The sequence below is a fragment of the Achroia grisella genome, unplaced genomic scaffold (assembly GCF_030625045.1).
Source record: "Achroia grisella isolate CSIRO2021 unplaced genomic scaffold, CSIRO_AGI_Agris_v1 utg109, whole genome shotgun sequence".
In the NCBI taxonomy this organism is placed as follows: domain Eukaryota; kingdom Metazoa; phylum Arthropoda; class Insecta; order Lepidoptera; family Pyralidae; genus Achroia; species Achroia grisella.
Window position 1 is genome coordinate 3618068 of NW_026712573.1, and position 72089 is coordinate 3690156.

General features: G+C 34.4%; 1 long non-coding RNA gene across 2 annotated transcripts; it reads right to left on the reverse strand.

The window, feature by feature from the left end:
* Window positions 1–34133: 34133 nt before the first annotated feature.
* On the reverse strand, window positions 34134–40404 carry LOC131847616 (uncharacterized). Of its 2 annotated transcripts, none has more exons than XR_009357722.1 (3): window positions 40335–40404; window positions 35796–35895; window positions 34134–34516 (listed from the first exon to the last, which is right to left on the reverse strand). It is a non-coding gene; the product is annotated as an uncharacterized LOC131847616 (long non-coding RNA). The 2 variants fall into 2 exon arrangements; XR_009357721.1 differs by lacking the exon at window positions 40335–40404 and adding an exon at window positions 37643–37657.
* Window positions 40405–72089: the final 31685 nt, after the last annotated feature.

The window sequence follows — 72089 nt, forward strand, 5'->3', positions numbered from 1 at the left end:
TGTCTGTACCACACTGACTTGATGTCATTATATTTCGCCCAATTTCCAGCCTATATGTTATTCTGATGCTAGCTATGTTACTGTAAAGTTTTATCAAAATAAAATAGTTTATGCGTGAAAGAGTGAGACATCCATACTCACAAACTTTCGCGTTTATAATTTTAATAAGATTTTACTACTACACGCTCCGGCTTCGCACGGGTCTACAAGTATTATGCAAATCAACCTTCCTCTTCAATCACGTTATATATTCCTAAAATACCGAACAGATAATCCAGTCAAAATAGACTAAAAAAAATGTCAACTTAGCCAAAATTCGCATAGGGCTGAAAATTGGTTGAAATTTCAAAAATCCCCTTCGATCTGCTAAAAATCTTACTTCTGCTAAAAATTTTATCCAAGGTCAAAGGTCAAAACTTCAAGTTTTTCCCATTTTTCTCTGAAACCGTAAATATTATCGTCAAAATAGGTTAAACAAAAATTGTAGATCATACAATTCTCTACAAAAATTGTTCTACTACTTTTTTCGTACGAATCTAAAATAACTTAAATGTCCATTTTGACTGGACTAAGACATCTGAAGCGACTTCCTTTTATACTAATGATTATTTTCTCTACTTGTAGATATTGTAATCTAATTATTATTTAGTTACATAAATAAATAAATTAAATATGCGTACTAAACGTGTGTAGAAATGACTCACTTCTAAAATAAACAACCTCGATTTCTAACAATGGCATTGAAAAGTAAAATTCATACGCATTTATATGCCATACAGTGTCATTACAAACATTTACAAGTTTGTATCTTCGATACTATATAAAAAGCCGCTTCCACTGCCTGTTCGCTTAGATCTTTCACGCAACGGATTTTAATTAAACTGTTTTTAGCAATAGATAGAGTGATTCAAGAGGAAGGTTTATATGTATAATACATGTACACACGTGCAAAACCGGGGCTGGCTAGTTAGAAATTAATATTGAGACGTGGGCACACAGTAGGCCACGTAGTAAATACGAAATAATCGAATTGCACGACAAGAATCTGCAGATTCTGCCAAACTGAAGAGTAAACGCCCGCTACACATCCTATGTGATTGTAGCCCACTCATGCATAAACGAAATATCTCCTTTGGAAAGTTTACACTCTTTCCCGAGGAGATAAAAACCATCGCTCTTAAGAATATCCTTCAATTCTTGTCCCTGACGGGTCTGGGTAGCGAACTTTGAAAAAGGGCGAGCACAATATAGTATGCTATGTAGGTCGCAGTGCTACAGGTGCTACAAACATCTGACATTAGCCTAAACAACCCTGTTTTGGAAACTAAAAAATGTTAAAAAAAAAACTCTCTGTATATATATATAGTAAAAAATGAGTGGAAGCGTCAGTCACGTACCTGTATGGTTCTGCGGAATATTCGAAGATATCTTCGCTAGCTTTCCAGTTTCACAAGGTTTCACAGTTCTAATTTATTTTAATTCACAACACAATGCGCGCGCGTCATGGCCGCCGTACAGTCGGTTCAGTACTAGGTAAAGGGGATGAAAGCGCGGGAACAGAAAACTAACGGACTCTAATATAATAATCTGTGCACTTACGATGGTATAGGGTAGATTTTGAACAAACCCAATAAAAAAAAATATTAAAAAAAATACGAAATAAGTTTTAGTTGCCTCTTTTTAGAATATTCAATGCCTCGAATCTATGTTCTATATGTATTAATACATGGAGCAATAACTTTGTACCCCTTTTCACGAAACTTGGACGGAGAAGTATGCAATTTCGCACACATATACTACTAACTCGCCGCTTCATTCGCATTGAATTAGTTAAATATATTTTTTTAATAATAAGTATCCTATGTTCATTCTAATACCTCCAAGAATAAGTGTACAAAATTTCATCTCTACTTTCACATTTATAATACTAGTAAGGATATACAGAACGAGTGCAGTGTGCTAGATTTTTTTTAATCATTACACACACTACTGGATTTTTATATACACACGCATATATACTCTTTTGTACATTGTTAAAGCCTGTAGTAAAATTGAGAATAGATAGAATATTGTTTATCTTCTATATTTGTTTATGGTGTTACTGAATGTTAAATTAATTATGTTTAAATTTCGGCCACTGAGCAATTATATCATTATTATATATTATTTTTTATTTATTTTGAAATTTTATATATACATCAATACTGTGTAATTGGCCAGTATAGAACAACCCTCTCGAAATATTATTTGTAAGTATGGACAAGTTTGAAGTTTGTTATTGTGAAGGATGGAGACCAAGATGGCGAGCAAAGAAAACGGCACCGGTGTGGTCGTAAAATATTGGAATGACTTATGTCATATAAAACAATATAGTGTTTATAAAAAATACAGACAATAAAAAAGGTTGTTCAAAATCTACCCTGTAACATCGTAAGCACAGATTATTATATTAGAGTCCGTTAGTTGTGTTCCCGCGGTTTCTGTTCCCCTCCCTTACCTACAGTACTGAACTGACCGTACAGCGGCCTTGACGCGCGCGCGCATTGTGTTGTGAATTAAAATAAATTAGAACTGTGTTAAACCTACTGTGAAACCTACTGTGAAACTGGAAGGCTAGCGAAGATACCTTCGAGACCCTGAAGCCCAAGAAATCCGCAGAACCATACAGGTACGAGACAGACGCTCCCACATATTTTTCCCTATATATATACATAGTACTTTCCCTAACATTTTGGTAGCAGAGAGTAAATTCCCTAACAAAGGTTTATAAAACAGTTTCCAACAGTTATTCTTTAATGCAAAAACTACTGAACGGATATGGATAAAACTTTATAGTAATATAGCTTATATATGAGAAAACATAGTCTACAATTTACATGCGGATGAAACCGTGGGCGCAGCTAAAAATATAAAATAAATAAGTTTCGTATCCACAATATTCTTGTGTCGACTGCATTGTTCGTGCTAGATGCAATTCATATAGGTGTAATATATCTATTTATGTACCTATTTACTTTTCATCGGAGACAGCCATTTTGCTTATCAACGTGGCACAACAAGACAGGTTGTGTGTTTGCGTATGAACAGTAACAGAGATGTACATAACTCTGTTGCCATTCATATATGAAAGCACGACGCAGATAGGCAGTATTGTTGAATTTTATATATGCACTTGCAACAAAACTAGTGACAAATAAATAAATAAAATATGCGTACGAAACATGAGTAGAAATGACTCATTTCTAAACTAAACAACCTCGATTTCGTAGTTCTCGAGTTGCGTAGTTTTAAAGATCTAAGGGAATAGACAGTTGAAGTCATTTCCTTTTATAGATATATAGAATGTACTTTATTTGCATCATACAGTAAAGAAGACACAAACAATATAACAAAGAACACATGTATCGTTACAATAAGGCAGGCTTATTGCTGATAGCAATCTTTTCAAGGCAATCTTAGGGCAACGGATAGAAATATTGAACAGGTAGATAATATGTACAGGAGAAAACTATAAAGTAACAAATATATAATGATGATGAAGAAAAATAATAATGGCCGTGTAATGCGTAGGAATGAAGATCATATCCTAAGGACGGTGTTACATATGAATGTGGATGGTTATAAGGGTAGAAAATATTAATATTAGTAGAAAAAAAAAAGAGATGGCCGAAAAAGAGATGGATGGACTGTGTGAAAGATGATATGGTGAGAAAGGGAGTAAATACCGGGATGACTGCGAACAGGGATGAATGGAAGACAAAAACATATTACGACTACCACAAATAAATGGGATAAGGAAGAAGCAGATGATGATGAAGAAAAATTATAATAGGTATTATATAAATTAAAAAAAATACTTTTATACTATGTAAAGATTAACAAAATTATGGTCGAAATTCGACCACAATTATTAATATAATAATTTTACTCCAGTCCTTTCGTGTTATTGCAACCTAGTCGAAACATCGAGAGGTAAATACCTTTATATGTTATAAAAACCTATATTATAATAACTTTGTACAAAGAATACCTCGATACAAAAAGGTTATGTTGAGTTACGACGACCTCGGTGGTCTAGCGGTCTAGCACACCGCTTTACGTCCGATGGTCGCTGGTTCGATTCCTCGCACGGCACAAACATTTGTATTCATAAGTATGATTGTTTATATCGGACTGGGTATTTTCTATGTATAATATGTATTTACGAAAAAAAATTATCTTTGTATTAGTATCAGTTATCTAGTACCCGTAACAAGCTTTAGTTAGCTTAACTTGGGTATAGATGGCGCTGTGTGAATTGTCCTGAGATAAAAAAAAAGTTACATTTCTCATCATAAACCGTAAAACCGAAATTATAAGGGTATACTTGCGCTTTCTTCCACGGATCTTTAAAAAAATAAAAGAGCTGTACCTACTGCTGCAGAATTGATTCGTTTACTCAATCCAAACAACTAATATATTCATATTTATATCCGGAACGAGGTACGTTTGTCGTGCACTAATTCAATCCGGTCCATGAAATATAGGCCAGATTAGTAGCCAGTAAAAAAAAAGTTGGAGAAAATAAAAAAAAAATATTCGACGAAAACCGGAGTGCCGTGAAAAATCTTTATTAAATCCCGCTCGGGCTAAATAAGTTCATTTAGCGAGTGAGATATATTTTTGGCGCCTTTTTTGTAAATTAGAAAACATTTTTGGCTATTTATATGGCTTACGGCCCTGGGTAATTAGTGATTGTCTTCGGGGGGCGCTATCGAATTAAATTATATTTTTTTTTCTCTTAACTAATGAAGGGGAGTTAAATGGGGATTGGGGGATAAATATGTCTGTATAATTGTTTAGGGTGTCTGTATAATGTAATTTGTTTTTTTTACAATATGGAACGGTATGTAATTTGATTTGAGAAGTCGCAAGATTTTCTATTCAAACGAAATTTATGAAAGAGATCATTTTTTATTCGTAATAAAGAAAATAAAAAAAAAATACGAAAGAATATAGAAATAATACTAACAAATTTATTGACAGCGAATTATCTATATATACATAAATACAATTAAAATGTCTGTTTGTAATATTGATATAACCGTTTTTGACTACATGCATATGAATATAAGTACATACACCAAAATAACATTTTTTACAATTTTTCTCTGTCTGTCTGTCTGTTTGATCCGGTCTGAATCTATACTATAGTATATTTAAATTAAAATTAATAAAAATAATTAAAGATCAGACATGCTTCTCAAAACAATTGTTTTATAGGAACAGATAGTATTTTATATCAAGTGAAAAAAAAATCTATAGAAAAAAAATTAAAGATATGACTGTAATATAACTGCACCGTCTCCAAATATTGGGATAACGGTAGAGCCATTACGATTGTACTATTATTATTTCTATTTATATTATTTTATATTATTTATATTATATTTATATTATTTCTGTTTAGTATAAATTCGTGATTTAATATATAAATGTTAAATTATTCACACATACCGGTGTAGCTGGTTTTTCTAGAAAAAATAACATGTGCCTACACTTGTAATATAACCACCGCGCTACTAAACATATACTGACGACCTCGGTGGTCTAGCGGTCAAGCACACCGCTTTACGACCGATGGTCGCGGGTTCGATTCCTCGCACGGCACAAACATTTGTATCCATGAGTATGATTGTTTGTATCGGTCTGGGTGTTTTCTATGTATAATATGTATGTATTTACAAAAAAAAAATATCTATGTATCAGTTATCTAGTACCCTAGCTAGCTTAACTTGGGTCTAGATGGCGCTGTGTGAATTGTCTGAGATTATTATTATTATTATTGTGTGTATCATATACGTTAACATATTGAGCGGTTTTTAGGAATAACTTTATGTATATTAATGACTATGTAATAAGCTGGCATATTTTAAACTCAACCCTCCCTTCCACCCCCACCTGAGCACTACTCAAAAGTAATGTAATCAACATTAATCCAGATTAGAAATAAAAACGGCACATCAAAGAAAAGCGAAAGTAACAAGGGTTCCGTTCCGTAACGCCAAATATTAAATTACTCAATATTTCATACCGATACTAATTTCGCTATCTTAACCCTTTGGTAGCCGCGGAACGACAGAAAATATTACTAAAAAAAATATAGCCGGAGAAAAAAGTCCCAGCGCTTAATTGACATTCTTTATGAGCGTCAGTCTTGACTAGAGGATATTTTTTAATTAGATATATTTTATGGGCTTTTTTTCGAAAGGGGAAGGCGAGGAATAAAGGGTTAACATTTGTTTGAGCCGAATGAGGGGGTGGTGGGGTCAATATTAGCCTTCCTTAGTAATCAGGCGGGGAAAAAATGGTCGATTAGACCCCCTTCGCGTTAATTTAGGATCATTGGGGACGTGCCTTAGGTGGGCGACATTGGTCCCTCGTCTTTCTTAAGAATTCTTACACAATTGGACATATTTAGGGTTGGTAATTTTTTAAGACAAGTTTAGGGTTGTGCCAAATTGGTGCTATCAATTACTAGTTATAACCGGTTCATGTCGGATATAGTATGGACACGTGACTTTGTGTGTAAGTAAGAAAAAACGGGTTTTAATGAGAATATCCCCACGAAGGTATGCTGTATTGAAATCTGCTAAATAGTTTCTTGTTTTCTTTTAAAGAGCCATGGCAGAGATAATATATGGTATCGAGGCATGATACCTTAGTCCTCAAGAATGGATAAGCAGTACCACTTTTTAGAAGAAGGCATTATCTTTAATGCTGTTATTAAATATAGGCGATGGTTACCATTTACCGTTAGAAAGGTCGTCCGTTACCTTACCGTCCGTCCTAAGACGTATTGTCTATGATTCTGCTATGGATTATAATTATAGGCGATTGTTACCATAAATAGCAACGGTAAGCTGTCAAACACGTCGTCTGCTAGCTTGCCATTTAAATTTGATAAAAATATTACCTTAAGTAGCCATATATCGTGAAATTATATAAATCAACTAACGATCCGTCCCGGCTTCACACGGATGTATTACAAATCTTTGAATTTCTCGGCTTGTTCTCTACTATAACACACATGTATTATACATATAAACCTTCCTCTTGAATCACTCTATCTATTGCTGAAAACTGCATTAAAATCTGTTGCATAGTTTAAAAGATATAAGCGAACAAACAACGGAGGCGAGTTTTTTATACTATGTATAGATATACCAGTAAAAAATAAGGAAAATAAGACTTAAAATATATACCAAGACGTCTGGCCACCTGTGTTTGTATGTAAATATTCACTTATGTAAGCGCCTTAGAATACGAAATTAATGAGTTATCATAATAATAATAACAATATTATAAACCGGAAAGTTTGTGACTATGAACGTTTGTTACTCTATCACTCAAAAACTACTGAACGGATTTTGATGAAACTTTACAGTAATATAGTTGATGCATTAGACTATAGGCTGTATTTTTTATTGAAATTTAACGCAGGTGAAACCTTCGAAACTTCGGGTAAAACTAGTCAATAATAAGTTAAGAATTTAGGATAATTTTACACAAAAACTTTACTGCCAAACAGAACTTGTGTTATGCGTATTAGACAAGACGAATTTTACACAAAAACTTTAGTTCCAAGCTAAGTAGAGTTTGTCTTATGTGTACTAGATAACTGATAGATATACCTAAATACTTTTTTTAATAAACACCTAGCAGAACCCGCGACTTCGTTCGCGTGGAATTTAACATTATTTATCTAAAACAAAAGTAGCCTAAGTTACTCTTTATTACATCAGCTACGTGCCAAAAAAGGGATTAACCAGAACAAACAGACAGACGGACAGACAAAAATTGTAAAAAATGTTATTTTGGTGTATGTACCCTATTTATATTCATATGCATGTAGTAGTAAAAAACGGTTATTTCAATATTACAAACAGACACTCCAATTTTATTTATATGTATAGATTACATAAAATACATAGAAAACACCCAGATTTCTATTGGTCAAACATACCCATGAACATTAGAAATACTTACATACTTTTTATACAAACACACACATAATATACACAGAAAACACCAAGACAGATACAAACAATCATACTCAAGAATATTTACATGCGAGGAATCGAACCCGCGACCATCGGAAGTAATTAGTGTAACCATTGCACTACTGAGGTCGTGAATTATATTGTATATTTCACCTAAATATGTAATTTAGTTATATTTGTCATATTATTTGCAGAATTCATCAGCCCATCTCGTTGTCATCAAGGCGTTAAACTCAGTACCGTACTCTGACCGAGTGTCAATGACCCTGTTGATTTGACCTCGATTTTTGCGTAGGTGTTAAGTTAAAAGTAGGTAACTGCAAAAAAAATACTAATCTTAAGCATACATTGATAAATACTTGTGACTTAGATTTGTATGTACTAGTGATCGCCTAATGTAGAGGTCGAGATTCGACCAAAATTAATTTAAGGTTCAGTAAGAGGGGAAACTGACAATCTTATTGCTAGCAATCAGGTTAACCTCCACGCGGTTCCCGCTGGAAACTATCGTGATAAATTCTTAGTGAATTTGTCACGATGGGCTAACTGATCTGACCTCATGCTCATCTTATCATCCTCCACTGGTACCCCGCCAGCGTAAACCGTTAGCGCAGGCGGGTGCAACATTCCATTATCATTCATTTAAAAAAAATGTAAGACTATAGACAATTATTAACGACAAACAATATTAATCTATTCTCTATTTGACCACAGACTTTAGTAATAAACAACAGAGTATATATGAGTGTATGTGTCAAATATAACATATAATGTTTTTATTGATTCAATATATTGTTTTATGCATTATTTTTTAAAAATATTGCAGTCTACACTACATTATATTTTACTAATATTATAAAGCAAGAAGTTTGTACGTATGGATGAATGGATGGATGTTTGTTACTCTTTCAAGCAAGAACTACAGAACGGATTTTGATAAAACTTTATAGTATTACTAGCTGTACCGGCAAAAGTTGTTTTGCCTTAAAATAAAAAAAAATGTAGGGGTGGACTACCCCTAACATTTAGGGGGATGAAAAATAGATGTTGGCCGATTCTCAGACCTACTCAATACGCTCACAAAATTTCATGAGAATCGGTTAAGCCGTTTCGGAGGAGTATGGGAACGAAAACTGTGACACGAGAATTTTATATATAAGATAGCTTATATATCAGAATGACACATAGGTTATAATTTTAAAAGATATTATGTAAAATAGGCGAAATATAGTGATAAATAAGTGTGTGTTGCAGGCGAAGTTTTTTATATTATTTTTCTTATATATATTCTTATATACCCACGCAATTTAGATAAATAGATAGATAAAATCTTTATGCGTATCAAAATATTACAAACAAAATTCTATAAACAACTATATATTTTTACAAGTATATAGTTCTTTATAGAATTTTGTTTGTAATATTTTGATACGTATAAAGATTTTATCTATTTATCTAAATTTCACGGGTCAAATAGCTTGCTTCGGCAGTACTTATACTAAATTATAAATGTGCGAAATTTTATACTGACGAAAATCCGTACGAGGTTTTAGCTTCACGTATTAATAAATAGATACTTATATTATAAGAGATAAACTTGACTTAGCATTGTCGCGGAAAATCCCCGTTATTATCGATCCGGTTTTAAAAATTCTTTATCTCATTTATAGAGGAAGACTTCACTACATAGTATAAAACAAAATGGCTGTCGCTGCCTGTCTCTATGTAGTAGTGCTAGTTGGTATATATCTACCAACTAGCACTAATTTATTATGGTCAAATATACTCATCCGCATCATCATCATCATCATCATCATCATCATCATTACATTGTATAAAACAATGTCGCTGCCGCTATCTGTCGGTCCCTATGTATGCTTATATCTTTAAAAAAAAAACAAAAAAAGCGGTTTTTTTTTAATAGGTAGTGTGATTCAAGAGGAACATATATATATATGTATTATATATAATATATATACAATAAAAATATATGTATTATATGAAGCCAGGGCGAGTTCTGTATATAATCTCATAGACAAAGGCGAACAATTCGATAGCCCAGGCCGACGATAAGTGTCAACCATCATATATAGGTATGTGTACAGCACTATGGATATCACATTGTCATATGACGTGTACTACTCATGCGTTGCAATTGCGGAAATAGATATAGTCTTTATTCAAATAAACTTAATACAAGCATTTGAATAGTCACATTTTTTAATCTACCACTCATTCGGAACGCAGATTCATCACAAGAAGAATGAGCAAGAAACTTGTGAGCTCAGCTAAAACCAGAGAACTAAGATGTCGTTTCTGTTTATACCATGATAGTGGCAATAAAGCATACGGCCCATCTGATGGTAAACGGTCACCGTAGCCTATAGACGCCGGAAACACCAAGAGTATCTGATGCGCGTTGCCGACCCTTAAGAAATCCTAATATACCCTTTTTGAAAACCTCAGTGCTCTCTAGAGAAAGCCTCGGCAGGTAGTCCATTGCGCAATCCAAGTGTACGCGGGAGAAAGCTCATCTTAATCCGCTGTTCGACCACTTAGGTTCCAGCCTGTGGGGATGAAATCCATGTCGATGGCGAGCGGTGCGATGGTAAAATAGTAACCATCATGTCATGTCTGTTATTCTGTTAATTGCCTCAGAAGACGCATAATAAAGCAAGCTGCTTGCCGGCTGAAATAGGTGAGGTAGGCAGATAACATTTTACTGCCTACCTCTTGTTGTAATACTCAGATTGTAGAAGGAATATCTGCTAAGAGTTTCTCTAGAGTTAATGCATGGAAATTGAATGAGTGAGACTGAGGTACCCCAGACGAGTTTTTACAAAGTATTATTACCTCGGTGTTATATTTAGTCGTTATTAGAATAAAAAAACATTTATACAAATAAACTTTATTTAAGAACTTTTGAATAATCATCACAAAAATTTTAATCTACCACTCACTCGGAAAGTTGTCTCATCACAAGAAGAACGTGTAAAAAACTTGTGTGTTGCTCTTTTAAATTTATTTGCATATGACCTTAATAATTTAAAACCAAAGATAACAATTGTTGTTCAACAACAAAATTGGTTTTTCAAAAATTATATCCATCATTTAAATTTAATATTTTTTCTAGCATTTAAGTATTTTGTATGGCATTTAACTAAACATGTCGGACGAATTCGTTCTGTATGTATAACATATAGTTGTGAGATCATACATGTTTTACAAATAAAGAATCTTGAATACAGTTAGAAACGCAGTTTTCGGGCACAGGTAGTTTACTATTATGTAAGTAGATGGCTATATATGTATATGACACTTACGTGTAACGCAAAATCAATGTCAATGACCCACATCTAATGATTCAGATCATAAACAAAGAAGTTTCGCAGAAATCCGCAAATTAACTGCACTAATAACCAAGGTTGTGCAATTAAATCACGCTTTATTTGTATGACGTGTATATGCCTCTTGTATAAACAGACCAACAGAATATTCTATTCTGTTGGTCTGTCCGCGTGTGTCCGTGTGTGAATAGAATAGAAAATCATTTATTCAAATAAACTCACTTTGAAGGACTTTTGAATTGTCGTCACATTTTTTTTAATCTACCGCTCATTCGGAAAGCTGTCTCTTCAGAAGAAGAACGAGCAAGAAACTTGTCTGTAGCCCTTTTAAATAATGTTATTCTCTCTTTGAATTGATGTTTACCATTCATTCAATTCAATAATCAAGATCAGAATACATATATGGAACTTCACGTTTAAAAAAAATTAACACTTGGTTAGTTGAACAGGGTCAAACTAAACCACAAAGAAACAAAGTAGAAATTTAAAAATAAATTTCGATATTTTGATACCAAAGTCGCATGACCTTGGAATTTAAACGACGGCTTGACAAGACGTGATCTGTGGTACTGTGCATGTAGGTATATAGGTGAGGATTGCCTCTTTTTATTAAATGGGCTATAAGTTCATTCCCCATTTGTTACATAAGAAAAAAAAAACATTGCAATAAAAACAGAAGCCACGTCAGAAAAGATTATGGGGTCTGAGTAATAGTCAGTATTGGTCAGCATTGCATACTCTATAACTAAATCCTATAGATTTACATAGTTTTTAGTAAATGGTACCATAAGGAAACATATGATTTTTTTAATGTTGAACGGGTTAAATAGTCTCATTCAATTTAACGCTAAATAGTAATTACAATAGAGTTGTTTTTCCAGCATTGCATATCCGTTGCAAAAGATTGCAAATCTTAACTTTCACTGCCACTTCAAGAAAGAATGAGAAATTGAGCGAAATAGTCAGCATACGAAATATGCAGTTGTGTGTATATGTATATCACACATTAAAGTTTTTTGGTAGAGTAGGGATAGCAAACAAACTAACGCCCCACATGATGGAAAACTTAGAGTATCAAGATCACATATTACAAGGTCGGTTGTCAAGCATTTTTATATAGATAGATAGATAAATTCTTTATTCAGAATTACAGACAGATAACATACATGAGATACAGAAAAAACACGAATTAATAAAAGAAATGTAGGTGACTTTATGTGCCACAAAAGTGAAAAGGCAGCCAACTCAGCATAATGCTACAGATAACTTTACAGCTCTGATATTCTGTTGGCTCCTTACTTATACTATACTTATTACTAAAAAAAATTGAAGCTTTTATTACTACGATTATGCGTAAATGATTAATTGCAGTGTCTGTCTGTAATATTGAAATAACCGTTTTTTACTACATGCATATGAATATAAATACGGTACATACACCAAAATAACATTTTTTACAATTTTTGCCTGTCTGTTTGTTTGTTCCGGCTAATCTCTGAAATGGCTGGACCGATTTTGACGGGACTTTTTTAGGCAGGTAGCTGATGTAATAAGGAGTAACTTAGGCTACTTTTATTACAGAAAAATAAAGTTACATTCCACGCGTACGAAATCGCAGGAACAGTTTTATACAAATGTGATGTAATACAATTATATACTATATTATATATATTACTATTTCCTTAAACATAATATGTGTGGTGCTAATTAAGGAAATAACCACATCGAGAAAACAGACTATGTATCATATATGTTGGAAATAAAAACTTATTACATATACTATATTACTATATGTTTATTATATTACATATATACCTTTCATTAATCATTTATATTGACGTAAGCATGAATATTAATATCTCGGGCAGATTGGACAGTTTATACGTGACATTGCTGAACCGTATGTGATGGAGTTATGCAGCTATTACTATTTATTTTTTGTTTTACCAACATTAACTGTAGACAAATTTTTATTCTATAAAATGGCCTGAAATAAAATATCTACATATCTAGTTCATTTCATTATAAACTAGTTACCCAACCCGACTTCGCACGCATGTACATGTAACTATATATATAAACAAAATTGGAGTGTCTGTCTGTAATATTGTTTTTTCTTTGTCTTTACAAAGTCGCTGTCCCTGTCTGTCTGTCCCTATGTATGCTTAAATCTTTAAAACTACGCAACGGATTTTGAAGCGGTTTTTTTTAAATAGATAAAGTGATTCAAGTGGAAGGTCTATATATACACATAATACATGTACATCCGTGCGAATCCGGGGCGAGTAGCTAGTATACTATAAAACAGATAGGCCAAATGGTGTTTTAAGTATTTCAATATATAAACTAATTTATTTTTACAAAAAAAGTATTGATATAAATAGAAATTATATTATATACGTAATAATATTTTTTTTAATGTAGGTTCCTTTATCTATACATATAAATAAAATTGGAGTGTCTGTTTGTAATATTGAAATAATCGTTTTTTACTACATGCATATGAATATGAATACGGTATATACACCAAAATAGCATTTTTTATAATTTTTGTCTGTCTGTCTGTCGGTCTGTTTGTTCCGGCTAATCTCTGAAATGACTGGACCGATTTTGACGGGACTTTTTTTGGCAGGTAGCTAATGTAATAAGGAGTAACTTAGGCTACTTTTATTTTAGAAAAATAAAGTTAAAAACCACGCGGACGAAATCGCGGGAACAGCTAGTATTCAATAAAGAAATATACAAAGAAAGCAGCAATCCTTTATCAGGGCCGGACTGATAAATCCAATGATATTGATCTGGATGTCCTTAAAACAAAACATGTCCTTTCGGCCTTGATTCGTACAAGATTGCTCGGTTGAAAGTACGATGAATCATATATATTGCGAATTTAAAATAGTATTAGTAATGTCATTAGAACTAGCTATACGCCCCGGCTTCGCACGGGTGTACATGTATTATATATATAAACCTTCCTCTTGAATCACTCTATCTATTATAAAAAACCGCTTCAAAATCTGTTGCGTAGTTCAATAGATCTAAAGGATTAGACGGCGGAAGCGATTTCATTTTATAACATACTAACTACTTGCCCCGGCTTCGTTCGGGTACATATACTATATGTTATACATATATTATACATATAAACCTTCCTCTGGAATCACTCTATCTATTTTAAAAAAACTGCTTCAAGATTTTAGCACACATAGAGATGGACAGACAGGGACAGCGACTTTGTTTTATACTATGTAATGATAACAAAAAAAAATTTCAAGTAGAATAGAAAACATTTTTTATAAATAAACTTACATTTGAACACTTTCTTAACACTATTTTTTTTTAATCTACCGCTCATTCGGAAAGCTGTCTCATCACAAGAAGAACGAGCAAGAAACTTGCGTGTTGCTCTTTCAAATAATTGTCGTAACTTTACATTTTTAAGTTGAAATCTATGAATATTAACTACCAACTAGCAATATTCTGACTCTAAAGAATTAGTCATTATAATCAGAATACTAAATACACAATCAACTGGTTAAGTAACTAAATAAGAATAAATCAGTCGTAGTGATTAGAGCAGACCAGTCCGAACAAATAGCACTCGTTCACGAGTATGACGGATGAGCCAGCTATCACTGAGATTGACCATATTTTATTCATTTATTTATAATTGTACATGCATATGCAATAAATTTACATATAATAAATCAAGAATACACACATGGACTCTGTTTAAAGAGAGTTGCATATTCATAGATGACGCATTCCTAAAATTTAATTTAAAATTTATATCTGCTATAGTGTCTCCTTAGCTACACAGCCAAATGTTTGAGTCGTGCAAGGAATCGAACCCGCAACCATCAGATTAAACGGTGTCCGACAAGACTACTAAGGTCATCACGATGATGGTGAAGTTAAATCCATTCGAATAGATTGAAGAAAGTCATGCAGAAACGGTGCTATAACGAGAATGGAATCCGGAACTTTACTGTATGAGAATAAGGCACAATGACCTAGTTTCATACGCTGACATTATTTGTTTACGTTCTGTACTCACATGAATAATGACACGTTCTTATTTTTAATGATTTTATTAGTCATAAGTCAGGTATTTACCGGAAGAAATGATTGGCTGATTTGTATCGGAAGATCTAATAATCCATTGTCAAAATCATCAGATACCTACGTAATGCGTCTATTAAAAAAAACGCAATAACACAATTAAGAAAGAAAGAAAATCAACTTGCTTTTAGCAATAAGACCGCCTTATTGTAACGATACATGTCTCCTTTGTTATGTGCAGCAAAAGTAAAAACTTCTTCTTTACTGTAAGTTGCAAATAAAGTAGCTACTTCCATTTGACCGCATTTAGAACCGAGCAGCCAGAATCATTGGTAATCAACGTCTATGTGACAGATTCGACCCATTTGCGGCGAGATATTGTATCTGTGCATTTTCTACCGCATATATCACGGGGAGTGTTATGAAGAATTGTTCGGATTAATACCAGCTGCTGAGTTTCACCACCGTACCACCCGCCAGAAACTAAAATAACATCCTGATCATCTGGATGAATGGCGGTCTTCCACACACGCACAACCATATTGTGGAATCACCTTCCAGCAATGGTATTTCCTAACCGATACGATATTGAAACCTTCAAGAAAAGAGCTTATTCCTTTTTAAAAGGCCGACAACGTACTTGCAATTCCCCTGGTGTTGCGGGTGCTCATGGGCGGCGGTAATCACTTACCATCAGGTGTGCCGCACGCTCGTTTGTCCCTCGTGTTTGTGTTATAAAAAAAATATATATTCTATCTATCAACTTTAATAGAAATAGAAATAATCTTTATTCAAACAAACTCATTACCAGCACTTTTGAATAGTTATATTTTTATTCTGCCACTCATTCGGAACGCAGACTCATCACAAGAAGAATGGTCAAGAAATAATGCAATAATGATTTTAATTTAAAATTGATTTCCCAATAAAATGTTTGAGTTTTGAATCTAAACTAATATTACGACACGTGTGTCGCCTCTGAACGAGGCATCGTCAGGAATTGAACTAGTAGTTGACTGTTGTCTTTGAATATTTCTGTGTGTACATGCTAATTGTAGTGGAATTAAACAAAATCCATTAACTAGATTTAAATGTTGTACAAAACACTTTCTTTGTAAAAAAAAAAGCTTGATGATGATGATGATGATGAAAAGCTTATCACAAAATTGAAGAGATCGTAAATTATACTAATGATTTTGTACAAAAAAAATCATATTGCTGACAATACTATCTGATTGCACAAAGAATGAGTGCGTAGCGGTTTCTATATTGACTGTCCCATGTCTACTCCTTGTTAATGTGTATTTACTAAAAACAACATTCATTTAAAAGAGAAAGATAGAGAGAAGAGAGAAAGAGAGATTAAAACGCAAGTTTCTTGCTATGAAGAATGAGCAAATAATGAGTCTGCGTTCTGAATGAGTGTTACAATAAAAAAAGTATGACTATTCAAAAGTTAACATTAAGTTTATTTGTATAAGGATTATTTCTATTTATTTGTCCCCAAGTATTATTATTATATTATTTATTATTATTATAAATTATCCTTAAATAAATTCAAAACATCTGTTAAATCATATTATTTACTGAGCAAAGCCTATTAAACTTAACACTAAACGAATGACGAGCGCGCATGGCAATAGCTGTTCAAGCGCGGGATTTTCATTAATGTTAGACATAGACATGTATATATTGTAAATAAATAAATTTTAAAAAAAGTAATTTAATTGAGTTTTTTGCCAGTTCTTAATTGGATCTATATACTGAACTGGACGGTAGGGAAAAATTATAATATAAAAAATTTTACGTTCATAAGAGGCTAAAATGTCCTACATGAATAAATGATTTTTGAATTTGAATTTGAATTTGTTTAGATCTCAAATAAATTCGGTAATTGAGGTCGCAATTGTATCTTTAATATTATCGCATTTCTATGTCACCAAGTCATGGGCTAATCTACTTTTTTTTTTTATCAGTGTCCGTTAGAATTGATTGGTAGCATGCGTAGGCGCATCGGTGATCAGTGCGCATTGTTGACTGCCTCTGTGGTCTAGCGGTTTAGCACACCGCTTTACTTCCGATGGGCGCTGGTTCGATTCCTCGTACGTTGCAAACATTTGTATTCATGAGTATGGTTGTTTGTATTGGTCTGGATGTTTTCTAAGTACATTATACATGTATTTACAAAAAAAATCTGTATATTTATATCAGTCGTCTAGTACCAATAACACAAGCTCTGCTTAAGTTGGAACTAGATGGCGCTGGGTTAATTGTCAAGAGTTATTTATTTATTATATTAATAAAAACATAGTTTACTACTATCCGTTGCCCGCAGTTTTGTCTGCTTTTTTGACAAATAAGCGTATTTCGATCCTATAGTGTTTATAATATTAGTATGAACACTTATGGATGGTTATATATATATATGTATGTTCTGTCCTATAATACTGTAGAGTAGTATTACATCACTTTCGATTACTAGTTACTATTAATATTAAAAAGAACCGTCAAGTAACGTCAAAATCGGTCCAGCTAAGTTATAAGAAGAAATGATATTTTATATTGTTATAAATACATTTCAGGACAGACCATTTTCAGAGATTAACCGGAACAAATTGTAAATTAAAAAAATGTTATTTTGTATATTTACGGGGTATAATTGTCTTTTTTTTTTTGTGTATGTAACTTTTAAATGTTCAAGTGCAATGTGTATTTATGCATGTAGTAAAAAATGGTTATTTCAATATTACAAACAGATACTACAATTTTATTTATATATATATACACCTGTATATTTTTTTTCTGTATTCATCTATTTAATACTTGTTAAATTGCTTATAACTATACTAAAATTGCTATTAATTTTTAGTTTAAACTATCTACCATACGTATTTACAACAAATATATAAGCGTAGCATAAATCGCAACCTTATAGGTTAGATATCGAGGTTTTTGACTGCCTATTATTTAATAATTATTTATAAAAATAATGATTTTACACTATCGAGCTAAATATTGAAACAATAATTAATACCAAATCTCAGTTAATAGGTTTTTTTTTTTTTAGACATAATCTAAATTATAGCAACTAGTGTTTACCGCTCAATGCAATATTTGAACTTTGCTAGTTATCGACACTGATGTGACAACGTAAATTGGTAATGATCGACGTTTTCATACAATATTTACAAGATGAGTCGCCAGGGATCAACAATTGGTGGATCGACATTTTCATAGAATTTTAGTATTTGTCCAGTATAAGTTGAAATAGAATCAATTAAAGTGAAAAATTGTAGTAAAATGATAACAATTTACCAGTTTCAAATTTTTTCCTTTATATTCACCTAATTACCTATCTGCACAAATTTGAACTTCCTAGGTCATCTGGAAGTGGGTAATAATTTTGATCTATAACATTTTTGGACATTAATATCACATTGTTAGCATATATGAACCAAATTTGACAGGTTTGTGTGAAAGAGTTTTTCTACTCCCAATCATTAACACGCTTCCGCGTGTCTAGATATATGTATGTTCTGTCCTATAATACTAGTGAACACTTTGTCAAAAAAATCAGAGATTAACCGGAACAAATTGTAAAAAATGTTATTTTGGTGTATGTACGTGTAATATTATATATTACAAACAGATACTACAATTTTATTTATATATATATACACCTGTATATTTTTTTTCTGTATTCATCTATTTAATACTTGTTAAATTGCACCGCGATACTATCTCTGATCAACGCGACGGTTGACTGGTAGAGAATGCCATCAGGCATAAAGTCCGACATGTACACAATTTTGTGTGCAAAACAATAAATAAATAATCATGTGATAGTACTCCCAATCATTAACACTTGACTTGAACACTTTGACAAAATCGTAGCAATAAGTAAAAAATTAATACGTCAATATTATATATTTATCATTTAAATATAAAATATATAGGTATATATTATATTTATATATATACGCATATATAAAAATAATCTATGTAGATATCAATAAATGCCTATTGTTTTGATACTTCCGTCATTATACGTAGAGTTTAATATACAGATTGTGTTATAGATATGCAATTACGATGTGGGAATCCCAAATAAACATATATTGTAGTGTAGTATATATCTTATATATAAAATTCTCGTGTCACAGTTTTCGTTCCCATACTCCTCCGAAACGGCTTGACCGATTCTCATGAAATTTAGTGAGCGTAATAAAATAACCGTAATGAAATTTAGCGTAAAAATTTTGTGAGCGTATTGAGTAGGTCTGAGAATCGGCCAACATCTATTTTTCATCCCCCTAAATGTTAGGGGTAGTCCAGCCCTAAATTTTTTTTCTTATTTTAAGGCACAACAACGTTTGCCGGGACAGCTAGTAATATATAATTTCCGTTTATGAAATCGTTGAACGGTAATAGTGAACCATTTTTTTTCACTATCTTACCTTTTGACAGACGATTGGAGGTGAGTGTAGATAGCACTCCAAACTCCGTGGCCATCCACGGAGACCATTCTTAGGAAGAGGCTGTCATATAACCTATTGTTATTTCGAATACCACGCGTAAAAATTGCTATCGCAAGTATAGTAAAGTAATGTATATATAAATACAATATTATAAAGCTGAAGAGTTTGTTTGTTTCTTTGTTTGAACGTGCTAATCTCAGGAACAACTTGTTCAAATTGAATAATGTCTTTTTGTGTTGGATAGTCCATTTGTCGAGGAAGGCTTTAAGTTATACCATTACGCTACGACCAATAGAAGCGAAGCATCAGTGAAAAATGTTGCAGAAAATTATTTATATTTATACATCAAAAACAGTATTTTGTTACTTGAACAATGTTCCACGTTGAGCTTCGACCTTTTTGTATTGCTACAGATCACACATAATAACACAATTTTATAAATCTTATATCGTATTATGTATTGTCTATTGTTATGAACATGTTGTGTGTGATTAGTAACAAACAAATAAACTATATATCTAGATATATATTTGAAGGCTTTCGTTGCGTGTGCTGCGTAAACGATTGAAGTTACTCAAAACATATGTATGAAGGAATTATGCCTCTTTAAATCATCATCATCTGATTCTTCCTTATCCCATTTATTTGGGGTCGACGTAATATGTTTTTCGCTTCCATTCATCCCTGTTCGCAGTCATCGCGTTATTTACTTCCTTTCTCACCATATCATCTTTCACACAGTCCATCCATCTCTTTTTTGGCCTTCCTCTGCCCTTATAACCATTCACATTCATTTGTAACATCTTTCTTAAAATATTATCCTCGTTCCTACGCATTACATGTCCATACCATGATAGACGATTACTCTTCAACCTCTCTGACACCGGTGCCACTTTCATACTTCCTCTAATGTATTTATTCTTTATCTTATCCATTCTTGTCACACCACACATCCAAATCCAATTATTCCTCTTTAAATGACCTAAAAAAACGTCCACGACAGTATATACATGTACACCCGTGCGAAGTCGGGGCGAGTTGCGAAATGCGAAAGCAACTCTGTCTGTCTGTTTGTCTCATTTTCAAGTCAAAACTACTGAACCGATTTAAATGAAATTTGTTACACATATAATCCATAACCTGAGAAGGGATATAGGCTACTTTTTAATGAAAATAGAGAGTTGTAAAGGGTTGAAAATGGAGTATATTTAAAAATAACGATTATCAACCCCGATAATCGTTATTTTTAAAGTTAGAAGCTTGAAACTTATTTTTAAGGCTGTTGATTAAATATAAATATATATGACGTTCAGAGTTTGTAAAAATTGTACCCTTAGGGATAAACTGAAATTCGTCAATTGTCATCTATTCCACGCGGACGAAGTCGCGGGCACAGCTAGTAGTCTATATAAAACTAAACGCATTTTAAATAAAACAAAAATTCCAATGATGCGACCCTGAATACGGTAATTATCGAAAATAAAGGCAAGGCAAAGGGCCTTGTGCGTCATACCACTGGGAAGCTTTCTACCTGCTTCAAATCTAATTGTTTATGAATCATTATGTGGTTCAGAGGAGTTTACTTAGAAATGCATTCTTTGTTTATGGATTTTCCAATTTTAAGAACGTATACATGTTAAAACTTGTTATTATTAAATTATGATCGTTTAGTGCTTGAATATTTATTTATTTATTAACTGACTCCGCAAACGTTGTTTTGCCATATAAATTAATAACGCTATAAAAAAATAGGGGTTGGTGATAGAAGGGTGAAAATTTAGGGTTGTATGTAGTTTTTAATGACACATAATAAAAAAATATAAATAAAACATTTTGCCCAAAAAATAAAAAAATAATGTTAGGGGTGGACAACCTTTAACACTTAGGGGTATGAAAAATTGTTAGTAGCCGATTCTCAGACCTACTGAATATGTATATAAAATTTCATAAAAATCGGTCAAGCCGTTTCAGGAGTATTGTAACTAACATTGTGACACGAGAATTTTATATGCAAGAAGATTAGCTGACTAACTTAGGTTGCATCACACTTACTTGACATTGATCATTCTATTTCGCCCAATATATATCTTTCAAAATTATAGCCAATGATTGTAGATATTGTTGGTTTATAAATCCCTATATACTTTATAGGGATTTATAAATATATATAAAATAGAGAGTGGAATGTATTTATTGAAAAGAAAATAATTAATGGAAAAGGAAGTAGAAATACGATTTCGACCTGGAAGAATGTCTTCCACACTCCGAACACACCAAAGTAAGCAATGTAACACCAAACTTACTCACATTTACTCAGGAATGTCCTGATATGTAGTACTGTTTACTGGCCACGCACTCTAGAGTGTATATTTTTATCCAAAAACAATTAAGTATATTATGTTAAAAAATTATTAATTATCTTGTTTTATGTAGTTAAAAATACGGAGTGTCCTTTTTATTGCAGCTCTTATATTCAATTGTTTTTTTTTTTCGAAAATTTAAGTGGCCACATGTTTTTATATGTGGCCAGTATTACCAAGCTATGTGACAGACTCGACCCATTGGCTTTTTTCATCTCTGTGCATTTTCTCGGTAAAAGCATAAAAAATATATACTATATAACTTTTTTTTTATATAAGCTAATAAATACTATATAACTTTATACAAACAGGCTGATTTCGTTCGCGTGGTATTTAACTATTTTTAAAGAAAAATTTCAAATAACTTTATATTAAAATAAAAGTAGCCTCGCGACTTAGTTTCTAAGTTACTCCTTATCACATCAGTTACCTGCCAATAAAAGTCCCGTCAAAATCGGTCCATCGGTCTGAAATGGCAGACTTAGATTAGCCTTAACAAACAGACAGACATGCAGACAAAAATTGTAAAAATGTTATATTGGTGTATGTACCTACACTACCTACCTACTACCTACTATGTATTTATATTCATATGCATGTAGTATAAAGTGATTATTTCAATATTACAAACAGACACTACAATTTTTTTTATATGTATAGATAATTAATAACTTTTTTTATGTCGGCAAAGAATATCACAGATATTATTTGTGTTATTTATGTATATGTACATATATAATAATGTAGGTATACCTAAAACTGTTATCAATTCATATTATCAATACCAGGAAACGGCGATCGATTCCCTACTTTCACTATTCGATATTCCTTTCACTTGTTGCATACATTTCTGATAAGAGCCTGACGGCCCGTACCGATGTGGCCGTACTACTTGTTGCTTTCCCCTCCGATCGATCTCCGCTCCAATTCAAATTAGGATCGAAATTGCAACGGCCTAAGCCGAGGTTCATAAGCGGCTAAAATGTCCTATTTTTTTTTAATAAATAAAAAAAAAAGTCCTACATGAATAAATGATTTTTGAATTTGAATTTGAATTTTGAATAATCTCCCCTCCGATTGATCCCCCGTCAAACGGGGTCGATATTACAACGGCCTGAGCCGAGGTTCGAACCCCTAGTGGCGCCCTCAGACTAAAGTCGTATCCGTCAGGCAGGAGTTGGCCTTCAGCCGCTCCATAGGTCTTTCCACGGATTTGGAGTGCCATCTGCACTCGCTCCCTACCGTCCGGTAAAGCTGTAAAGGCCAGCTGCGGCCGACAGCATTAGAGTAGTCCGGAAAAAAAGAAGAAAACATGTTCCTACGCAAAACATTTATCTCTATAGACGACAGTTCCCACTTTCGGTCAAATCAGGCTGTCGGTATGTTTGCCTTTGCATTTATGTAAATAAAAAACAATAATATTTATTCAATACAAATATTACACTGTTTTGATATACATTTCATGAATGACATTCAGACATATCGATTGATACAAAGCTTAATTATGATACGTGGTCGATGAGTAACGTATTTGGGAAAACAATTAACCGACTTCAAATGAAAATGATTTAATACTAGCTATGCACGCGGTTTTACCCGCATGAAATTTATAGCCTATACATGTTATTCTGATGTATAAGCTATATTAAAGTTTCATCAAAATCCGTTCAGTAGTTTTTGAGTGAAAGAGTAACAAACATCTGTCCATACTCACAAAGTTTGGCGTTTATAATATTAATAATAAGATATACGAGTATTTTTTTGGTGTCGACCAGAATTTGAACTCACGACCTTTGGTGTAAATCGGGTAGCGAGCCACTAGAGCACTTTCTCACTAGGTTATTCGATCTATCAAATAAAAACATCTTTATTCGTGTAGGTCTATTACAGACACTTACGACATGTTAAATCAACTGTCAGTTTGGAGTACTGTCGAGCTTAGAAGAACTGACAAAAGACTCGGCTCTTATTCTATTCTTTTCAAATGAACTGTTGTTCTATTCTTTTCAAATGAAATGTACATATTTCAATAATACAGAATCATTTTTAAATTCTTATTAGAGAGAATAAAGTGACCACCAGCATATATGACGACCTCGGTAGTTTAGCAGTTTGGCACACTGCTTTACTTCTGACGGTCACGGGTTCGATTCCTCGCACGGCACAAACATTTTGTATTCATGAGTATGATTATTTGTATCGGTCTTGGAGTTTTCTATATATACCTAATATGTATGTATTTATGAAAACAAATATCTATGTATTTGTATCAGTTATATAGTACCCATAACACAAGCTTTAGCTAGCTTAACTTGGGTCTAGATGGCGCTGTGTGAATTGTCCTGAGATGATTATAATTATTATTTTCACTGTTGTCACATTTTCTCAGCTTTTGCTAGTTTTTTTACGTTTTATGGCGTATACTACACTTACGGGCCGAAACCAAGTAAGTGCAATTTTTTGTACTTTTATGTGTGTGTGTGTGTGTGTGTGTATGCATGTATATGTGTGTGTGTGTGTGTGTAGGCATGTATATGTGTGTGTATTTATTGCATGCCTTTTCATTTATGTGACTGCCGTTATGTCAATTTTACTTGCACGCATTTCCGGATAGTTCTACAGGCATTCAAAACTGCCTTTTGATGGGTGATGTATGATCTACATCACCCGTTTTTTGTAAATTTGATTGTTTCGAACAAGGTTATCCGATACAGCGATATTCTTTGTTTGAATAATCTTAGATACTACATCAACCGGATCTTCTAGACATTCAGTCTACAAAACACTAGCATGTGGCATCATAACACTTTGATAACATTGAAATAATAAAATTGAGTCTTATTATAATACATTTAGAATTCTAAATATATTATAATAAGACTGATTGTGAAAATGAGTCTTATTATAATATATTTAGAATTCTAATTTCTGAATATAAAAATTACACGTGCAATCTATATTCTATTGTTAAAGTCTTATCAATTATCGTCTACCGCAAATTTAATTACGCACTACTACAAATATATGGAACGAAAGCAAATGTGATCGTACGTAAATAAATTGTTTGAAAACAAATCAAAATATTCTTATATAGGTATAGGTATCACTTCGGTATGTTCCAGGAATTTGTGATAAGATAAATCTGCTATCAGTTGGGAATGTTGCATGAGCTGAGAAGAATTGATAAGAAATTCCACTCTTAATTTTAAGAGATAAATATAATTGATATTTGTTTATAATAAGAAAGAAAATTATTTCTTCAAATAATCTTACATTAAACACTTTCAATTGATATTTGCTTATAATAAATAATATTGATAAATATTGATTGATATTTATTTTTTAATCTACCGCTCATTTGGAAAGCTCATCACAAGAAGAACGAGCAAGAAACTTGTGTGTTTGTGTGTATTAAACAATTTAGTTGTAACTTTACATTTTTAAGTTGAAATGTGTGAATAGCACTAATTCAAAAGAGTCGAAATATTAAATACACAACCAACTGATTGAATAACTAAATTAGAGTTAGTCCTAGCGATTAGAACAAGTAGTCTCTAACAGAACTCGTTCACGAGTATGACGGATGAGCCAGCCATGACTGCGCTTGATCATACTTTAGGGTGCTCAATGACCCGGTCCACCACGGCGCCATATATCTCGATATTTTGGTGAATATGAAGAATCGAACCCGCAGTCATCGGAACTAAAACGCGTGTTAAACTGCTAGACAATCGCGGCCGGCCGAATTGATAGAGTTTAGGTGATTTAATTCAATTTAAGATGAATCTCTGCGATTAATTATTTAGCTATCGGTTTTACCATCACCGGAGAGTCAGTTAGAAATATAAATTGACACACAAAGGTTTTACTAATGTCGGCTATTCTCGAACTACCTACGAGTGAAAGTCCCGTCAAAATTTGTCCGACCGTTTCTGAGATTAGGAAGACAGTCGACCAAAAGTTTAAAAAAATATTTTATTGGTCTATGTACCGTATATACTTCCATATGCATTTAGTTAAAAATTGTTAATTTGTAATTACAAACAGATAGTTAAATTTATTTATATGAAAGTGTTATCGTATAACAGTTGATAACGTTTCAGAAATATAGTACAAGAGTGGCTTTCAATGAAATCGATATTGAATTTAGATTATAGATTAGAAATACTGTAATACAATAAAATGTGTTGCAATAAACTGAACTGGACTGATTTTAAATGGAAGAATCCAGTACACACTGAACATAGACGATTATTTGAATGATGAGCGCGCATGGCAATAGTTGTTCATGCACGGGATTTCCATTTAATGTTAGACATTTTTTTTTATTGAGGGTTTTGGGCTATTGCCAAGTACTATACACATATAGCACTGCGATCTACATAGATCTATTGTGCTCGCCATTTTTTAGAGTTCGCTACCTAGACTAGTGAGGGACAAGTTTTGGGTTATTGTCAGGTGTTAAGACCTGTAGCACTGCGACCTATATAGATCTATTGTGCTCGCCCTTTGTTAGAGTTCACTACCTAGACTAGTGAGGGACAAGTTTTGGGTTATTGTCAGGTGTTAAGACCTGTAGCACTGCGACCTATATAGATCTATTGTGCTCGTCCTTTTTTAGAGTTCGCTACCTAGACTCGTGAGGGACAAGTTTTGGGTTATTGTCAGGTGTTAAGACATGTTGCACTGCGACCTATATAGATAGATCTATTGTGCTCGCCCTTTTTTTACAACCAAAGGATGTGTAGTGGCGTTTCCTCTTCTGCTTGGTAAAATATGCAGATTGTTGTTAAGCTGAGGAACTGATGCATACTGAACATACTATTCCTATATGCACCTGACTTTCACTGTTGTTTTGTATAAATATTTATTTGTATGTATATGTATGTAGTTATATTTATTAAATATTATGTACTAGCTGTGCCGACGAATAGACGACGCATGACGAATTTTCATACAAACTTTTATCCCCTATTTTATTTTATAGCCTATAAAATAAATTTCAAGCGTCTAGCTATAAAAATGACGATACTTCCATACAACCATTCATATCCTCTTTCAACCCATTACAATTATTACAAAATCTGTTTAGTAGGTTTGGCGCGATAGAGTTACTTTCTCAAGTATATTATTAGTAAGGATTATATGTAAATACATATAATCGTTACTAATATGTATGGTATAATCCTTACTAAATAAGTATGGTCGCATATGTATATATATTTAATTAGAAAGAAATATTCAAAGTATTTTTTTTAACATAGTTAATTTTTATAATGCACCGCCCACATAAATTTTTGTTTGCTCTATGGTTGACTGGGAGAAAATGTCCAATGTATTAAGTCGAATTTTTCGAACAAATTGTAATGCTGTTAACCACAGACCTTCACAGCTTCAGTGAACGATAGGCGAGTGCAGATGCACTCCAAACCCGCGGAAGAACTTATGCAGCGGCTGAAGGCCAATTCCTCCCTGATGGATGAGTTTAGGCTAAAAGCACCGCTGGGGTTCGAACCTCGACTTTAATTTAGATACCCGTTAGTTTATTTGTGTATTGAAGTTTTAATAAATAAATAAATATTTTTTTGTGTGTGTTTATTTATTAAGAGGAAGGGCTTAACGTAATAAATCGATATGATATCATCACATTAAAGATAGTGAATTGAGTTGTCTTAGATAAAACATTATATACTAATACTAGCTGTCCCGGCAAACGTTGTTTTGCCTTAAAATAAAAAAAAAATTAGGGGTGGACTACCCCTAACATTTAGGGGGATGAAAAATAGATGTTAGCCGATTCTCAGACCTACTCAATACGCTCACAAAATTTCATGAGAATCGGTCAAGCCGTTTCGGAGGTGTATGGAAATAAACGAAAACTGTGACACGAGAATTTTATATATAAGACTAGTTGTCCCGTTGTTTTGCCATATAAATTTAGGTACTGATATATAACTTTAAATAAATAGAGGTAGGTGGTAGAAGTAGTATTTTAATAGTTTCTTTTTTATAATAAAAAGTAAAAAAATTATTCTAAAAATAAAAAAAAAATGTTAGAGATGAGCAACCCTTATCACTTAGGGATATGAAAAATAGATAGTAGCTGATTCACAGACCTACTATATGCATATAAAATTACATAAAAATCGATCAAGTGGTTTCGGAGGAGTATGGTAACTAACATTGTGACATGCGAATTGTATATGTAAATTTGTTAAAATATTATAAAAAAAAAACGTAACGTTTACATTCAGCCGCTTCCCCTGCCACTCGCGCTGCCGGAAATATTGCCGGGCGACAACTGAGCGAGAGGGCTGAATGTAAAAACACGCTGCCACTCGCGCTGCCAGTCCTTTGACTCGCGCACGAAAAACCGACAATCGAGGGAGCGCCGGGCAGCGTGAGTGGCAGCGCCAATGGCATGGGAAGTGTTTCCACTCTCGTGCTGCTCACTTCTCTGCCCACTCGGGCTGAGTGTAAATTGGCCATAAGAAGATAGCTACTCGCGCCGGCTTAGCACATATGTACATGTATTATACATATAAACCTGGAATTTTGTATCGGATTTTTTTTAATCTAAGCACAAAGTGTTTTTCGAAGCTTGCTAGAATACATCAGCGAAAACCGCATTCCAATCGGTTCAGCCATTCTGAGAATAGCAAGTAAAAACATGTGTACACATACAAACAGAAATTCTTATATTTTATATGCTTTGTCGTATGATAAGTATAAAGTGTACATTTTTATTAATATTTTATGTTTAGCATTCGTTTCCGATATTATTATTATAGGTAGGTATTTATGATTTGACGACCTCGGTGGTGTAGCGGTTTGACGTCTTGCCTCACCTTCGATAGTTGCGGGTTCCCGAACAATACAAACTGTTGTAGTCATATGTATGACGCATAGCGGTTTGTTGGCAGTTGTCTATTTATATTATGTATGTATGTATGTGTACTACACATTAAACAAACGGGATGACGGCCACTTTACTTCTGATAGTCGCGGATTCGATTCCTCACTAGGTGCAAACATTTACAATCTTGAGTAAGATTGCTTGTACCAGTCTGGAGCAACACACAAGTTTCTTGCTTAATGCTTATTCTTCTTCTGATGAATCTGCATTTCGAATAAGCGGTAGAATCAAAAAACTTGACTATTCAAAAGTGCTTATATTAAATTTATTTGAAAAAAGATTATTTCTATTTCTGGGTGTTTTTTATATACCTATATTTATATCAGTTATTTAGAATCAATAACACAAGTTCTGTTTAGTTTGGGACTAGATAGCGCTGTGTGAACAGTCCAAGGTTTTTTACACCTCATTTATAAACTAAACTTTAAAATACCTCTTTACATAATCGGCATATCAGTATATATGCAGTAAATTCAACAGTATCAGTATATAGTTAATAGTGAACTCGAATGTGCTGACGGTATACACTGGTGAGGCACCAGTGGAGGATGATAAGATGAGCATGAGGTCAGATCAGTTAGCCCATCGTGACAAATTCAGTAGGAATTTATCATGATGGTTTCCAGATGGAACCGCGTTGATGTCCACCTGAAATGGTACATTGGTATCAATGGATTAATAACCATTAATCCACATTTTGATGATGATCATATTGCTAGCAATGTACCATGTCAGGTTGACCTCAACGCGGTTCTCCCTGGAAACCATCGTGAAGAATTCTTGGTGAATTTGTCACGATGTGCTAACTGACCTGACCTCATACTCATCTCATCCTCCACTGGTGCCCCGCCAGCGTAGACCGTTAGCACAGGCGGGTGCACCATTCCATTGTCATACACAAAAAAAAAACTCTTCCCCCTTCACCGCACTGTAATTATAATTTGCAAATTACAACTCGATTACAGAGTCATTATAACGAATATAATTACATTAATGAAATAAATATGTAAATACACATTAGTGTAACAATGAAACAATAATTTGTAAACTAATCAGTTATATTTTCATTGTTTTGGTTTAGGTATTTAGCAATATTACAAAAAGGATGTTTTACAAAATAGGATTTTATTTTTAATTTAAATTCAAATCTTTTTATTTTTTTATTTAATAAACATGTGTGCCATTTTTGAAGCTAGAACGTTGAAACTTTTGTTTTCGGGTCAGATTATTAAATATTTTTCTATAGGTAGGTATTTGGTCAAAGTCACTATCCCACGCCGACGAAGTCGCCGGCACAGCTAGTTACTAAATAGGTAAATATTATTGATAAGTGATCTTATTAATAAATATTATAAACGCGAAAGGTTTTTACTCTTTCATGCAAAAACTACTGTACGGATTTTGATGTAACTTTGCAGTAATATAGCTTACACATCAGAATAACATATAGGCTATAAATTTCACGCGGGTAAAACCGCGGGCACAGGTAGTATATAACATATTAACTGAGACATGGCCCAGTCGTTTATCACGATAATGACAGTTGACAATATCTGTCTGTCTGCCCCAACTAGGAAACGAGTTGTGATGGCATACTTTTTTATTATTACCAATCCTTTGTTTAAAACATTTTCCTTTATAATAACTGGTGGTCGAAATTCGACCACAAATAAATTATATTAATACTCAGTTTAACATATACGTGTATGTCCAATACATGTTAGTATGTGAATTGTTTTTTTTTACTGATTTATTGTATTTTATGCATTTATAAAAAAAAAAAATTTGCATTCTGCACTCTCTCTCTCTCTCTCTCTCTATATAAACTATAAGTGCGAGTTTTATACTCCTGCGACCACGCAATTTTCGTAAAAAGGGGTACAAAGTTTATTTTCAGATATTAATATGAACATTTTACATCATTATAATACATAGGTGAAATGTAAATTCAATTCCTTACATTGTTTTTGCGTGATGAGTGTACAAAAAAACTGGTGGACCAAAATTTTAACTACATACTATTTATTTTGTTGCTCTGATAGAAACCACTAATTTGTTTTATTTTTAGTTTTCGGCAGCCATTTTGAAACCAGTTGGATATCACTTTATCCTTGTCTACTCTCAAGGATTTTTAATTTGATAGCCACTTATATTAACAGGTTCAACAAAATATTCGCCATCCGCCATTTTGTCGCTACGTCCATTTCGTAAACATTACAATTTCATTATTGCTATTATGCATATTGTGTGAATAAATTTAAGAACTATTTCTAATTTATATCCGAATATTTGACCTAAAAAGACTGATAAATAAATAAAATAAATGGTTGTAAAATAACATAAATAAATCAAGGATTCTTAACTTAAATGTAACAATAAATAAAATACTGTTTACTGTTAGTTCGTGTGCAAAAATAACTGTGTGTTAGTCACGACGTCGCACGTGTTGTCAAGGACGTAACTTCACTTATAAACTAGCAACTTTAAATGCATAGCAACGCAAAATTTGCAGACAGCCATGCGAAATTAAAAAATAAAACAAAACTGAAAACTTACAAACAAAATCGGTGACTGGCAACCAAACACAAAATAAATAAAAACTTTCTCAACACTGGCAGTATTTATTATTCAATAAAAACAATAACACTGTGAAATTTCAAAAATAGAATCACAACGAAGTGTAAGCTAATGCAAGGACAGTCGAACACTGAATGAAGTGTGTCCATTTTGGTAGAGGCAATAACATCGCTTCTGGCTATGACACACTCATACCTAACCTGTGACCCATCCATTATCAACTTTATTGCCATTGAAATAAGAATGAATATTAAGTTTAATGCAAAATTTACAACTTCATTCTAGTAAAACGAACATTATTGAGGTCATTGACATCTTTTTTCTTAACATATGATAACTAACTCTATAGTTGGAGGGGAGCGGGTTTTAGCAAAGGGGACTAGTGACCCCATTTCTTGTACCACGGACTCCGTCAGGTCTACTATACGGTGTCCCCTGGAATTCCTTGATGTTTCCGGGAAAAGGTGAAAGCAACCAAAAAGGACTTGCATTTTCTTCCTCGTATTATAACATTCATTGTGGATGACATCGTTAAGGTCCACCCGCCTGCGCTAATGGTATACGGGGCACCACTCGAAGATAATATGATGAGTATGAGATCAGGTCTATTAGCCCATAATAGTAAATTCTCCAAGAATTAACAATAATGATTTTCCAGGGGAATTCAGGTCAACATGACATAGTACTTGACGACCAATAGGATTATTAAATCACATTATTACCAATCCCCCCCCCCCCTCCCTCTCTCCCCCTTATATATATATATATATATATATATATATATATATTATTGGTGATGGAATGGTACACCCGCCTGCGCTAACAATTTAGGCTGGCGGGGCACCAGTGAAGGATGATAAGATGAGTATGAGGTCAGGTGAGTTAGCCCATCGTGATAAATTCATCTGGAACTTATCACGATGGTTTCCAGGGGGAACCGCATGGAGGTCAACCTGACATCACTAACAATCCCCGTCCCCCCGCACGCCCCCGTATATATAGCACTTCATATATACATTACAGTATTAAAGCAAATTGAAGATCTCAATATTTTTTCATACATTTTAACAGTCGCTATGGTCTAGTGGTTTACCACACTGTACTTTTTACTCTACTTCTGATGGTCGCGGATGGTACGACGGTTCGATTCCTCGCACAGTACAAACCTTATAAGCATGATTGTGTGGTAATATTTATCTCCACAATAAAAAAACTATGCAAGTATATAAGTTTTACACCATTATGTATGACGACCATATGACGACCTCGGTGGTCTAGCGGTCTAGCACACCGCTTTACGACCGATGGTCGCGGGTTCGATTCCTCGCACGGCACAAACATTTGTATTTATGAGTATGATTGTTTGTATCGGTCTGGGTGTTTTATATGTATAATATGTATGTATTTACAAAAAAAAATCTATGTATATGTATCAGTTATCTAGTACCCATAACACAAGCTTTAGCTAGCTTAACTTGGGTCTAGATGGCGCTGTGTGAATTGTCCTGAGATTATTATTATTATTATTATTATGTTGCACTTAGTTACTCACTAAATATCACCTAGTTTAGTGTTGACTGGAAGATCTCCAGTAACGCAAAACAGGCATAAGTCTCCACTCTTCTAGGCACAAGTCTTTTGCCCACATTGTCATTAAATTATTTGATTTCTACCACTCTACATTCGATTAGCTCAAACACAAGCATCATTTAAAAATACACTAAGATCTCATTATCTCTCTTCATACTACACGTTTTTACTGTATGTTTTTATAGAAAAACTTTAAATCTATAGCACTGACAATATTATCTGATTACATTAATAATGAGTGCGTAGCGACTTCTATATTGATTATCGCATGCCTCTTACTTGTTATACTGTAATTATTTATATAAAAAAGAGCAACACACAAGTTTCTTGCTCATTCTTCTTGTGATGAATCTGCATTCCGAATGAGTGGTAGAATCAAAATATGACTATTCAAAAGTGCTTGTAATGAGTTTATTTGAATAAAGATTATTTCTATTTCTATTTATTTGTTTTTTTCCCATTTCTTCCAGTTTGTAGTATATATGTATGTATGTATATTTATTAGTATAGTAAATAGTATTATGTGTGTCACCTACCTATTCTATATACATAAGTCCTCTCTTCTAGTTTGTCTGTAAGATTGCTTTTAGCGATAAGACCGCCTTTTGTAATTACTTTATTTTCTTATTGTTTAATCTGTGTACACAATATAGAGTTTTATTATTATTATTATTTCTATATTATCTACGCAATAAAGAATATATAACACTTTTAAATTGTGTAATTAAATAAAAACGTCAAGATGTTACTTACATATCGCTATATTAATAATTGTAAAAAAAATTAACGCTACGCATTCCGAATTCAAAATATTAACGAGCTTGCGGCTCACCTGATGGTAAATAATTACCGCCGCCTATGGGTGCTCATAGGAGCAAGCAACACCAGGAGAATTGCAAGTGCGGCCTTTTAAAAGGAATAAGCTCTTTTCTTGAACGTTTCAAATTCTTATTAATAAATTCATTTTTTTATACTAATGATATTTAAATACAAAAGTAGGTGCAGTATCACATAATATACACATATATTTATATATATTTGTTGTCTGTATTGTCAGGTAGATTTCTTTGCATTTTTTGTGATACTGGATTTGAAGTTGCGAAGATTTTCATCCATACTTTTGGAGTTGCCGCCTATTTGTACACTGAAATCATAAAAAAGGGACACTATTAATATTATATTTTTATATATAATTTTTACCTGTTCGTTGTTTCTGTAACGCCGCCTGCGTTACAGAAAACAACTTATTTATTAGTAACTCGATGGTTCATCAGCACCTGGGGATCAAATCTGTCAAGGCGGAAATCACAGACAATAAAAAAATATAAAATCAAACTGGACAGACATCCGAATAAACTTGCTGTTCAACTAACATTGCCTGATTATATGGCACGTCTTATGAGACGTAAAATACCAGACTTTAACAACCTGGCATAAGCTGGAGTATCTGAGGCTGGATTCTCAATGGAGAATCATCTTTCACTGGAAGACTAATTGCATGATTATAAAATTCAAAATTCAAAATATCTTTATTCATGTAGGTCTATTACAGACTCTTATGATATGTCAAATCTACTGTCAGTTCGGAATGATTTCGAAATGAGAAGAACTGACAAGAAACTCAGCTCTTATATTTTTTTAAATGTTGTACATATTTACAATAATACAATTTCATTTTAATTCAAATTTGAGAGAATAGAGTGACCAGCTATTGAAAAAAAATTATAAAAGAAAAAAAAAATATATATATATCATTATTATCTGTTAAAACTTTAATAATAATATTGTAAGAAAATTTCTTTCATCACATGCGTCATCTTCATATAATGTGAGAGGGATCGAACCCGCGACCATCAGAAGTATAGCGATGTGCTAAACCAGTAGACCACCGAGGCCGTCTTCAAGTTTCAACATCATCTCATAAAGAAGGTTAATAATATGTAATGATGAAAAAATACATTAATTAATATTCTTCTAACTATTGATCTATGATAATTATTACACCACACAGCAATTTACCTCCCCTCCGATCGATTCCCCGTCCAATTCAAACGGGGATCGAAATTACGACGGCCTGAGCGGAGGTTCGAACCCCTAGCGGTGCCCTCAGACTAAAGTCATATCCGTCAGGCGGGAGTTGGCCTTCAGCCGCTCCATAAGTCCTTCTGCAGGTTTGGAGTGCCATCTGCATTCGCCCCCTATCGTCCGGTGAAGCTGTAAAGGCCAGCTGCTGCCAACAGCATACCGAAGAGTAGACCGAAAAAAAAAAAAAAATCTATTCTGTAATAACAAAAACAGCTTCACCGGATGATGGTCATCCGGTGAAGCTGTAAAGACTGAGGCCAACAGCAGTAGAGTAGTCCGTGAGTTCTTTACCTAAATGTACCATTAAAAAAAAGAAATACATATATTATTATACTTACATATTACACATTTGAACACTTGAATCTGGTTTTGAGGTTTTAGATGTTTCCTTTTGTGGCATCACATAGGTTGGTTTATTGTACATGATGGCTTTTGTAACTGAAACATGGACCATATTGCACCGCCTTATTATCTCTGGTCAGCGCGACGGTTGACTGATAGAGAATGCCATCAGGCATCAACAGTTGACTGGTAGAAAATGCCATCAGGCATTAAGTCCGCCAAGTATACAAATTTTGTGTACAAAAAATTAAAATAATAACAATGTTATTGAAACATAAATTATATTAAGTGTTATTCATGTGTTATCAGTTTATCACAGACGTCACATGATGACGTGATGTCCGTTGCGTTTAGTTTCCAATTGCGTATCCTATAGATGCAAATTTAACATTTATCTACTATCTGTTTATGTAGACGGCCTCGGTGGTTTAGCGGTTTAGCACACCGCTTTACTTCCGATGGTCGCGGGTTCGATTCCTAACACGACACAAACATTTGTATTCATGAGTATGACTGTTTGTGTCGGTCTGTGTATTTTCTATGTATGTATTTAAAAAAATGTATCAAGTATTTACATCAGTGGTCTAGTACTCATAACACAAGCTCTGCTTACCGTGGGACTAGATAGCGCTGGGTTATTTATTTATTACCTAGTTTTTACTATCGATGGTCGCGGGTTCGATTCCTCGAACGGTGTAAAAAATTATATTCATGATTATTATTTGTCTGAGTGTTATATATACCTATGTATTTATAAAATGTATGTAAATATATATCTGTTTTGAGGTTATGGGTATAATACAAGCTCTGCTTAGTTTGGAACTAGATGGCGCTGTGTGAATTGTTCTGATTAGATAGATAAATAGATAGATATATCATTTATTTCTTTGTTACTAATCACACACAACATGTTCATAACAATAGACAACACATAATACGATATAAGATTTCTAAAATTGTGTTATTATGTGTGATAGTAGCCATACAAAGGTCGAAGCTCAGCGTGGGACATTGTTCAGGGAACAAAACACTGATTTTCAGCTTCAACCCATATGAGAGTACGTGAAAATATTAATTAAAATAAATATAAAATTATGAAATGATTATTATTATTATTATTATCTATCGATTCAAACCATCCAGGAATGCAGAGAAATGCGTATTAAATTTTTATTTAAATAAAAATAGGCATTTAGGAGTTTAGGAGTTAGGTGATAAATCAACCATGGTAGAGTTTCAATTGTACTAAGATATACATAATAACATTTTTTTTTGCCCACAAATTTGTATAAATGGCACACTTATTGCCTGATGGCATTAAGTGTGCTATTTAATGCCATCAGGCAATAAGTGTCAGGAATTTCTAACTCATACAATAATTATCATTTTCCTTTTAATATTTAACTAGCTACTCGCCCAGGCTTCGCACGAGTGTACATATATTACATATATAAACCTCCCTCTTGGATCACACTATCTAATAAAAAAAACCGATTCAAAATCCGTTGTGTAGTTTTTAAGATTTAAGCATACATAGGGACAGGCAGCGACAGCGACTTTATACTATGTAATGATTTGCGAACGCCTTACAGAAAGCTTCTGCAATACAGAAATTAATAATAATTCCTTAAGCGAGCAGCTAAGGAGTGGAACTCTCTACCAGCGTCTATTTTTCCTGCTTCTTACAACATTGGGTCTTTCAAGTCAAGAGTGAATAGGCATTATTTGAGCTTGCGTGTAACAGCTTAGACCACATCATCACTTAACATCAGGTGAGATTGCGGTCAAACGCGCTCAAATTATGATATAAAAAAAAAATAATAATAATAACATTCGAACTTACCGTCTCCTGTAATTTCTTTCTTCTTTCGGTCCATATTTATTTACTACAATATATTTGGTATATTCAACACAATTACGTAGAACGACATAGACTGTACAAGTTTGTGGTTTATCTAAATTTATTATGATATCGTATCGTTCACTTAAAGTGATATGACGTTATAGTAAAGCTATATTCACACTGGAGCGAGATATCAACATCATTAGCATCCAACTTCATAGCATTAATTTTCACAGACATAAATAAATGAATAATCCTATACAATGAATACAGCGCCATCTAGTCCCACGGTAAGCAGAGCTTGTGTTATGGGTACTAGACTGTACATACAAAACCCCCCAGATCAATATAAACAATCATACTTATGAATATTTGCACGGTGCGAGGAATCGAACTCCATCGGAAGTAAAATCGTGTGCTAAACCGCTAGACCAACAAGGCCGTAAATTTTTTTGCTGTATTTGTTTTTCTATTTTTTTTTATGTAATGATTTTGGTCTCTAATTTAATGTACTGTTTTATTTACGTATATTTTATACTACCTGACCCGCACAACTTTGTCTGCGTTTTATTTTTCCACCTTTTGCAATATTTTACGTTTCAGCACCGCTCCTATTGATCGTAGCATGTTATATAGCTTAGCCTTCCTCGACAAATGGACTATCCAACACGAAAATAATTTTTAATTTGAACCCGTAGTTCCTGAGATTAGCGTGTTCAAACAAACAAACTCTTCAGCTTAATGATATTACCAGCTACTCGCCCCGGCTTCGCACGGCTGTACATGTATTATATATATAAACCTTCCTCTTGTATTACTATATTTTAAAAAAACGCATCGAAATCAGTTGCGTAGTTTTAAAGATTTAAGTGCATACATACAGACAGCGACAGCGACTTTTTATATATGTAAAAAATACATACAACGCTAAATTTTCACCCTTCTATCACCAACCCCTATTTTTTAATAGCGATTTTAATTTACATGGCAAAACATTTGCGGGGACAGTTAGTTTTTTTTATAAAATATACTGCTTTCTATAAAATTATACTAATTCCTAATACGAGATATTGCATATGTATCTATAGATGTAAATAAAATAATATATATCTATCTATTAATACAGAAACAGAAAAAAAAATCCAATTAATATCTTGAAAACAATACTACACTCTTCAAACAATGAACTTCTACAATTAAATAATGATAATGAACCAAGATGTAGACATAGCTTTATATTATACTAGCCGTGCTTGTGACATCGTCTGCAATCTAACTCAAAATAACTAAAGAAAAAAGAGTCATCGTTCTAGCTTCATATGACGATTTTCCATACAAACTTTCATTCCCTATTTTATTTTTCCCACTTAAGGGTAAAATTTTTACAAACTTTATATGTCATATTTATTTATATATAATCAACAGCTTAAAAAATAAGTTTCAAGCTCAAATTAGCATTACAAATGACGATACTACCGTACAAACTGTCATCTTCCCTTTAAACAGACTATCTGTATACCAAATTTCATTTAAATCGGTCCAGAGTTTTTGCGTTAAAGCGAAACAGACAGATTGAGTTACTTTGACATTTATACTATTAGTAATGATTAGTAAGGATAAGGATTGATTAGATAGCTAATCCATTAATATAATTTATTATTTTATTGGTCGAGCGATTTGTTTTTCGGCCTGAGCAAAGGTTCGAACCCCTAGCGGTGCCCTAAGACTTACCTAAGACAACTTAAGTCGTATCCGTCAGGCGGGAGTTGGCCTTCAGCCGCTCCATAAGTCCTTCCGCGGGTTTGGAGTGCCATCTGCACTCGCCCCCTATTGTAAAGGCACTCAACAGCATTAGAGTAGACCGAAAAACAAATCGCTCGACGCCGCAACTGGCCTTTACAGCTTCACCGAACAATAGGGAGCCAGTGCAGATGGCACTCCAAACCCGCCGAAGGACTTATGGAGCAGCTGAAGGTCAGCTCCCACCTGACGAATACGACTTTAGTCTGAGGGCACAGCTAGGGGTTTGAGCGTCGGCTCAGGCCATCGTAATTGTGATCGGCGTTTGAATTGGACGGGGGATCAATCGGACAGGTTGATTGAGCGCGTAAGGTTTCCCTTATGTATACGTAGTCATTTGATGTCCCAAAAGCTAATTCAAAGTACCATTAGCGCCAAATGTGTTTTTTATTCCACATAGGTGGCAAACAAGCATACGACCCATCTGATGGTAAACGGTTACCGTAGCCTATGGACGCCTGAAACACCAGTGGTGTCACATGCGCGTTACCGACCCTTAAGAAACCTTAATATACCCTTCTTGAAAAACCCCATACTGTAGTCTCTCGAGAAAATCTCGGCAGGTAGTTCATTCCACAATCTAAGTGTACGCGGGAGGAAGCTCCTCTGAAACCGCACTGTCCGAGACCACTTAGGTTCTAGCGTGTGGGGATGAATTCCCTGTCGATGGCGAGCGGTGCGATGGTAAAAAGTAGCCGTGAATGCGTAATGTTAATACTTCCTGATTTGGAATACTTGAGTGAGTACTTTACATCGTGAACTAATGAGGCACTACTACCAACAGCGTGATTGGCTCCCGCAACTTCTCCAAGGTCACTATTCCACACGGACGAAGTCGCGGACATCTAGTTAATAGATATTTCCTTTATTTAAAAAATACAGTATAACACACCATTTAATAGAATAAACAGGAGTATCAGGTGGTTCTGCTGGTAAGGTAGGAGGAGGCTCTGCAGTTATGGGTGCAGAGGATGTCAGACTTGTTGGTTGATTGGCTTTCGCCGTCACTGAAAACACAAAATCCTTGCCTTAATATAATAAATACGGTAGTAACACAATAAATATTGTATTATTATTGCGTATCCTGCATTTATAGTTCATTGAATAATTACTATTTCCGTTTTCATATTCAATTTGCTAACGCCTTACAGAATGATTCCGCAAAACAGAAAATATCACTATTATTATCTTTACATAGTATAAAACAAAGTCGCTGTCGCTGTCTTTCCGTCCCTATGTATGCTTAAATCTTTAAAACTACGGAACGGATTTTGACGCAGTTTTTTTTTTAGATATAGTGTATCAAGAGGAATGTTTATATGTATGTATGTACACCCGGACGAAGCCGGGGCGAATAATATTGCAACTTATTCAAGATTATGATTGTATCGCCCTAATAGCAATTCACCTGAAATTACTCAATTGGCGAATTGCGAAGTGGTCTCATCCTACATCTACCTGGTCATTGGTTTCAAATGAAGGGGGCTGCATATAGGATGTCAAGACGCGTATGACTCGGCATCAAGCAGCGTCTATCTACATTAACACAATTGCGCATCCTTAACTTCTTTGGTCACGTGTAGAAACAACTCATTAATAGAGCGCCTTGTCATACAGGGTAGGGTTGACGGTGCTAGACCTCGTGGACGATCACCCATGCGATGCGCCGACCAAGTCAAAGCAGCAGTAGGCGATCCACTCCACGAGTTTACCAGAATGGCAACTAGTAGGGAGAGGTAGCTGTTCTACGGCGGATGACATTCGCCTCTCACTCTACTACATAATGACCACGACCGTTCTGATAACAGCGTATCGAATAAGAAGAATTTCAGCTTACCATGCCATGCCATTACCATTCCTGTTCCTGGAACCGTTTTCTTTCTGTCCATATTTCTTTATTACCATATATTTCATATATCAACCACAATTGCATAGAACGCAGTGAATGTGTACAAATTCAAAGTTTAACTTAATTTATTATGATATCGTATCGTTCACTTAAAGTGATATAACGTTATAGTAAAGCTATATTCACACTGTAGAAAGATATCAAGTTCATAGGATTTATTTTCACATGTACAAACATAAATAAATATATAACTCTGGACAATTAACACAGCGCCATCTAGTCCCACGGTAAGCAGAGCTAGTGTTATGGGTACTAGACAACTGATATAGATCTTTAATTTTTGTGAATACATACATAATATATATAAAAAAATCCCCAGATCAATACAAACATCATACTCATGAATACAAATGTTTTCACCGTGCGAGGAATCGAACCCCATTGAAAATTAATCGGTGTGCTAAACCGCTAGACCACCAAGGCCGTCAACAACAGACATGAACCTATAGTTCGTCCATAACTACGAAATTCGTCTCAAATAAAGTAACAAGTACACACGCAGATAGATAGACAGTTTTTTTATCTCCAATCACCAATCACATAGCATCTTTGAGGTACAGAATGTAATGAATAAAATAATATCTATTTATCTGTCTACAAATACAGTAACAGACAAAAGTAAAATGCATTTTATATATTGAAAATAATGCTACACTTTTATAATCAAACAATGAATTTCTATAATTAAATAATTATAAGAATACAATAGAATGCAATAGAAAATCCATTACACAAATAAACTTAATTTAAGCACTTTGAATGAATGATAATCATAAAAAAAAATTAATCTACCGCTCTATCGGAAAGCTGTCTCATCACAGGAAGAACGAGCATGAAACTTGTGTGTTGCTCTTTTAAATAATCTTTAATAAACGAAGTCTGGACATAGCTTTATATAGAGATTGCTAATCAATTATCGATTCTTTTTCGGTATTAATCTATTTTTTTCCGTATATTAATCGGACTACTCGCGTTTCTTTATCTGGTGTTGTAGACAATTAGGTCGAGCTCCATGATCGGAACTCCAAGCAACTACTGCTGGCGGCTCGGAGCGGCTGTACAGAGAGGTGACCCAGAGTCAGATTTCAAGGTCAGTTAGGTCAGTCTTCACAATGGCCTTTGGTTCGGTTGAAGAACCTTTGGGATGATAGTTTCCGAAACGTTTTACATTACTCAAGTCAATTTGCAGCGCCATCTAATCACGAAGCAAAGGTTAAATATATAGAAAACACCCAGATCAATCAGTCATACAGAATACGTACTCATCATATTACAATTATACTCATGAATACATGTATTTGTATAATGCTAGAATCGAACCCGCTAACTTACCGCTGCTTTCAACCACTAGATCACAGGGGTTGTTATAATACCTTATGTAATTCATAGTCACAATAATAAAAAAAATTACAGTATAATACAACATTTAATAGAGTTATTTGGAGTATCAGGTGGTTCTTCTGGTAAGGAGTGAGGAGGCTCTGCAGTTATGGGTGCAGAAGATATCTCGAGTGGCATCAGATTTGTTGGCTGATTGAAGACTGTGGCTCTCGCCATTACTGAAAACGCAGAATCCTTATTTTAATATTATAAATACGATGGTAACTGTTTTTTTTTTTATTGGGTTGTTTGGGCTATTGTCAGATGTGTAGCACCTGTAGCACTGCGACCTACATAGATCTATTGTGCTCGCCCTTTTCAGAGTTCGCTACCTAGACCCGTCAGGGACAAGAATTGAAGGATATTCTTAGGAGCGACCGTTTTTATCTCCTCGGGAAAGAGTGTAAACTTTCCAAAGGAGATATTTCGTTTATGCATGAGTGGGCTACAACCACATAGGATGTGAAGCGGCGTTTCCTCTTCAGTTTGGCAGAATCTGCAGATACTTGTCGTGCCTAGGCCTAGCTTAGCCATATGCTTGTTCAATTTGCAGTGTCCTGTGAGGGCCCTAGTCATCATGCATATGTTGTTTTTACTCAATTGCAGTAATCTATTGGAGTATTTGGTCGAGAAGCCCGATATAAGGTCTTTTGAATGTATGAATCCTGGCATTTCTTGCCAGTGATTCAGTGCTTCTCGTTTGGTTATTAATTTGAGATGTCCCAGTTTTAGGCAACGAGGCACACCACATGGTAACTGTACCTGTCTGTCGCGTTTTCACGTAAAAACTACTGAACCAAAACTGATTTAAATGAAATTTGGTACACAAATAGTCTAAACTCTGAGAAAGGACATATAATACAGCCTTGTTTCTAATCGGGAAAAAGGGTTGTAAGGGGTTGAAACGGGAGATAAAAGATTGTATAGAAGCTAGAACGATGAAATTTTTATATTCTAGACCTGAGGTTCCTAACCTTTTTTGTGTCGTAGACTCCTTGCCATATTTTTCGGTTTTGGACCCCCATTCTTACCTGGTATTGATTTTTTGTAGAGTAAAGTTTAGTGTTAAAAACATAAAGTAAAAACAAGATGACCGCTGTCGTAATCCCTTGCCGTCTTTGCCCCTGGGGTCCATATAGACCACTTTGGGAATCACTAAGAATAAGAGCTGAGTTTCTTGAATGTTCTTTGCTCGAAAGAACTCCGAAGTGATGGTAGATTCGACATATCGTAATGTAGATGGATGTAAAAGAATAACATAACATACTATACCCATCTGTGTTTCCTGCATGACCTGAGATCTTAGGTCTGAATTCGAGGATTCCTGTCCGATTGGCATCTCTGGATCTGGTAGTGAATACGAGTCTGCACTCAGATTGCTAACTGGAACTGAGAAGAATAGTCTGTTAAAAAGTGTCACTATTTTGATGTTTTTTCAACAAATAATTATTTATTCGTAAATATCTATTTCGTCCTTTTTAGAGTAACTGTCCTCGGATATGATCGACGGCCTCAGTGATCTAGCGGTTTAGCACACCGCGCACCGCCTTACTTCCGATGGTCGCAGGTTCAATTCCACGCACGGCCCTAACATTTGTATTCATGAGTGTGATCTTTTGTATCGATCTGGGCATTTTCTATGTATAATATGTATGTGTGGTAACTAAATTAAACACCGGCACTTATGTATAAAATTCTCGTGTCACATTGTTAGTGACCATACTCCTCCATAACAAATTGACCGATTTTTATGGAATTTTATATGCATATTCAGTAGGTCTGAGAATCTGCTACTATCTATTTTTCATACCTCTAAGTGATGGGATATCCACCCCTAAATTTATATTTTTTTATTTTTTCGACATATTTTATTTTCTTTTTATAATTATTTAGCTTCTAGCATCAACCCCTATTTTTTAATAGCGATATTAGTACAAATGCAGCAAAACAACGTTTGCCGAGACAGCTAGTATATCTACATATCTGCTAGCTGTCCCAGAAAACGTTATTTTGCCCTAAAATAAAAAAAAAAATAGGGGTGGACTACCCCTAACATTTAGGGGATGAAAAATAGATGTTGGCCGATTCTCAGACCTACTCAATACGCTCACAAAATTTAATGAGAATCGGTCAAGCCGTTTCGGAGGAGTATGGGAACGAAAACTCTGACACGAGAATTTTATATATAAGATTTGACGACATCGGTGGTATAGCGGTCTAGCACACCGCTTTACCTCCGATGGTCGCGGGTTCGATTCCTCGCACGGCACAAACATTTGTATTCATGAGTATGATTGTTTGTATCGGTCTGGGTGTTTTCTATGTATGTATTTACAAAAAAAATCTACGTATTTGTATCAGTTATCTAGTACCCATAACACAAGCTTCAGCTAGCTTAACTTGGGACTAGACGGCGCTGTGTGAATTGTCCTGAGATTATTATTATTATATTTGTATCAGTTATCTAGTACCCATAACAGAAGCTTTGGCTAGCTTAACTTGAGACTAGATACAACATTATAACAAATATTTATAAAATAAATTAGAAGACATGTGATATAGATTTATTTACAGTGCATTAGACTTAAACAATTGTTTTTGTTATTGTAAGATCTATTCTGATCTTTTTTTTCGGACTACTCTAATGCTGTTGGTCGCAGCTGGCCTTTACAATAGGGGGACGAGTGCAGATGGCACTCCAAACCCGCGGGAGGACTTATGGAGCGGCTGAAGGCCAACTCCCGCCTGACGGATACGACTTTAGTCTGAGGGCACCGCTAGGGGTTCGAACCTCTGCTCAGGCCGTCGTAATATTGATCCCCGTTTGAATTAGATGAGGGATCGATCGGAGGGGAAAAGAAAAGAATAGAATAGAAAATCCTTTATTCAAATAAACTTAATTTAAGCACTTTCGAATAGTGTACTTTAGAAAACAATTTTTTTTAAATCTACCGCTTTTTTGGAAAGCTGTCTCATCACAAGAAGAGCGAGTAAGAAACATGCGTGTTGCTCTTTTAACTAATCATTGTAAGTTTACATTTTACAAAAATGTGAATACAAACCACCAACTAGCACTAATTTATTATGGTCAAATATACTCATCATCATCATCATCATTACATAGTATAAAACAAAGTCGCTGCCGCTATCTGTCCGTCCCTATGTATCCTTAAATCTTTAAAACTACGCAACGGATTTTAAAACAGTTTTTTTTAATAGGTAGAGTAATTCAAGAGGAAGGGTTATATGTATAATACATGTACACCCGCGCGAAGCCAGGGCGAGTAGCTAGTACACAATAAAATTAAGTCAGTCATAGTGATAAGAACAGACCAGTCCTTACAATCAGCACTCGTTCACGACGATATGATATCGTCATATATTATATATATATATGTAGGTCTTTGTTCACGTCACATATTTGTGACTAATACTTAACATAATAATATACTTAATAATAAAATACCTATATACTATATTAATACGTGAAACAAAAACTTTGTAGGCCTTTTTACAAAAACTAGAAGTATGAATCTTTGCACACTTATAGTTTATATAGAGAAAGCAATGGCGAATTAGACTGAACCATAAAGCACAGAATTAACTCTGGTTGGTTGAAGTGGCGGCAGGTTACGTCGACGACGTGCGACTCACGATTCCCCTTAAAGTTAAGGGCAAAATTTACAAGACCATGATCCGCCTGCTGTTTTGTATGGATCAGAGCGCTGGCCCGCAAAGGCGAGGGATGAGAGACGAATGCATGCAACTGAAATGCGAATGTTGAGATGGATGTGTGGTGTGACGAGGATAGACAAGATAAAGAATGAATACATCAGAGGAAGTATGAAAGTGGCGCCGGTGTCAGAGAGGTTAAAGAGTAATCGTCTATCGTGGTATGAGCATGTAATGCGTAGGAATGGAGATCATATCCTAAGGAAGGTGTTACATATGAATGTGGATGGTTATAAAGGTAGAGGAAGACCGATAAAGAGATGTATGGACTGTGTGAAAGATGATATAGCAAGAACGGGAGTAAATAACGAGACTGCGAACAGAGATGAATGGAAGAGTTTTTCTCTTCCATTCATCTCTGTTACGCCGACCACAAATAAATGGGATAAGGAAGAAGCAGATGATGAGTTTATATAAAGAAAGAGTGCAGAATGCTGATATCTTTTTTATTCTATACTTAAATATACATTAAATAAATAAGAACAAACATTACACGTACAATATATATTATATAAAAATACAAGTCTAAACAAGGCACGGTTACTTAGTGTTAAGTTATAATTTGTACAAAAATGCAGAAATAGATAGAAAACACTATAGCGAGTTGAATCTTTTTGATTTTTACTCACAGAAATATAGTCTTTGACAATAGAGCTTTAATAGTGTTCAAACTAATAATTCTAATTATCTATGGTCGAATTTCGACCACTCAGACTCAGTGTTCGAAATTCGTGTATTTAAAATATATCCTAAGGGCTCTGCCCTTAAGAAGAAGACCTAAAAAGAGATGGATGGACTGTGTGATAGATGATATGGCAAGAAAGGGAGTAAATAACAAGATGGCTGCGAACGGGGATGAATAGAAGAATATAACGTATTACGCCGACCACAAATAAATGAGATGAGGAAGAAGCAGATGATAGTGACATATTATTGAGAAATAATATTTTAAATTGTTATCGGTTAAGAAAAGTCAATATTATGTATGTCTATCAAAAGAAAAGTTTTTATTTACATATAGAATTATGTATGTTGGTCAAAAAACATGTTTTTACTTACATGTAGAAGTGTGTAGTTCGTTGTTGAAAGCCATTGTGTCTGTATGGCAAATTTTCTTAATAAAGACAATAAAATACTTAAATATGATGCAACGCGTGCGTTTTATTGTTATCACTGAATAGGAGTGAAAGCCGATATTGATTCTGACATTCTGACATGAGTCAGAATCAATATCATAACAACGCATCATCTCTTTTAGATATTCTACTTACGTATTTCCACACATTACATCTTTTGTGTGCCTAATATTGCAATATTATTTTATCTGTATCTATAGAAAATTATATATATAATTATATATGTATATATTGTTTGCCACGCACAACCACATTGTGGAATCACCTTCCAGCAATGGTATTTCCGAACCGATACGATATTGAAACCTTCAAGAAAAGAGCTTATTCCTTTTTAAAAGGCCGACAACGTACTTGCAATTCCCCTGGTGTTGCGGAGGGGAGGATGAGGGGCGGCGCTAATCACTTACCATCAGGTGAGCCGTATGCTCGTTTGTCCCATGTTATAAAAAAAAAATTAATAAAGAAAATTATTTGTTTATCCATTTCTACTTACTGCGCTATTATTATGTTTTTAAAACAAGTTATTTGTTTAGATAAAGTGCACAATAATATAATAGTTGACGTCTTCTAACGCCCTAAAGTTTTGACATACTAATAAAATATTATTATTAATGAATATAAAATGATTATTAACAATAATAATAATAATATGTCCAACACACCATCAAAGGGAGACTTATAAAATTTAGGTATAAATCATAATAATAATTTATTTATTACATTGATTTAATAGTAGCATATATAGTAACAAATTATAAAAAAAAAATATATGTTTCTAGATATCGTCAGCAATATCTAAGATAAATTGATCTCGTCTGAGATAAAGTCACTCTGTTTTTATCTCGCACATTTTTGTAGTCGAACAGTTTGTTTTATTTCTTTTGTAAGCTATATTTGTGTTTGATGATTAACATATATGAGTATGAATTTACACCATATAAATACATATTGGTTCTTAGGAGTGTCACTCAAGTAATGTGGCGTGGTGACAGTTATGCTGTGCATACACTACTCGGTGATCTAGTTTTTTCTCGCACAGTAGACATTTTAGCCCAGCCAGCCGAGCCAGGAACAAGGAACTCTAAGATGGTTAACATAGTTGTATTATGTGTCCTAGTGAAAGGCTGATGCGGTTCCGAGAGTGTAGCACCCTCGAAAACATGTAAAGAACCTGTCATTTACTTCCAGTTAAAATTGCTAAAAAATAATAGTTAAATCTATTTATAGAAGAATAAAAAATAAACACCAGGCTGTAGTGTGTACAAAAACTGAAAATTGTAATAACTAACTATATATTCAAAATTCGGTTACTAAATTTATGTCTGGCCATATAGAACACACGAATATTTTATATATAAAAATGTCTTCTACTGTTCGTGAATTTTCCTATTGACATATTTTACTTTTGTATTTTACGCAGGGGTAGTAAACATATTACTACCCCTGCGCATTAAATCCCAACAAAAATATAAATCGGCACTGGCACGATTCGGAAACTGTCCCGTCTTAAAATCTTTGTAAATAAGAAATTATAATTGAATGTTTGTTATTACGTGTTTAGTGAAATCAAATGAAAATTGTAAAATTATTGTTTAACGGATCCAATAAAATAATACGAGTTCCTTTTATCCACTAGTGTTTAATATTAAGTAATTTACAAAATAAAAAATGAATTATTAATACGCCTAGTCATGGTATCAAACTTTTGTTATAATAATTTTCAAATTATAATTTCGAATCATTACGTAAATATAAAAATAAAAATATACTTAGATGGCCAAGGAGGTTTTTTATTCATACTTAATCAATTATTTCAGATCAAAATTGAGGTCGCAATCATAGCCACTATATAGGACCTTTTTTTACGTTACTTTTCAACAATTATTTAAATTATTGTACACTAAATAAAATTACTACATTACTACTACACTAAATAAAATAATACCGTAAAATTGTTTGAATTAATTATTTAGATCAGATAATAGTCCAATTATCTAATCTGAAATTATTAATCTAGTTACGCATATTTTACAGTGCTAGGATTATTTTTAATCTGTTCTGTACTATTTTAAATATAACCGAACAGATTTAATTAAATATATTTCTGTGAATGTTTAGTAATTTTAAAAACACAAATTAAGGCTCAGTTTTCTGCCGTAATCTATATATATAAATAAAATTGGAGTGTCTGTTTATAATACTGAAATAATCGTTTTTTACTACATGCTTGTGGATATAAATACGGTACATACACCAAAATAACATTTTTTATCATTTTTGTCTGTCGGTCTGTCTGTTTGTTTGTTCTGGCTAATCTCTGAAATGGCTAGACTGATTTTGACGGGACTTTTTTTGGCAGGTAACAGATGTAATAAGGAGTAAAATAAAGTTAAATTCCACGCGGACAAAGTCGTGTGTACACCTAGTTTATTATATAAATTAGGGAAGTCTGCCAACATAAAAACATAAATGCTGAATATTGTAACAAAAACATGAAATTTAATAACCATTATTCTTAACAGAATTTTATTTAATTATAACAAGCAGATCTGTAGTAATTAGGTAATTAAGAAATAATGAGTTGTTAAACTATGGCCGAGTACACGAGCATTTGCTCTGATCAGTTGGCACACTAGCACCCTCTATAAGGGTATGTCAAAGTCTTCTAGTACTCGAACACGGTTGAGGTGAGATATTTATTGCTGATCCACGCAAAGAGTTATGTCTGCTTGTTCTTTACTTAAAGGCTTTCATTTTGCTTAATTATAATAATCTACGTGGTAAATAATTGAGATAGCATGGACGAAAATACGCAAGTGACGTCAGAGTAGCTGAGGTTACTATATCTAAGAACGGTACTGTATGTATCTGTATTTGGCGTTATTTATACTGATAATTTCATTACCTAATAATTGAAATGACATATAATGATTATATCTATAATCGTATGTTGTCACGAATAAGTTGGATTTGATTTGACCTTATCTTTACTAGTATACTAATACTAGCTTTTCGGCCCGGCTTCACCCGGGTGTACATGTATTATACATATAAACTTTCCTGTAGAATCACTCTATCTATTTTAAAAAACCGCTTCAAAAGCCATTGCGTAGTTTCAAAGATTTAAGCATACATAGAAACGGACAGACAGCGACCGCGACTTTGCTTTGTACTATGTAATGATGATACTAATATTATAAATGCGGAAGTTACTCTGTCTTTAATTCTAATTTTATTGAAATCGGTTTAGTAGTTTAGAAGTGAGAGCGAAACTTTCTCTACTAAACTACTGAACCGATTTAAATGACACTTGGTATACAGATAGTCTAGTCACTGAGAAAGGACATAGGCTAAGGAATTGAAACAGAAGATGAAATAACGAAACGCGGTCAAACTCGCGGGCACAGCTAGTACACCATAAGTTTAAAGACCATTCCAGTTCTTGTTTAGGAAATTTATCTTAATGTATAACTTAGTTTTTTAAGGAGCGCTAGATGTTGCTGTACTATTAAGTTGTACTTATATAGAATATTTAAATATAAAAAGTATTGTTTTGATTAAAATTCTATGTAAAGACAGACAAACATTTTATTTGAAGCGCCAACTACCTACTCGAATCGACTAAGAGTCTTTAACATTGCGACTTATAAACTCTGTGTTGTGTTGCGGTTGTGTTGTTATCAATGTATTGATTGTTATCAATTAATACATTGATAACAATCATTACATATAATAAGTATACATTGATGCCATATTATTATATTAAGAACGATAAGAACGATGACAATATGTCATATATATGACACTGAGCAGTAATGCACCGTACATCTCATACTCAACTCATAACTATCACGTGTTAATTTTGTTTATAAAAAATATTATATTATGATAGTAGAGAAATGCATATATCACAATAAAAGTGTTTGTGTATCTTGCACAATAAGAGCAAAAATTTTAAATACTCATGAATTTAACCTATTGAAAAGGTCAAATTATTAATTAATGTAATTTTGATACGAGTAAAAGTGAAGACCATGAATAATGAAGAGATCAACAGAAAACGTAAGTAAAATTTTAGTATACACTTCTTATCATCATCATCTGCTTCTTCCTTATCCCAGTATTTGTGGTCGTCGTAATATTTTTTTCTCTTCTATTCATCTCTGTTTTCAGTCATCTCGTTATTTACTTCCTTTCTATCATTTCGCAAATAAGTTGAATTTGATTTGACCTTATCTTTACTAGTATACTAATACTAGCTTTTCGGCCCGGCTTCGCCCGGGTGTACATGTATTATACATATAAACTTTCCTCTAGAATCACTCTATCTATTTAAAATAACCGCTTCAAAATCCATTGCGTGGTTTAAAAGATTTAAGCATACATAGAAACGGACAGACAGCGACCGCGACTTTGCTTTGTACTATGTAATGATGATACTAATATTATAAATGCGAAAGTTACTCTGTCTTTAATTCTAATTTTATTGAAATCGGTTTAGTAGTTTAGAAGTGAGAGCGAAACTTTCTCTACTAAACTACTGAACCGATTTAAATGACACTTGGTACACAGATAGTCTAGTCACTGAGAAAGGACATAGGCTAAGGAATTGAAACAGAAGATGAAAGAACAAAACGCGGTCAAACTCGCGGGCACAGCTAGTACACCATAACTTTAAAGACCATTCCAGTTCTTGTTTAGGAAATTTATCTTAATATATATCTTAGTTTTTTAAGGAGCGCTAGATGTTGCGGTACTATTAAGTTGTACTTCTATAGAATATTTAAATATAAAAAGTATTGTTTTGATTAAAATTTTATATAAGGACAGACAAACACTTTATTTGAAGCTCCAACTACTCGAATCGACGAAGAGTCATTAATATTGCGACTTATAAGGTATATAATAACAAAACCTATATATTTTGTTGTATAGCGGTAGTGTTGTTATCAATGTATCGATTGTTATCAATTAATACATTGCTAACAATAATTACATATAGTAAGTATACATTGATAATATATTATTATATTAAGAACGATAAGAACGATGACAATATGTCATATATATGACACTGAGCAGTAATGCACCGTACATCTCATACTCAACTCATAACTACCACGTGTTAATTTTGTTTATAAAAAATATTATATTATGATAGTAGAGAAATGCATATATCACAATAAAAGTGTTTGCACAATGAAATCTTGCACAATGACCGCAAAAATTTAAAATACTAATGAATTTAACTTATTGAAAAGGTAAATTTTTTAATTAATGTAATTTTGATACGAGTAAAATTGAAAACCATGAATAATGAAGAGATCAACAGAAAACGTAAGTAAAATTTTAGTATACACTTCTTATCATCATCATCTGCTTCTTCCTTATCCCATTTATTTGTGGTCGGCGTAATATGTTTTTCTCTTCCATTCATCTCTGTTCGCAGTCATCTCGTTATTTACTTCCTTTCTTACCATATCATCTTTCACACAGTCCATCCATCTCTTTTTCGGCCTTCCTCTGCCCTTATAACCATCCACATTCAAATGTAACACCTTCCTTAAAATATTATCTTCATTCCTACGCATTACATGTCCATACCATGATAGACGATTACTCTTCAACCTCTCCGACACCATACACTTCTTATCGTAGTTTTTTATTGATGACAATAATGCACCCGTCTACGGTAACAGTATATGCTGACTGTGCACCAGTGGAGGATGATAGGAAGAGCACGAGTTATCCCATTGTGCGCGTGGAGGATGATAGGAGTAGCATGAGGTTAGATCAGTTATCCCATTGTGCGCGTGGAGGATGATAGGAGTAGCATGAAGTTAGATCAGTTATCCCATTGTGCGCGTGGAGGATGATAGGAGTAGCATGAGGTTAGATCAGTTATCCCATTGTGCGCGTGGAGGATGATAGGAGTAGCATAAGGTTAGATCAGTTATCCCATTGTGCGCGTGGAGGATGATAGGAGTAGCATGAGGTTAGATCAGTTATCCCATTGTGCGCGTGGAGGATGATAGGAGTAGCATGAGGTTAGATCAGTGATCCCATTGTGCGCGTGGAGGATGATAGGAGTAGCATGAGGTTAGATCAGTTATCCCATTGTGCGCGTGGAGGATGATAGGAGTAGCATGAGGTTAGATCAGTTATCCCATTGTGCGCGTGGAGGATGATAGGAGTAGCATGAGGTTAGATCAGTTATCCCATTGTGCGCGTGGAGGATGATAGGAGTAGCATGAGGTTAGATCAGTTATCCCATTGTGCGCGTGGAGGATGATAGGAGTAGCATGAGGTTAGATCAGTTATCCCATTGTGCGCGTGGAGGATGATAGGAGTAGCATGAGGTTAGATCAGTTATCCCATTGTGCGCGTGGAGGATGATAGGAGTAGCATGAAGTTAGATCAGTTATCCCATTGTGGCCAATTCACCAGATACTTATCATGATGGTTTCCAGCAACCGCCTGGAGGCAATCTGGTATATTATTAGGGTCATTAGTCCGCATTACTAATACTCCACTTTCCTCCTATGTTAAAGTATGAAATTGCCGATTTGTACCGAAAAATTGAAACTCGATTTTGTCTAAGATGTGATATTAATTTATCCACAAATTTAATCTCATTATCTGTACATTGCAGCAATTTAATCGGAAGTTCATTTATGCTTTTACGATAGAACTCTGGGGATCTAAATTTTACAAACTGTGTGAAAACATTTTGTATTGCCTCCTGGAAAGATTTTTTTTTATCATTTAGAAAAGTGTTCAAATCACTAAAAGATGGTAGTCCTTTGGAGCCAAGTCTGTTCGGAGTCTGTCGAGTACAGAGGATAACGTATGATTTCTAATTACAGCTCCTGTAGAGTTGCAAAGGTTTCACGTGCAGCGTGAGATCTTGCGTGAAGCAATAATGGTGAAGATTGATTCGCGAGTGGGGGGTGTTTCGCTGCCAGTTTCGACATCATTGTTCGAAGCTCGGCACAGTAAACCTCTGCTGTTATTGCTTGACCACACCTGAGAAAGGTATAGTGAATACCATTAAGATACCACCAAACAGCTACTATTACTTTTTTATTCGTAAACTTTGTTTTAGGACATTGTTGCCGCATTTGAACTGTGTCATTGCATTTTTCGCTTACGGTTATCGTAAAGAATCCACTTTCCATCACATGTCACAATTTGATCTAATATATATTAATTTTATTCAAATTCAATGTTCATTACACATGTACGTCTATTACAGAATCTTATAATAAGTCGAATCTACTGTCAGTTCGGAATGATTTCGAGATGAGAACTGATAAGAAACTCAGCTCGTATTCTTTTCAAATAAATGTTGTACATGTTTACAATAATACAGATTCATTTTTAAATTTAAAATTGCGAGAATAGGGTGACTACCAGCTTATGCTATTGCAAAAGCAAATAGTCTAATCAATGTTCGTAACCCGAACAGACCAGAAAGAAACATAACATATTAATAGTACTATCATTATATAATATATTTATGAAGTATGCGCATTTATTGAGATAAAGTCCTTATTGGACTTATTTCCATGACTTTCTAATATTGTGAAACGCAGACGTGATTATGATGAAATATGTGTTATATGTATATTTATTATATTATGTATGGGACCGAAAATTCAAAATATTTATCCATTAAAAGACCGGTCAGATAATATATTTAAGTATAAATTAAAGAAATTATTCATCGACAATCTTTGGGACTTTTTAAATGACGACGATGATTTCCTTGGTATACCTTGCGGTTTATTCGTGAGTCCAGTTACACAAAAAATAAAATTATTAATAATGTAACGGTGCTTTTTAAACTGAAGGGAGATTTACAAGATCATAATCCGGACTACTGTCTTGTATAGATGAGAGCGCTGGCCCGTAAAGATAATATTCTAAAGAAGTAATTGGTTATGAATGTTGGTGGTCCTATGGGCAGTGGAAAGTCGAAAAATAGATGGATGGATTATATGAAAGATGATGTGGCTAGAAATGGAGTTAATAACGAGATGACTGCGAACAGGGATGAATGGAAGAGAAAAACATATTACGTCGACCACAAATAAATGGGATAAGTAAGAAGTAGGTAGTAGGTGATGATTCTTTGTTGAAATTATTCAATTTTATGACTGTCCCTACCTTTGTGTTACTGTAATATTAGCTGTCAATAGCAGTAGATTTAAACCTAAACATATAAATAGTAAATATTAAAATCAAATTTAAAAAATCTTTATTCATGTAGGTCTATTACAGACTCTTATGATATGTCAAATCTACCGTCAGTTCAGAATGATTTCGAGATAAGAAGATCAGCACCCGTTCCCGAGTATGAAATCCAATTATAATCATTATATAATGCGAGAAATTTTATTTAATCATATCTATTTTTGTTGTATTAATATACTACATATCTTGTTAATATTGAATTATCTATATATAACATATCTATAGATAATTCTATAGATATATATATACAGATTTACGTCCACCAATAATTTAGTAACGTCAATTCAGTACAAGTAATAACACTACTGTTTTGTAAATCTGTGAAAATCATCAACAAGATATCATGATGGGAATCTACTGCAAATTAGTAGTTCGATCTATTATAAACACCACGTGATGAATATGGAGTGGTCATCGTGAGATTCGTCGTAATATTCTACTAAGACTCTTCAGAAAGTAATGACCATATAACAGTGAGATAAACCTAATTAAAATTATAGTCGTGAATATGTAACAAACAGACAGACTTTTGTATTTACAACCCTTGACAATTCGCATCCAGTATATTGATTCCGATGGTCGTAGCTTCGATTCTTCGCACGGTACAAACATGAATATGCTTTGTTTTCTACATATGTAAATATGTATGTATTTAAAAAAATGTACTTAAATGTTTCTAAAATTATTCAGAGCCCATAGGTAAGGCAGGACCGGTATTTTTCATAATTTTTCATGTCATTGCGTCAATACAGTAGCTCTGAGAATAGGTTTATAAGTAATTTTTATACCCCTGTGTGTTAAGGGTGCGTCACCCCAATATTTATTTTTTTTATAATGTGACATTAAAAAAAACATACAACTCTAAATTATCACCCTTCTACGATAAACCCCTTTTTATTAATAGCGATTTTAATTTATATGGCAAAACAACGTTTGCCGGGACAGCTAGTATCGTATAATTATGACTAGGAATAGTATGCTTGGGTAGCTAATTAAACGTGGTATGGAACGTTGATGTTTTACGAATTAGCACTACACTATTTCCTTCATCCTTTCCTATTCCCGCACATAAGATTCGCTTGTATCGAAAGCGCTCGTGTGTCATCGCTTAACTAGACGCTGCAGTTGACACTGAAATCTCACCTTGATCGCGTTCAGTTTGGAACCCTAAAGGTAATGTAGATAGATATAAGATATATCTTTTCTATATTAATAATTCCGTGAAGGGGTACGGACCTTATATCAATAACAAAACGTAAAAAAATATTGATTTCGAGTCGACATGATATATCCGCAAAATTCGGATTATGGAGTATTTCGTTAAATTCTAATGACACTGACAAACAAACTGTAGTCTCCATCTTTTCATGTCACAAGCTAACAACCAATCAACACTACGCGTGCGTTCGCGCCAAAGATCCATCACAAAGAACTGTGACATATGACATGTGTAGTTGACGTTTCGCGAAAATATAATTTTTGACACTTTTTATGATAAAAGAGTATTCTATTTCTTTAAATTGGCCAATTGAGAGACAAATTTGACAATATATTTTTTATTAATTTGTTTCACGGCTCTGGATACAAGTCCTTTTTAGCCCAACTTAAAGTTTTACAATATAAATTACAAAAATTAAAGTCAATGTCCAATGTCAAATAAAAATAAATGTCAAATGTTGTTTCTCTGTTCTGATGGACTTATTAAAAAAAACTTAATAACAATCACAATTTCTTCACATTTTATTATTACACACATAATGCCAGGTATTTGCATTTTTTAAATAAGGTTGTGGCACTATTGGAAATTAATGTTATTTATATATGTACGTAAGTTATAAAATTCTGTTATGGAAACGTCATATTAAACTTTAAAACTAATTAGTTAGAATAAAAGTTTCCGATTAAACAAATCGGTATGGCTACCCCGCTACAGGTGGTAACATTTTTTTTGTTCTGTTATTCTTAATCGGAAAGGCAAAGGGAACTGCGCCCATACAGTTGAGATGGTAACATTATTTCAAAATTTGTCCCGTTCCCGAACATTGGTCCTTCGAGCCGGAAATAAGTGGCGTCAATATAAAATGTTGCTCAGTCAGCGTTATAAGACCAATGTTCGGGTTGTACCGAAACTATAAAGATTCTGATAGTTAAAACTGATAAATGATACTGATAGAAACTTGATTAAAACTGTATATTGAAACTTAAAATATAACTGATTAATGATTGTAATGAGTACGCGCGGTGTCCTTGATGACCGAATGCGAACTGATTTTAATGAAATGTGAAATGTTAAATAAAATGTTAATGTGGCGAAATAATGTACGATGCTAGCTCGTACAATTATAAACACAAATGTTAATGTAAGTATGGCTGTTTGTTATCTTTCACGTAAAAACTACTGAGCGGATATTGATGAAACTTTACATTAGTATATAGTAATATAGTTTATGCATCAGAATAAAACATAGGTTATATACATGATAATAGATATTGGTGCTCGCGTCTATTCATGACAATTCAAACTATATTTATTTAACTTCAATGAACACAATACAAAAGTACACTTGATAGTGGTAACTCTACGCCCCCCGCCACGCAATAAGTTTATTTTCCTTCTCTTTATCTTTCATATTTATTTCATTATATCAATTAATAATATATTTTATAACATAAATATATCTTACTATACTAATTCTGTTACTGTCACTGGTTTATTATTATTATTACTATTAATAATATAGATGCGGCGGTCTTGTTACTTGCGTCCACACGTCTGTCTCTGGGCAGTGCCTGAATATCAGTGATCTGCTGCTTGTATGCTGCAAACAATATACTGAGGTGCTGCCTTTTGGGCTATGCACACATTACAATACTCACGCCGTTTTTTTTCTTTGTAACTGTATTGTATTCTGTCTGTATTACTGTAATTGTGTATCTACTTTTTTTTTTATTTTTGTTGTTAATAATGTGTGTGTGTGTGCCTTTAACGTAAATAAAAATATCTATCTATCTACAGTACATTTAGCGAACTTAACACCATGCCGCATTTTCTACCATTCAACCATAGGTGGTGCAAAGAATAATTGTTGGCGGCAACCATAATAAAATAAAACTTCTGTACGATGCAATCCTTACTCTTTACTAATATTATAAATGCAAAAGTAACTCTGTCTGTCTGTCTCGCTTTCACGTAAAAACTGAGAATAAAACACAATGGTGGCAACAACAAGACAGAGAGAATATGTTTATTCACTAACCTACATCATTGACAATATTTCTTACAACTACTATACACGATAATAGATGGCGTTAGTTGTCTCTAAATAAGGAATGGTTTTGATAATAAATTATAACAAAAACTACTGAACTGATTTAAATTAAATTTAGTACACAGATAGTCTAAACCCTGAGAAAGGACTTTATAATGCGAAAGGCTACCAATTTATTGTTTTTAAACATTGTTCTACGTAATTATTAATATGTATTACGTATACGTCATTAATTAATATATAATCAGCATTATTATTTTAAATATATAAAATCTATAGTATCATTGCGGAAATTCCTTTATACAACTGTCATATCAACATTAAAAAACAATGATTAATTTTTATAATTAATACCTCACTATATGTATCAACATGAACACACAGTCCATGGAATCAAGCGGTAGTACTTTACAATAAGTTATCGAAAAAACATAAATGATTAAATAAATCAACACCTTTTTTTACCAAAAAAAATTAAGTCACAGCTATTAGAGAAATGCCAGTACCTACGCAATTGACGATTTTTTGAATTAGTTTGTTATTAACTAGCTGTACCCGCGACTTCGTCCGCGTAAAATAGTGACCTTGACCAAATAATAAAAAAATATTTAGTAAATTAACCCAATAAAGAAGTTTCATCGCTCTAGCTTCAAAAATGAAAATTTCCATACAAAATTCTATACAATTCAATCAACAGCCTAAAAAATAACTTTCAAGCTTCTAGCATTAAAAATGTCAATACCTGCATATAACATTTCAACTCCCATTTTCCTTAATTATATTTAATCAATAGCCAAAAAAATAAGATTCAAGCTTCCAAAATGACGATACTTATATACAACTACTTCTTTCATCTCTTACAACCCCTTTTCGCATTAAAAAGTAACCTATGTCCTTTCTCAGGATCTAGACCATCTTTGTGCAAAATTTCATTCAAATCAGTTTAGTAGATTTGGCATGTAAGTAAGACAGACACTGTCTGTCTTACTTCAGAGTTACTTTCACAGTCATCATATTAGTAAGGTATCTATTTATTAAAGTAACCCTAAAAAGCGCCAGAAAAAAGTTTCAGAACGATGAAGCTTCAAATATGACGAATTTCCATAAAAACTTTTATCTGCTATTTTATTTTACCCCTTGAATGTTAACATTTTTACAAATTTTAAATGTCATATTTATTTATATTTACTAAATAATCTAAAAATTTCTTTAACTTCTTTTGAAAATTGTTGGTCCAGTTGGCCAATAACATAATAAAATTTTGTTAAATCAATAGATGTGATTTTCGGAATTGCAAACTGTCCCTCTACTTGCGCGAACCATATCTCCGACTCTTTTGGCCAGAAGGCAGGAACGCGTATTCCGACCCTGAATAGCTCGGATGGGACGATAGGTGTTGTTTCCTCCAAGGACATGTTCATATATATCGACAAAATTGTTAATATTATATGTCGTTTTAATTAATAACATGTTCTTACGTTCTTGTCCAAGAGCGGTGGCACCAGTTATAGGCTTTACCAGGATTATGTATATTTATGCATTTATAAAATAAAATTGCAGAGCAAACGTTTGTATATTTATATTTATAAGGAGACAACGGATTGACAATAATCAACTACGCATGCGCGCTGCTTATACAAATGAATTTGTGTATTCAACCGCATAAATATAACCTTGTATTTCCATTTTCAACCCCTTACAATCCTTTTTCGCATTAAAAAGTAGCCTATATCCTTCCTCGGAGTCTAGAATATCTGCGTACCAAATTTAGTTTAAATCGGTTCAGTGGTTTTGGCGTGAAAGCGAGACAGACAGACAGAGTTACTTTCGCATTTATAATATTAGTAATTATAACAATTTGTAAATCTATACTTATCACTCTGAATATTGATATGATAGTTAATATGCGATAATATTAACTATTATATCAATATTCAAACACAATGTACATTGTTCATGAAAAATAAATATATATAACATCATTGTTACATAGTATAAAACAAAATAGCTCTCGCTGTCTGTCCCTATGTATGCTTAAATCTTTAAAACTGCGCAACGGATTTAGAAGCGGTTGAAGTCCTCTTCAATCACTCTGTCTATTAAGAACCTTAGCAATATTTACCGACGGTAGCAAACGAGAAACTGGCGAGGTTGGTGCGGCCTTCATATGCTGTGATCCAGAAGCGACGGTGCCAGTCATAAAAAAGAAGTTCAAATTGCACTCTAGCTGCAGTGTGTACCAGGCTGAGTTATTCGCAATTTGCCGAGCCTGCGAATGGGCTGTTGCCCACAAATACCCGCACACTGTCATTTACACTGACTCTTTATCATCAATCAAATCAATACAGAACCGTAGTAACACTCATCCCATTGCTTCTCGCATTCATCATGTGCTCCAACAATCCCTTCATCCAATAGAATTTGTGTGGGTTAAAAGTCACGTAGGTATTGCGGGCAACGAGGCAGCGGATGTTGCTGCCGGGGAGGCGAGTCGGCTGCATAAAGCACCAGAGTACGCCAAATTTCCTTTGACCTACGCTAAGACTTTATATAAAAAGGACGCTCGCATTTCGTGGCAAAACAGATATATATCCGCTGAACAGGGAGCTCATACTCGCAAGCTCCTTCCTCGCCTTGAAGACATTCGAGACCTTCTCTTTGAGATTGAGCAGTCTTTCCATCTTACACAAGTATTAACAGGACACGGATACAATAAGACATACCTTAAGCGTTTCCACATTGTAGACAATGCGAATTGCCCCTGTGACGGATTCAGTGACCAAACATTTGAGCATCTGTTTAGCGAATGTCCCATTTTTAGCAAAGCTCGACACGATCACGAACAAACGTGCCAAATATTTGGTATCAGCGCTCCCTATGATCTCATCGCTCTCATAAAAAAGTCAGAAGCTCTGAACTCGTATAATTTATTCGCTAAACATATTGTAAATAACCTCAAAAAGATCAACAAAACATAATAATTTGCAAAATCACAACATACAAATAGAAATATATATTTATTCATTTACGTATGTATATAACTATAATATATATGTATTTATTTCTATAATTTAACATCCCCTCCAGAGGAACACATTATACAATTAAAACTTTGGCCGTATCAAATCGCGGCTGAAGTACTACATAATATATTTATAATACAAAAAAAAAATGGGACAATAAAAAAACAGTCGAGAAACAAATAAATTTAATAAAAAAAAACCTTCCTGGGTTTATATATATAATACATGTACACCCGTGTGAAGTAGGGGCGAGTAGCTAGTAAATATATAACGGTTTACACTGGCGGGACACCAGTGAAGGATAACAAGTTGAACATGAGGTCAGGTCAATTAGCCCATCGTGACAAATTCACCAAGAATTTATCACGATGGTTTCCAGGGGTAACCACGGGGAGGTCGACCTAACATGGTACATTGCTAGCAATGGGAGTTACTAGTTCCCTCTCAGATGGGTTTTTTTTGTGTATATCCACCCGACTGCGCTATGGGTTTACGTTGGCGGGGCACCAGTAGAGGATGATAGGATGAACATGAAATCAGGGCATTAGCCATCGTTTCCAGGGGTAACCACGGGGAGGTCGACCTAACATGGTACATTGCTAGCAATGGGAGTTACTAGTTTCCATTACTAACAATCCCTTTACCCCTCTCAGATGGGTTGACCAAAGGCATTATGAACTGTCGATGTTGTGATAACTGCAATACTCAAAATGGCCACATTTCAACTCAATGTGTTTGGAGGCGAGCCTACCCCCGTCTCTCGAATTAATTTTATATCGGTACTTCTTTCAGCGGAGAGTCGATCAGAAATTTAAATGGATACAAATATTTTTTTTACCTGTCGCCCAGATTTGAACATGTGATCTCTTGGATGTATGGTAGAGTAGTAGCCACTACGCTTCTGAAAATTGACATGGAAATATCGTGCATCTTGACGACGAAGCACAGACAATTTTTGATGGATGATAATGGAATGATGCACTCACCTGCACTAACGGTTTACGCCGGCCGGCTCTAGCGGAGGATGGTAAAATAAGCATGCAGGTCAGTTAACATATCTTGGTAAATGGCAATTTACAACGATGGTTTCCAGGTTGACCTGCATTGCTAGGCAATGAGGTTATTAGTCCACATAACTCATAATACTCTTCCCCAAGGCACAGGTTATACACTATCTTGCTCTTTCCATTGGTCCCTATTTTCAATTATCCTGTATCGATCTCTTGATGACGAAATTTATTTATATTTAATCAACAGACTCAAAAATCAGTTTCTAGCTTCAAAAATGACGAATTTACATAAAAATTTTCATGCCCTATTTTATTTTACCCCCCTAATGGTAAAATTCGTAAAAACTTTGTATGTCATATTTATTTATGTTTAATCCACAGCCTCAAAAATATGTTTCAAGCTTCTAGCTTCAACAATGACGAATTTACATAAAAAAAATTATCCCTTAATTTATTTAATCCCCTTAAGGGTAAAATTATTATTAGGCAATTCAAAATTTAAAATATTTAGTAAATAAAAAAAATATATAGCCTTATCATCTAATCTGAATTATGAATCTATATTATGTCCTATTTATTAGTGCTAGGATTATTATTAAACTATTCTGTTATATGATATTTACTTTCAATTATTAAGTAAAAGTATATTAACGCTGCATGATTTACACCATATAATTTCTATTTCTGTGAATGTTTAGTAAATTTAAAAACACAAATTAAGGCTCACTTTTCTGCCGTAATCTATACATATAAATAAAATTGGAGTGTCTGTTTGTAATATTGAAATAGGAGCGTTTTCTACCCCGAAGGGAGGAAAACGAGTATTTCAGGTCTTGCCTAGGCTTGACCTTCCGGAGATTACCCTAGTGCTTTCCTTCATGTACGTATGCTTAACCTATGGAGTGAGAGCGAGACAACAAATATGGTCGCGTAGCCCGCCTCGCGGGTGCCGGCCAGACGGGTGAACTACGTTCGCCCGCTTCTTTAGTACCTATCCGGAACTGAGCGAGTTCCCTAGTGACGGCAAGGGACTTGCTCCAGGTCAAGCCTAGGCAAGACCTGAAATACTCGTTTTCCTCCCTTCGGGGTAGAAAACGCTCCTATTTCAGTTCTGTGCCGTCGGCTTGACCTTCCGGAGACTTGTTTTTATTTCTGCCGGCACCAATATAGCGTACTGTGAAATAGATTAAAGGGTTTTGTATACAACTTCGAATAAAACAATCTAACCTGATTAATTATTATTTAAATTTGTATTCAGAACAGATACTTAAGAAGTAATTAACATTAATCAGTCGTAATTTAATACTATCAACAGAACATATCACAATCAGTTTCCTTTGAGATCACAATAATAATTATTATAGATAATGTTATATTAATTATACAGGTACGAAAGTATCTAATAAAATATTATTGGAGTGTAAAGATGGTGGTGCTACCGATCTATAATAATGTTTAAAAAATATATTTGAACCGCGCCAGTTGCCTCTTCTTAATAAATCATCTAAAGGTAAGTTATTTTCAAAATTATAGGATGCCACCGCCGATCTAATTGATCCTGGAGCTACGTCTAAACCTAGATCGCTAAATACTGGCTTAAGCCACCCAGCAATAACTGCCCTAGATGCTGGTTTTACCTTTCCTCTTGTTGTTATAAACAAATTTGTTAAGTTCCCCATTGCTTTACGTCTGTCGTGAGATAAATCAATCAAACGTTTTATCCATTTTATGACATCTAAATCATTATCTCGATTCCTAAGTAGTTTCCATCCTGACTGCCTTTGTTTTTCGCGGTCTGTCTTTGAACCAAACGACGGACAAAAGGTTATCGAATCTTCTTTAACCTTGCAGTGATTATCATCTATTTGCAAAAGGGTTAAATCATGCAGCCGTCTCCCCGATGCTAGAAGTAACAATAAAGCACAGTATCTAGAAATTTTATATAGACTTGTTTCTTCTGGTGGGTTGTTTCTCAACCAGCTAATCAAATCTTGAATGTTCCACACTTCTGTACGTGGAGTTAGTTTTTCTGCCGATTTTAGGCTAATCGCTTTCAAGATAGATTTAACCAAGGGATGATTACCTAATCCTAGTTTTCCTTCCGGATCGGCAAATGTAGCAATAACAGACTTTCTGACTAAAATCGTGCTGTATGCTGCCTTCTTAACTCTGAACAGATAACTCAGATATTTTGCTACTTTAAGGGGCGTAAGGTTACTCGGCACTACGCGCTCAGATTTACACCATTTTACCCAGTTTTTCCATGCCGATCCATAGGTTTTCCATGTAGATGTTTTCCAAGCTGACTTCAACAATTCAGTATCTTCAGAAGATAAATCTTTTACTAGTTCATTCCACCCTGTATTCTCCAAACCTCCAAAGTCATTGACTGTACATCCTGAGGTGGGCAGTTCGTAGCTAAATCTACTAAATGAGCCGACAGATCCCTTATTACTATGGGGGAAGCCGTTGCCATGGATTTCAGAGCCGGTCGCCAAAATGCCTGTGTCCATCTGGGGACTACTACCAGGTATGATCCCAGTGCTTGATTCAGGTGTTGAATAACTTTGGAAATTAGGGGTGGTGGTGGGAAGACCCAGGCTAAATCGTATTTCAACTCTTGCTGAATGCATTCACAAACTGTGCTTGCATATCCGTGGCATTTATTGTCACATACACCGGGACTACTCTGGACTGTGATGTCGCGAATAGGTCTATTTGAGGTGTTCCCCAACGACTGAATACTTTTTGAGTTAGTTTTTCGCAGAGATGCCAATCTGTTTCTGTCGAATTGCGGGATAGGCGGTCGGCTATAGTGTTGAATTTTCCTGGTATATAATAAGGAATTAATACTGTGTTGATTAGCTTTGCGAAGATCAAAATCTTTTTTGTCATGAGATATAATTTCTGTGACTTTGTCCCCCTCTGGTTGCGCAGGTATGCTACCAGTGTACAGTTGTCCACCTGTATCATAACGACCTTGTTCTTGACCTGACTTTTGTACCTTTTTAACGCCAAGTACACTACATACAGCTCCCTGAGGTTTATGTGCCAATTTTTTTGAGATGCGTTCCATGCGTCAGCTACGTGATTCTGATCTATCTGTATACCCCATCCTATGTCCGAAGCATCCGTTGTTATGAATACTGTTGGTTCTATCTGAAATATTGAACTTGACTCCTTTATATGTTCCAACCACCATTGGCATTCTTTTATTGCCAGATGCGGTAACAGGAACTTTTTCCTCGGCCTGTTCTCTTCTAGTATTCGACTCGTTCTTTGGAGTTGTCTGCAGAAAAGACGACCGAGTGGTTCCACCACTATTGCTGCGAATTGTAATTTTCCTAGGAGAGACGTACCCTGAATCTAGTTCCAGCAACGAAAGTGCAAAATCTTTTTGAGAAGTAGTTTTATGTCTAAATTTTTTTCTTTTGGGAGTATTTTTATATTTAGCTGTGTATTGAAAGTTATTCCTAGGAATTCTACTTCTTGGGATGGTCTGATTATCGATTTTTTCCAGTTTATATTCCATCCAAGCATCGTTAGAAGTTTTATTGCATCCTGCACTTGCCTTTGAAGTACTTCCTTTCTCTGGTGAGCGAACAAGAAATCGTCCAGGTATACTAAAACCCTTATCCCTCTTGCTCGAAGTACTTTTGCGATCCAACTTGTAATTCTTGAAAATGCCCAGGGAGCACTGGCTAAACCCATGGGTAGGCAAGTCATTTGGTATACCATACCGCGATAACTGAGAGATATATATATAATCTGCGATGACTCTTTTTTATTGGTACATGTAGGTAAACTCTTGATAGATCTATTTTGCACATGTAGTCGTTTCTTTGTAAGAAGTTTGGCACTTTGGACTGATTTATTAGGCGGAATTTCTTTGGTTTGAGGTAAAAGTTTAGCCGTTGAAGATTGAATATTTGGCGCTTGCTTTTGTCTGACTTCCTCAATAGAAATATTTTGGACAAGAAACCTGTTTTTTGCGATACTTTTTCGATAATTTTCTCCTTTTCCATTTTTATTATCTCTAAGGTCATCTCTTTTGATTCTCGCGTTACGAATTTTTCTATTTTCTCTTTCGACAGACGTGTAAGAGGAGGTATTTGAACAAATGGTATCCCATAACCATTTATTATCTTTTGTATCAGTATCGGTGCGCCCAGCTTCTTCCACTGATACGCAAACCGCGCGAGCTGGCCTCCTTCGAATGGAGTGTCAAAAGGAGGACGGGCGGTCCTTCTTATGATGTGGTCGTTTTTTTGTTATTTTGGGCTTATGTTGTTTGTCCCGACCCGATGTAGAAGTAGATGGATATGATTTCTTCCACTCCGCGTGTCTAGATTTTTGTTTTTGATCAGCTTTGTGTTGCTTGTTCTGACTAAAACTAGGTTGCAGAGGCTTTTTTGTTGAGCGAAAAACGCGTGAAAAGCCGCCTTGCTTATTTTTTAGAAATTCTTCTAGACGTCCCTCATCAAAAATATCCGTTTCTGAAGGCGGGATCTGAGAAAGCTTTGTTGCCAAGAAGCTGTTAGCAGGTTTAAACATTTTGCGTCTAAATTCTATTAGTTCTGCTCTGCGCCCACAGGTATAATGTAAGAGATCGTCTGATATCTTTTTAAAGATGGATGTGGTACTAAAAAGTATCTCTTGTACATCGTCTAATATTTCAGGGTGCTTAGCCGCTAATTTCTTTATTTGTTCTACCAAGCATTCTCTTTGTTTTAACAGACCATGGCAAATAGTACCTAGGGCCTTATCAGTGCCCGATAATAGGTCAGAGCTGACACTTTGGCAATATGTACATATGTGCTGATAATTAAAATACCTAATCATTGAAATAATGTATAATGATTATACGTATAATCACAAATAATGTATCGCAAACACATACAATACATCGCCTTAGCCAAATTTGGTTGGGCCGTGCATGCGATAACATACGCATATTGACGTTTCGCAAATAACTTCGATTTGATTTGACCTTATCTTTACTAGTATACTAATACTAGCTTTTCGGCCCGGCTTCGCCCGGGTGTACATGTATTATACATATAAACTTTCTTGTAGAATCACTCTATCTATTTAAAAAAACCGCTTCAAAATCCGTTGCGTAGTTTTAAAGATTTAAGCATACATAGAAACGGACAGACAGCGACCGCGACTTTGCTTTGTACTATGTAATGATGATACTAATATTATAAATGCGAAAGTTACTCTGCCTTTAATTCTAATTTTATTTAAATCGGTTTAGTAGTTTAGAAGTGAGAGCGAAACTTTCTCTACTAAACTACTGAACCGATTTAAATGACACTTGGTACACAGATAGTCTAGTCACTGAGAAAGGACATAGGCTAAGGAATTGAAACAGAAGATGAAAGAATGAAACGCGGTCAAACTCGCGGGCACAGCTAGTACACCATAAGTTTAAAGACCACTTCAGTTCTTGTTTAGGAAATTTATCTTAATACATAACTAAGTTCTTTAGGGAGCGCTAGATGTTGCTGTACTATTAAGTTGTACTTCTATAGAATATTTAAATATAAAAAGTATTGTTTTGATTAAAATTTTATATAAGGACAGACAAACACTTTATTTGAAGCTCCAACTACTCGAATCGACTAAGAGTCATTAACATTGCGACTTATAAACTCTGTGTTGTGTTGCGGTTGTGTTGTTATGAATGTATTGATTGTTATCAAATAATACATTGCTAACAATAATTACATATAGTAAGTATACATTGATAATATATATTAAGAAGGATAAGAACGATAACAATATATCATATATATAACATTGAGCGGTAATGCACCAAATATCTCATACTCAACTCATAACTACCACGTATTAATTTTGTTTATAAAAAATATAACATTATAATAGTAGAGAAATGCATATATCACAATAAAAGTGTTTGTGTATCTTGCACAATGAGAGCAAAAATTTTAAATACTCATGAATTTAACCTATTGAAAAGGTCAATTTATTAATTAATGTAATTTTGATACGAGTAAAAGTGAAAACCATGAATAATGAAGAGATCAACAGAAAACGTAAGTAAAATTTTAGTATACACTTCTTATCATCGTCGTCTGCTTCTTCCTTATCCCAATAATTGTGGTCGTCGTAATATTTTTTTCTCTTCTATTCATCCCTGTCCGCAGTCATCTCCTTATTTACTTTCTTTCTTACCATATCATCTTTCACACAGTCCATCCATCTCTTTTTCGGCTTTCCTCTGCCCTTATAACCATCCACATTTATATGTAACACCTTCCTTAGGATATGATCTTCATTCCATGTCCATACCACGATAGATGATTACTCTTCAATCTCTCCGACACCGTACACTTCTGATCGTAGTTTTTTATTGATGGCAATAATGCCGTTCCATCTACGGTAACAGTATATGCTCCATACCATGACGGACGATTACTGTTAAAACCATAAGGTCCTAAGGGTACTATAAACAAAAACGCCATTTATAACAAAGTAGAATCAATCTGGGGAAACTGTACCGGAACTTGAAGCGGCTACTATTCAGGAAATACGAGAAAATATACCTGTATGTAAGTGAAGAAACAGAAAACATAGAAACATCAATATTACGAAAGACATCAAGAACAATAAGAAAACCACATTACTTAAAAGATTATGACACAAATGTAGCAAATCTAGTCAAACAGAAATACATAGAACGATGCAATAAAAGAACATGATTGAAAAAAGGCTATAGACAAAGAATTAAAAGCTTTAATTAAAATCGAAACTTGAACTGAATCAGATAGTTTACCAACAAAAAAAGCCATACATAAGAAATGGATATTTAAACAAAAAAGATGGTATTAAGAAGGCTAGACTAAAAAGGAAGAACAACCTAACAATCTATATTCACCTGTACCAAGAATGCCTAGTATATGATTATTAATATCAATATATATTTATTATGAAAATTTACCAACAGAGAATTAGATATTCCAACTGTGTTTCTTAATGGGAAAGTCAAATCCTTACTAATATTTCCTTACTTAATATTATAAATTGCGAAAGTAACTCTGTCTGTCTGTCTGTCTGTCTGTCTGTCTGTCTGTCTCGCTTTCACGCCAAAACTACTGCACCGATTTACATGAAATTTGGTACACAGATAGTCTAGACCCTAAGAAAGGACATAGGCTACTTTTTAATGCGAAAAAAGGGTTGTAAGGGGTTGAAATTGGGGATGAAAGATTGTATGGAAGAATCGTCATTTTTGAAGCTAGAAGCTTGAAACTTATTCTTGAGGCTGCTAATTAAATATAAATAAATATGACATACAAAGTTTTTAAAAATTTTACCCTTAAGGGGGTTAAATAAATTAGGGGATATTTTTTTTATGTAAATTCGTTATTATTGAAGCTAGAAGATTGAAACTTATTTTTGAGGCTGTTGATTAAATATAACATACTAAGTTTGTATAAAATCTTACCCTTAAGGGGTAAAATAAAATAGGGGATGAAAGTTTTTATGTAAATTTGTCATTTTTGAAGCTAGAAACTGATTTTTGAGGCTGTTGATTGACTATAAATAAATAAGCCTGGAAATTTTGTAAAAATGTTAACCTTAAGGGGGTAAAATAAAATAGGGGATGAAAGTTTTTATGTAAATTCGTCTTTTTGGAAGCCAGGAGCTTGAAACCTATTTTTGAAGCTGTTGATTAAATATAAATGAATATGACATTCAAAATTTGTATAAAATTACCCTTAAGGGGGTAAAGTAAAATAGGGGACGAAAGATTTTAGGTAAATTCGCCATTATTGGAGCCAGATCTATGAAACTTTTTTATTTAATTTAGTTAGTTTATTAAATACCTTACTAATATTATAACTGTAAAAGTAATTCTGTCTGTCTGTCAGTCTCACACGCCAAAACTACTGAACAGATTTAAGTGAAATTTGGTACACAATTAATCTAGATCTTGAGAAAGCACATAGGATACTTTTAGATGCGATAGAAGGGTTATAAGGGGTTGAAAGGGTACATGCCATGCATACGAGGTTGTCCGACCTACGGTTCCGGCTGGGTGTGACTGGATGTCGCATCCTAGAAGTGCCAGGCGCCGATACCGGCGACAAAGCGAACTCACTAGCTGCAAGGTTAGAGATCTTGCCAGTAAAAAAGTCCGGGTCACCAGGCCGGAGAAATCAGCTGAGCTGAGACTATGTGACCTGGACGACTCGGTAACATCTGAGAACGTCGTTGCCGCGAGTGGGAGGATGCGCGGATACAAGCATACAGGCGGGCGAGGTCCGGTGCACTCCCTCCGGCGTAGGCTCAAACTGGGTGCGATGGCCGGTTGCAGCAGCCTAAACCCTAATCCCGGCGGGTCGGATTAAGGTAAGGTGCTTGCTCACGGGGCACGTAGGCCAACGGTGCATTGCAAGCGATGACTGCAGCGATAGGTGCTATCGCTGTGGTCCGGCGGCCACAAGACCGCGAGATGTGTCGCGCCATCGCCACGTTGCTGGTACTGCGCTGCGGCTAACCGCAAGTCGGACCATGGAGTCGGTAGCACAAAATTGTGTCGCTTGCCAAGGCCAGGGCTTAGGCTGCAGCGCAGGTCACCGGCGGGAGGGAAGGATTCGATGGACACCTGAGTCTATCAGCGTGGCCATCGAATCCATATTTGACCCTAGGGTGGAGGATTGTTAGGGCGATCCGAAGCTCACAAGGGAGGCATTACGGTGGCGTGCAGAGGCTATTCCCTGCACGCCTAGATGAAAGGTCCCTTCAATGGGAATCATGCGGGTAGTCTTGGAGAATGCATATGCGATACGGCGACATGTTCGAGGAGGAATAGTCGTCAGGTTTTTGGCCGATATGAATCCGGCAGTCCCCATTTGGCCCCTAAGCCGGTGGGCCTCTATGAAGATTTTTTCCTGACGTT